At 33.3% G+C, this 72,089-nt stretch overlaps 1 protein-coding gene and 1 pseudogene across 1 annotated transcript; one reads left to right on the top strand and one right to left on the bottom strand.

Moving 5' to 3' along the window:
* The first annotated feature begins 3,482 nt into the window (after positions 1-3,482).
* Positions 3,483-50,864, top strand: LOC149561337 (isoflavone reductase homolog P3-like; annotated as a pseudogene).
* Positions 50,865-51,165: 301 nt separating this feature from the next.
* Positions 51,166-51,732, bottom strand: LOC149561338 (toll/interleukin-1 receptor-like protein). Its single transcript, XM_089827802.1, has one exon. The coding sequence runs from the start codon at positions 51,730-51,732 to the stop codon at positions 51,166-51,168; it is 567 nt and encodes a 188-aa protein (XP_089683928.1).
* Between the last annotated feature and the right edge of the window lie 20,357 nt (positions 51,733-72,089).

Genomic DNA, 72,089 nt, shown 5'->3' on the forward strand with positions numbered 1-72,089 from the left:
TTTAACACCTATTCCAACTCAGTTCATCTACTATAACTGTTCTTATAGATGCTACAGGAACATTCACAAAGTATGATGCTACAGGAAGGAATTTACAACTTCTACTTGCAATACTGGAAATTCTTGAAAATAAATCTATACTACTCTAATCTAAACTAATTCACCTCCCAAGTGGGCCCCCTTGGTTGGCTTTAGAAGCCAAAAACTACTTCATTACGTTTCATAAATTCATTACATGGAATCAATACATAGAGCTGTAAAAACAACTCACTACAAAATTTAACAATTCTTTTTTTTCTTCTTACTAACTAAACTTGCACACACTTGGTCTGATCCCTATATATAGGAAATTGACACTTATTCCAAAAATGAAAAAGAAAACTAACTAACTACAAATCTACAGGTGAGAAAGAAGGAAAAGTAATAGCTCAAGGCAGGAAGAATAAAGTCTAAACAACAATTGCTTGACATAAATGCAAAGAATATAGTAAGTCTTCAGAGTTCCTCCATTCTCATAGCCGTGTCCTTCGATACCGATATAATTCTTCTCCACCATGACTAAACTTCAATGTTCTTTTCTCCTTGAATGCTATTGGCTGTGTTCAATGTTAATCTTTGAATTCACCCAATCATCTTCAACTTCATTTCTATAGGTTAGTTATTATGCAGAGCCATGTTTGCAAATAAAGATTATCAAATTAAATTAAAATATAAGAACACACATTCTACTAATTATATGAAATACTGCATTTTTTTATGTAATTTTAACAAAAGATGGTATACTATCTACCCATAGGTTAATTATAGGTTTAGGTATCATAAGTCCACAAATGTCTTGACGAAAATGAAACAAAGTATTAACAAAGTGTTTAAAACTATCATGAAATAGAGGTAATATTTGGCCTCATCATTTGCCCCCTGCTAAACTAATGCTTGTCCTCAAGCATTGTATTTTCTTGTCAGTGACCTGAACTCCCCAATCCTAGTCCTTCCTTTCCTACTGCTCTTGAAGGTATAGTAAAATCCTCTTATTCTTTCCCACACTTTCCTTTTGTGATCTTCTTGTAGCTTGTCAAGTCTATAGGCATTGATGTCATATAAAGGCCACAAGAGCATTGGAGGCTGCATGGTTAGTGGACACCATAATAATGGTTTGGCCTACTTCCCTAACTCTACATACTTTAGTACTCAATGCAGTGCTACCTCCAAATTGATGGGACTATGTCGTTCTGACCTTTTAAATGACTTAGGCAATCTGGCCCATCTGTACTCCTAACACCAGTCATAGCTCTCTGAAAGGCAAAACAAGGCAAGTTCTCATAATTAGCATAGACTTTGGTTCTGGTAGCAAAGATTCTATCCCTTACTTCTGGATTCTTATTTCCATAAGTTAATCCAAACCAATCCATAAGAACTTCTTCTAGCTTGCTGCTCTCGGCTCTTAATAGCAAGGGCTCTGTCCTTTCCTCGTCCTTGTAATTATTTAGTTGCCTGTCGTAGTTTACTTCATTAGACATCCAGAACATTAAGGCTCTTAAATGTATATCCCCTATATAAAGTAAGGGATTCCATTGGGTCTCTGAAGGAATAACAAAATTATGCACATATAATTCACAAAGAAAATTCTATTGCCAAGGTGGTAGAGTCTGATATAATCCATAGAATTCTTAAGCTGATTTGAACTCTGCATTAAAAACCTTAAGGGTTAGCATCAGTTGAAACAAAAGAAATTGTTCTTTTAAATAGAGAGCATAAACCCTTGGTAGTGGTCTACAAGTAAGTGCATGATTAGCCAACTTGAGGGCATGATCCATCCATTGCTTTTGACTTGCTAATTGTTCCTTTAAATTTGCAATTTCTTCACCTTGTGATGCTATAATTTTCTTCATCTTTTTTCTCTCCATTCCCATAAGGCCTCAACAAACATATGTTGTCCAAACAATTGAAAAAGGAGTTTTTACAGTGTAATGGAACCATTGTCTTCTCCATGGTTTCTTTTCCTCTTCCTCTATTCCTTCCGTAAATGTTCTATAAAACCAGTAAACCATGTTGATTTATGGGGAACTAGGGTAGTGTTTGGATGAACTTATTCAGGAACTGTTTCATCTTTACTACTTGAAATACCTGATTGACCTGTTGGGGTATCATTTGGATTCTATTGTTAGTATCTTATTGAGCTTCACTTTGTTTCGAGAATAGTTTAATATTCTCTACTAAACAGGGCCAACCACGTGAAGGTGGAAGCTCATTTGGCCCCACCCCCCTCCCCCTAACATCACTCTACATTCCCCGTTAACATCTAACATTCGTTCATTCTTTCAACCATTAATAAAATGTAACATTCAATCAATATCACATGATAACATTCATTAACACATTAGATTCGTTAACATGCAACATTCATCAATATTTTGCATTAACACATAATTCATGAACATTCATTAGCACATAATTAAATTCATTGAGACATAAAATTCATTCATTATCAATTAAGGTATGTAGATGACAATCATTTCTTTTTTTTCTTTATATTTCTTTTTTCTATGTAAGCTCTAAGAGGAGCATCAATGTCATCATCAATTCCCCCCTCATCAGTTGTTCTGTTCTCTGTTCTTGATGATCTCAAATTCCTATGCTGTTGCAAAGGGGGGTCCTCTGCAATAACAAATAAAAGAATTAAATTAAAAATAATTTATTATAATCGTTACAAGTATTTAATTATTTTAAATAACATAACTGTAGCGCTCTTTACCTGATCTGACCACATCATTTTGTCTGGACTCAACGTCAACACGGTCATGAACATCAACCCCTCGATCCTCTACAGCTGCTATACAAAATGTTACTTTAATCCAAACACCAATTGCAATTACATATAAAAAATTTAATAGCAAATGTATACCTCCACTACTGGGATGCACATCATGCGAACCTTCGGCATCCACAGATTGTGTAGAAGGATTGTTAGGCTGCATTCCAACATCCTATGCATTGTTATCATTGCTTGCTTAAAACAAATATACTCACTTTATATTGGAACTTAACATCAAATAGACTAATTGGTAAAGTATTCAATTTGAAATAAATTTCATTTAGCTTATTTACCTGTGGCTCAGATGCATCATTATTAGAACCTTCCACACTGATTTCAGCTTGTAGCTGTTCACCCACGGCTCTATAGACTTGTTGGAAGCCAATTCTCTTATCCTCTTCTGTGAGGCATCTCTTGAACTCTGAGCCCTGCATTTTTGCGTGGTATGGTGAATTTTACTTGCATTGTTTCATCAACCAATGGAAGGTAGTTAAAATATCAATAGCAAATCATCTATATCCATCACAATATAATAGGAGAAAAATTGAGCAGTTTTGATGGAGTAATCTACTATATAAATGTTGCATGTTTGTATGCTTTTCTTGTACCGACATATTTTCTCCAAATTCTTAAGTTGGGTAAGAGTTAGTTCAGCTCTTTGGAAATAAAAATGGCTACAAGTGCTGCTGCATTCCCTCATTCTTTCAATCACTGCCTTTATTCTCAACTATTGGAGGAAAATTCAGTCTCAACCATGGCCTCCATTTGTGAGATTTCTTCATATGAGGATTTTGTGAATGAAGAGAAAAGTAAAATATTAGTGATTGGAGCTACTGGTTATATTGGTCGCTTTGTTGCTTTTGCAGTTGTAAATGCAGGCCATTCTACCTATGCTCTCATTAGACCCATCACTGCCCATGATTCTGCCAAAGAAAAGTGCCTCCATGAATTGAAATATTTTGGTGTTAACATTGTCTATGTATGTCACTAGCTCTGTTCATAACTAAGATTTTGTGGTAGATATGTATGGCACAGTTGTAAAGTGTGTGTACTTGTTTAAAATATTGATTTTACAGACTGTAGATTGTTTTGATTGGTCATATAGGTTTAGAATATATGATTAAGCTTTTCTTGTTTGTTCATGGTAACTACTATTGCAGTTGTTTGCTAAATTGTTAGATAGCGGTCATCTCACAAATAATCATGTTTGATTGTCTTGTTGTGAAGTTGGGTATTTAGAAATTATGTTAAGAAGGGGTGTTCGGTCAGTGATCTCCTTATCAATGAGTCTAATTTGGTTGGGATCATGAGCTATATTATAGTTGTAAAAATTTGTGTTGTAATGGGTTTTATTAATGTCTACATGTTCTGTAATGGGTCTTATTAATGTGCATGTATATTATAATGGGTGTTCTGCAGGGGGATTTAAGTGATCATAATTCAATGGTAAAGGCCATGCAAGGCATTGATATTGTTATTTCAATTGTGGGCGGTGGTCAACTTACAGATCAGCTTAAGATTGTAGATGCCATTAAAGAAATTGGCACTATTAAGGTCAGAACATAAGACCCTAACATTATTACCATGAATGCTTGTTAACTGTAATAGACTTAAGAATTGTTGAACTTTGATGCAAAGGTTTCTTCCTTTGGAATTTGGGCATGATATAGACAGAGCCAATCGAATAGAACCAGGGCTAAGCTTTTACAAAGAAAAGAGAGTTGTTAGGAGGGAAATTGAGGCATCCAACATTCCATACACTTACATTTGTTGCAATTCTATTACTGGGTGGCCTTACTTTTATCATACCCATCCCTCTGAGCTTGCTCCTCCCCAAGATCAGTTTGAAACCTATGGAGATGGAAACATCAAGGGTGAGATTTTAAATAGTGTCATATTAGTAAATGAAGGAATCTTCACTAATCTAGATTGCAGAGTTTGACTTCAATTGCTGAATTGTTTATATTGAATATGAAAATCCACTACTATTATTATATTCTATTAACCTATTTATAATTGATGAGCTAAATAAGGGAGTCCTAGCATTTCCCATCACATTATATAAAAAATTTGATACAATTTTTCATTTACTAATACTTACAACTCTTGCTTGAAGTTTCAAAAAACCACCAGAGCTGAGCTTGTGTGTCCCGTGCTTTTCTAGTCTTGCCTTTGTTGCCTTTGATGTGTCAGGCAATCTATGAAAAGTTTGAAATATGTTGGATAGTATAAATATAGAGGTTAATTAGTACATAATTAGATTCTCAATAGTATCACATACCTTGTTGTACTCTCCACTGGTGTAATATTATTTTTCTTGTTAGCTTTATACTTTCCATCCAAAATCAGAGCCTGCCACTCAACCTTAGGAACATAGGGTGAACACTCGTACTTGGGGTTATCCCGTAAATTTTTTCTATACTGGTCCCTAATATACTTCAAACATAAACCAGCTTTTTCAAGGAGCTTGTTTCTCTCGAATGCACAAGGTCCAAAGAGTTGGGCCATGCTCTCTATAAGACCATCCTTCAATGGTTTGCATTGGTTATTCCACCTTTTAAGTTAAAAAAAACATGTTAGACTCATAAATGAAGTGAAGCTACCTTTAATATATATAGTTCAAGAAATGGATGAAAAGGAAAACTATTATAGCAATGATATGAAATCAAAATAGTGGTTTGGGGTTTTAGTTAGGATATGATGTTCCACCAGGTACGCATGGTGGGCCCGAATATTCACAAACACTCATCACCAAGTTTTCTCCAAAAAAGATCATTCCCTACAAAAAAATCATGGGATCATTAGTCGATGAAGAGTGATCAAGAAATAAATTACTATTATATCACTATAGAATAATAATAACTTTAAAGTACCTGGAACTTTGGCTAGTTTTAATGGAATGCCTTCATCATCGCTGATGATCAATCAAAATGGGTTGAAATTAATGCATCTTACTTCAGCATTTTATGTAACACAGCCAAATCCAAAAGAAATCTCATAGAAAAACTACCTGAGATTTATAACCTTTATCTTCCAATATCCAATGGCTCCTTATAGGCATTAATACAAAGAAGCCAACTGTCAAAAACTGTGGCAGTGATAAACATTTTGAAAAATAAAATTGTATTAGGTATAAATAAAAAATAGTGAAGAATGGTGTAGACTTGTAGCCAGAAGATAACACAGTGAAAATTGATGAGCTCTTTGTTATCACCCACCTCTTTGTTCATACCTCGCTGTATTGGTAATTTATGTGTTTCATTATTCTTACTGGTTATATATTGCCTTTATTATGAAAAGTCAATTTAACCAATTAGAATATGAGTGTAGGTGAGTCCATGTACAGAAAGAGCAGTTCTAGATCAGTTATCTAGTTACTTCAGAGAACGACTTGCAGGCTATCCATCAACTGCTAGTGAAGATGAAAGAGTGGTAAGAATTTGTTCCCTTCATGTTGGGGATAACTATATCCTTATACTTTTTCAACCAACATATGTTTCAAAGTGATTTTTTACAACATATTTGCACTGCATCAGCTTGCAGACCCAAGTACGGACCCCAAAAGGCAGGTGGCAACATAGTTGGTACGAATAGAGAAAAAAATGCTTAACACGTGCCTAGAAGCAGTTAATGAAATTATTGATCGATTACCCGATCTTGCTGTAGCTCCATGTCCCAGTCCATACTGTCCCACATTGAAATGAAAATTTCATTTGGGGTCTGAGTTGGAAGATTGTCTCTTGGTTGAGGCCATTTTGTAAGTATTTGATGTTTAAATCTGCTGTATGCCTGATGTCATGTAGCTTTTTACATAATGTAGGTCTTCTTGGAATGAAAATTTCTCAATTATTATTTTTAGAATTCGTTATTGGTATAATCTCGTAGGTCTGATATATCTCATTAGATATCAATTCTGCAGAATATATACTTTAACTGACATGTAGATTCATGTTTTAAGCGAAGCTGTGCGGTGGATATTATTGTATGATTGCATCTTAAATGTCAGCAATTAGAGGGCTTCCTGTACAAGTCTAATTTTTAACTTGCACACCAAAGTTCATGGCAATATATTGAGATGTGATGGAACTTTTCTACAGCCTGAAATTAGTAGCACGTGAAAGCAATAATGAATGGTGATGACACACTGAAATATTGAAGTGCGAAGTGTCAGAATCAACAATATTCATGACTGAGGGAAGAGAGCAATAGTTTGTCATATTAAAAATAGTGACAAAATTTTTCTATTCAAGTCAGTGCTGGGCTGAGGTGTTTGTAACATTGTATAGTTTGAATAATATCTTAATAATGCCATGTTATCTTGTTTATGGATTTTCCATATTTCTTTAAAGGCTATGAGACACGTTTTGGTTTTTGAGTATAAAAATAAAAATTAACAATTTTATTCAAACTGCAAGTTTCTTACATATATTTTTTGGAAAAGACATTTTCTTTCTCCCTTTGACTGAGACAATGATGTTGAGAATCTGTAAATCTGTAAAGTAACTACTAATTACTCAAAATAATTAGATCCCATTTCTCCAAGGGCCAACACCATGACATCCCTTTCTACTGCCCACAACATTATTTGTCCTTTTGCAAATATACAAACTTGGATCCACCTCCCTTAGGCTTTTACAAGCTCAATATTAATGGAGTGTCCAAAAGTAATTCAGGATGGGCAAAAATAATGAACACCATAGGAGGTCGCTTTGAATGAGTTGTGGTAACCTTTTGCCAAGTGATCCACACTAAAATGATTATGGAAGCCTCTTAATATAGGTTCACAAAAATGTGAGGCTAAAGAATGAAAGGCCTTCCTATTGAAGGAGATTTGCTCTCCATTCTTTGAGGCTAGCAATTTCCATAATAAAGAGGACGAGGAAACGGAAGTTTTTGATTGTATGGGTAAAATATGTTTTCAAGGGGCCCTAAAACCTTTTGGAAAGCCAGACATTGAACACAAAAATAATAGAAAAAGAGTAGGAATAAGAAATATGATATTAAGCGACTAAGACATGGAAACAATGAAAAACATGGAGAACGTCTCTACCGATGCGCGTCTCTGAAAAATAATGGGTTTATTTGTCTTACACCTTGCCGATGCGCGTCTTTACCCGACCCTCTGAATGCCTCGAGTTCGCCTTACACCTTGCTGAAGTAATCTCCCCCGCACGCGCCTTTCCTTTTAGAAGAAGCCTGTGTCACGCAATTTCATTCAAATGAGGGTTTTTGGCTTTTTTTTTCTCTTATATCTCGCTAGCATCGCAATTGCGATGCTTGCCATCACAATTGCGACGGCATCGGGCTAAAATTAAAAAAAAAAGCCAAAACCACATTACCTTTTCTTGCCATCGCAAATTGACCCCTAATGTATTAGCAACATCTTTAATGGCTTGGAATAGGGGTATTTGGACATGCATGTTCTTCAACTGATCAACAATATCAAAAGGTTGTTCCTCTTTTTGTAGAGGTTTCTTTTGTATAAGCTTCTCTAGAAAAGGAGGTTCCACTTATAGTTGAGCTTGGGTTGAAATAGTATCAATGGTTAGATCAACTGCTTTAGCAAGTGGGCGTTCTGATGATGTAAGAGTATCTAGTATCTCAGTTATAAGAGGTAGTTTGGGCACTGGTAAAGTTGTACCAAATCTCAAATATATATCTACAACATTTAGAGTATAGGTAGGATATTGTTGAGCAGCAACACTATACATAGGTTGTTGTGGTTGTTGGCTATTTGGATTTGGCTAAGGTTGTTTAGGTAACTGTGTCTATTTTTGAAGATTTGCAAGTGGTGGCATTAAAGCAGATTGTTGAACTAGAGGTGGCAATTGTGGTGTATTGGTATTTTGGTTAGGTCATTGTTGAGATCCCCTCCATTGGTTTATAGACTGCCAATTCCCTTGAGGTGGTTGCCATTGGTTTTGCTAGTTTTTCCATTGTTTTTGTTGGTTTTTCTACTACTTATTCTGTTGGTTCTACCATTGGTTATTCTACTAATTAGGCCAGGATTGTTGGGAATTCTGAGGCCATTGAGATTGTGGCAGATTGTTTTGCCTAGCATTATTCCAATTAAGTTGATATTGTGGAGGACTTTGGGGTTTACGATTTTTCCATTGATTACCATATGAATTTGAATTTTAAAAAGGGTCTTGAAGCATACCTTGACTTTGGGCCCATGTTCGGCATTGAGCAAAAAAAAATACTAGCTCATCATCTCCATCTATCTTGAAGTACTCAATTGGAAGATGTTGATTCTCCACACTTGCAACCATTTTGCAGTGGCAATCCTTCTTTTGCTTGTGGCAATGAGGACAATATTCAACTAGTTTTAATTCAGCTTATGCATGCTTCTTCTTTGCAGTCATCATGTCAAGATGTGTAGCAACTTCATAATGTCTTGTTTGAAATCTGACAACAAGTTAGATATCTCGAGCTTCATAATGCCTTGGCTAATCTCTTTAGTGGCTATAGAATGAGGTCCTCATCCTTTCTTCATAGTTGATTGTGAATAGTTTTGACAAATATTTTTGAGGTCATCCAAGGAAGCTTGATATACATCACCACCAACCATCAGGTCCAATGCTTCTAGACAGTTATCATATACACCTCTCAAAAAAACTAGCTTCTGTGAATCTTCAGACAACACATGTTGAGGATTCTTTTGTAGTGTATACAAAAAATGTGAAACATAGTCTTCCAATGTTTCTTCCTCCTTCTGTGATATTTTGAAGACACCATCTCCTCTTGAACCAAATGCTTTGCAATACTCTTTATATTTATCCAAAAACAAAGTTTGCATTTCATCCCAAGTTCTTGTTGCATTAGCTCCTAAGCCCATGAACCATCATAGAGCTAACTATTTCAATGTTGCTAGAAATAATTTGAGCTTATGGCCATCAATGTTGTATTCAAAACTATGAAAAACTATATCAAACTCAAACAAGAAAGTATCATGGTCTTCAGTTGCAAGGCCATAGAACTTTGGAAGAGTAGTGGGAGGTATGTTTTTAAGATTAGCATTGGTTACAAGAGTTGGAAGAGGGAATGGAAAAGTAGGTTGTGTCATTACTAGAGCTATTAGATTTTGAGGCTGTTTCTGAAAGGGGACATTGGGTACTGGGTTATTAACAACTGGTGGATTCAAAGTAGTATCATCAAAAAAATTGGCCAAAATTTTAGTAAAAGGTTGAATACCACTTGTATCTAAAGGTTGTGCTCTTGAGGATGATTCTGTAGGGAAAATAGGCCTTGCATCTTCAAAAGGTAACGCAACTTCTTCTTCAATTTCTTCGTTCATATAAATAGATTCTCATGGAAGAAATTTGCCATACTTATCTCATTGTCTTCCTCTTCGATGCATGCAATTGAATTTTTTGACATTGGTGAAGAAAGTTTGAATTGAATTCTTCACATTGGTGAAGAAAGTTTGAAAACTTAAAAATAAACTTTGTCTAAAAACTATGACTCAAGAATGCTCCTAGCTTGACACCATTCCTCGGCAATGGTGTCAAAAATGGTTCGCCTCGCAATAGGTATATGATAATCATGCTCTAGGCCATACTTAGGAATAATGTATTCAATCTAAGAATTATTTTTCTCACCATGAGGTGCATTTAATCGTGTCAAACCAGGGATGTATACTTGAAATGGTCGGCACAATATGTGCACTAGGTCTCTTCATGAGTCATTATGCTTATGTTGTAGGAAAGTAAAATGCAAGGAAAAGAACCTACACTATCGCTGCAAGAAATGAACACACTTAATTGGAATAAATACTAGAAATGTAATGAAATGTTAACACCTATTCCAACTCAGTTCATCTACTATAACTATTCTTACAGATGCTACAAGAACATTCACAAAGTATGATGCTTTAGGAAGAAATTTACAACTTCTACTTGCAATGCTAGAAATTCTTGAAAATAAATCCATACTACTCTAATCTAAACTAATCTACCTCCCATGTGGGCCCCCTTGGTTGGCTTCTTCTAATCTACTAACACAGGATAGAAACCAAAATCTATTTCAATACATTTCAGAAATTCATTACATGGAATCAATACATAGAACTGTAAAAACAACTCACTGCAAAAGTTAACAATTCTTTTTTTCTTCTTACTAACTAAACTTGCACACACTTGGTCTGATCCCTATATATAGGAAATCGACACTTATTCCAAAAATGAAAAAGAAAACTAACTAACTACAAATCTACAGGTGAGAAAGAAGGAAAAGTAATAGCTCAAGGTGGGAAGAATAAAGTCTAAACAACAATTGCTTGACATAAATGCAAAGAAAATAGTAAGTCTTTAGAGTTCCTCCATTCTCATAGCCGTGTCCATCGATACCGATATTTATAACAACTGTTACGGGTTATGCAACCTCCCTGATAACATTGACAACTTGTCCCAACTGTAGTACTTAAACTTGGAATTTTTAACCAACTTAAGGACCCTAGGGCCCTGATACCATTGGCAACTTGTCATCTCTACAAAACTTGAACTTGCAACGCTGCTTTGACTTAAGCAGCCTCCCTGATAGCATTGGGAACTTGACACAATCGCAGGATTTTGACTTGACATTGTGTTCAAGCTTAAGCATCCTCCCTAATACCTTTGGGAACCTATCTCAGCTCAAGAAATTGAAAATGACATGTCATAACTTAAGCAGTTTCACTAACAACATTAAATCACAGCTATAGTTATTGAACATGGGATCATTTAATAGGTTAAGCAACCTCTCTGAAAATATTGGCAACTTGTCAAAGTTGTCAAAGCTTCGAGACTTGAGGATGTCATATTGTGAAAACTTGAGCATCCTCCCTAATAACATAGAAAACTATGCACATCTGCAACACTTGGACTTGTTCCAATGTACAAACTTAAGCTACCTCCCTAACAGCATTGCCAATCTGTCACAGCTATAGGATTTGAACTTGAACTTAAGCAGCCTCCCTGATAGCATCAGCAATCTGTCACAGCTGGAGATATTGAGCTTGGAAGGGTGTGAGAGCTTAGGTAACCTTCCTAATAGCATTGGCGACCTATCACAACTATAGTGCTTGGACTTGGCTAACTGCATGGGCTTAAGCAGACTTCCTGATAGCATGGCAAGTTATCACAATTGGAGGAATTGAACTTATGCAATTATGGGAACTTAAGCAACCTCCCTGATAGAATTGGCAAACTGTTGACTGTAACATCAAACTAATTGCACTATTTTAAAATATTTAAGAGGTTGTTTGTTTCCAGGAATTGAACAAGAATTAGAGTTTTCCAATATTAAAATTATCAAATTCTTGTTTGTTTCGAAATTATATATAAATGGAGAGCTCACATAAGGGTGTATACATAAAAATTATATATTGAGTTTTATATATTTTATATTCTATTTTATAATTGATTGTTCATTTACAAGGTCCCTGAAATTTAGATAATGCATTTAATTGAGATGATTTGTAACGTTTGGCCCAATTTAGAAATTGATTTACCATCGGTTACTTGTCAAATTTTATCAAAATAGCTAAATGTTTACATTGAAGATTGCTACAACTGTAGAAAGCCTCTCGGCTTAAAGATTTCATTTTTTGCATTTAAAAACTAATTATAATTTTTATTAAGTTTTAATTTGATATGTATTTATAATTTTGTACATGAATAAAATTTACAAACATTGTGATAAATGTTCTAAAATGAAAAAATAAATTAAAAAATTTCTCTAATTTGATATAAACTTATATATTGTTTGTCATTTGTGAAACAATTTAATATAGAAATAATTATTATATTTTAATAGTAATATTATTTAAAATTATATCTTTCAATCAAATTTATAATATGTATTAACATGATATTAAAAATATTTCATTTGATTTAATATTTAAATTTGATAGTATTAGATTACACTTATAATTATTATAATCATAAATATTATTTTCTCAATTTTGAAAAACTAATTTTAACTTAAACTATTCTATTTAAATGTGTTAAAAAGATATTATAATGTTAAAAATTACATCATAAAACATAGCTAAATGAATTTTTAGTTTTAAAATAATTCTATATTTTAAAAGCATATATAAATTTTAAATTAAAATTATTGTACTATTAAATAAATGTATATAATATATTTTTAAAATTATTAACTTACATGTTTTTACTTATTATTATAAAATTAAAATTCTAAAAAAAAAAATGTGCAGATATTGTTAAAAAAAAATCAATTATTAAAAAGATATAAGTGTGAAAGGATGAGCTTCAACGCTTAGAGAAAACTATTCAAAATTTAGACACTTAGAATAATTTAAATCAGGAATGGATGAGCTTCAACACTTCCGAAAAAGGTTTTGTGAATTGTGAATTGATCTCTGCTAGAATGCAAACGAATAGACAGTCTTGTGATTGCACGCAAAATGAAAAACTCTGCAGAATACAGAAGGAATATGTACCATATGTATGTATGGGCTTGGGCGGCATGGCATACCCAGCCAGTCGAAATAAATGGCTGGGTAACCATTGCTTGTATTGTAGTGTGAACAAGAAAACAATAGTTCAATTGCAATTATGTACAAATATTCATATCCCTTCAAAACACATCCATTGCGATAAGATCTCTTGTAGTCATTGATTAATAATTTCTTTTATGATTGTCACTGCTCTTCCTGACTACTTATCACTAGCAGCCCTAAGTAAACAATATTGGAATCGTTTGATCTATTCATGTAGTCATATCTTGAACCCTAATATCTTCCCACATACATAATACTTAGAGAAAAATTAATAATCTATATTCAAAGGTCAAAAGTGCAATTTAAAGTAGTCCAATGTCCTAAATGTGTACGGTTTCAGAGCATAAATATCAAGACATAAATAATAATATTTTGAGATCAAACTGGAGCTAGTGAGAGACGAAAAAACTTCCACGTTATCCAAACCAAACTAAACGAGCAACAAGATGGCAAGAATCATTACATTTGTTAAGCGTATGCTATTTAGTTGCTTCGATTGTTTTATTTTTAATATTTCAGCTTGTATTTTTTACAACATTATTAGATGTTTTGCCTTTTGTTGTTCCTTGTGAGTGTACTGTTATCATGCTGACCAAGCTAAATTAAAGCATAAAGCACTAGTCATGTTGTACACATTCATTATTTAGCCCTATGAAAAATAACTTGTAAGGATATAATGAAATAGAAATTGAAGTTTTCACTTGGTTATATTTAGGGTTTGCTTTAAGTGAACACTTGAAACATTTTCAGTTGGTTATATTTGTAGTTTGAGTGATTATTATTTTGAATTCCTCTCAACGGTTGCCCTTTAAAAATATACACTAGCCTATTATCTTTGAAAATGTCTCGTGCATTTATCCTATTACTACCTTGCATAGTGCTACTCAATAATGCACTAGGAGATGGATCATGAATGCAAATCTTCCCTATTAATGTTTTAGAATTAGGTTTTCTATCTACACTTGTATTTGTCCCTCATAAACAAAAGAATAATCCACATTTATTATTTTTTAATAGAATAATTTTTAATGTTTCCAATAGACAGGTTTGCAGTAATTGTACTCATCCTAAGAAAGTCATCAATGGTGGCACTTTGATTTTTTAATAGATTAATTCTTAATGTTTCCAATACAATAATTTTTAATATTTCAAATTTTAATAGAAAAAAATAATTAAAAATTTATAAGAATCTATTATCTTTGAAAAAGTTTAGACAATTATGAGTATTCGAAACTAGGGCCATATTCTATTTTCACATAATACACCTAGAATCACATGATGGAAGTGTGATGATAATTGTGGTTTCTCAATATCCTCTATTTGCATGGCCAGTTGGGGGTGTTACTTATAATAGTGTGTTTGGAGACTAGTTAAGGATTTTAAACTTGCAAAATAGAATGATTGTCTCTCCCAATATTCGTCTGAAAGTGTGATGACGATTGTGGTTTGCTGATATCCTCTATTTGCATGGCTAGCTGGTAGTGTTGCTTATACTAGTATGTTTAGAGATTAGACAAGGATTTAAAAAATATATATTTTCTCAATACCTGCAGAATAGAATGATTGTCTTTCCACATATTTTTCCATACATTTTCGTGGCCACATTACCTCTATAGTGGGCCATGCAGGAGAACACGAATGCTTATTGTTAATCCCACCACCCCAACATCTAAGTTAAAAATGACCAAGCACATATGAACCTCTCCACTTATGCATACAAAATCTTCTTCAGGAATTCACTAGAATCTCTACCTCTACCTCCTTCTCAATACTACCCCACTAGGTAAGTTGTGATTTCTCCATGGCTACTTGCTTTTGATTTTCTAGCATTAGTTAGGTTTGATTTAGTCTTTTGTGATTTTATCCCTTCCTAAAAAAGTTTCTGCAAGGTCATCTGCTACTAATTTGACTATTGAAAAGATAGGTTCTCCTTTAGTCCCTCCTTTTGCAAGTTTTTTTAGGTCATTTCTCAACCATGAATACATTGTGTTAAGGAAAACATGGTGGATTGTGACAGACAGAAAATGTGTCTTCAAAACCTTGCGTAGAGTCTTCAAAACCTTATGGCATATTTTTAAAATAGCTATGAAATTGTGCTTTTTATGATGACTCTATAATTATTATGTTTGTACAATGAGTTTCTAATTTAACTACATTCTGGTTTGGTATTTCTAGCAAATTTATTTTTCAATGAAGCTATAATTTGAGAGTGCTGATAATGAGATGGTTTATTATTATCATTAATTGTGTTTATGAGTTTTTAATTGAACTACATTAATTTTAGCTTAATTACTGGTGTTTTTGCTTACTTTATTTTCAATTAATCTATTTTGAAAAGTGGTGCTATTGAGATGGTTTATTATTATCATTGATTATTTTTACAAGATGATTTAAATTTAAAAAATCTATTAGATATTGGATATTATTTTCATAATTGCATTGTGTATACACATTTCTAAAAATAAAGTTAATTAGTATATCAAATTTTATTTGAAAAATCAACCTGGAGCCAATCTTCCTCCTTTGCAACTCACCAGAATCTCTTCCATGCCACTCCTCAACTCTGTCAAGACCTACTCTATGTCTGCAATCAAGCAGAGTTTCAAAGACCAACCCAAAACAATGAGGCAACATTTGATTTGTGCAAATAGCAATTGTCCGCATCAAGATAATCATCTCTAGGCTTGCATGTTGTTTCTAAGACCCTTATAGGTCAGACTGGTTAGTTAGGTTTGTTTTAGTCTTCTATGATTTTATCCCTTCCCACAAAAGTTTATGCAAAGTTGTCTGCTACTGATTTGACTGCTGAAAGGATAGGCTCTCCTTTACTACTCCCTTTTCCAATTTTTTTTTAGGTCATTTTTTTTGGAGGATTGTACATCCAAGATGCCACTTCTATATGATAGTTTAATATCTTAATAAAATTTGTTAGGGTTATGTCATAATTTCTTTTACGATCTGTTAGAATTTATTTTTTTTGCAAAAAAAATTATATCAAATTTTATCCCTGCTACTCTGATCTCTGGCTTTGTTATTTTGATTTTAGTTGCAAATCTTCAAATGTAAGTTGTACTTTGTAATCAGCTATACTGATATTTTTTAATTTGAAGAATTGGATCATATCATTATAGTAAAAGAGAGCCTATTTTAAAGCCCCATGACAAAAAACATGTGATTTGAGAGTATAAAGTAATGAGTATTAATTATGTTTGTTCAATATAAGCCACATTCACTACAAGAATAGGAGTCATCCTATATAAGGTGCTCTTACTACTTATTATAGACCCTGTTGTCCATCTAAAAATGGATATGTTAGAAGAGGCTATGAACTTGGTCTATTTTTTCACTTTGATGCTCATCATGCCATTGCATGTATAAGACACAGATTTTGAACATACAACTACTAGGTATAATAGTGATGTTTATATATAAGTTGTTTCTTGATTGAATGTGTGTGTGAATGATGGGTTGTAGGATAGATTAAAATGGTATGAATAAAGAACAAATAAACTAATTAGGATAGCTTGACCCATTGCAGGACTAGGTTTGGACCCGCACTTGGCTCCAATGCTTCTAGGTATAAGGTAAGGGGTTTTGATATGTAATTATTAAGTTGTTACACTATGATAAGTTGTCTTCATTTTATAGTTAACAAAAGTACATTATATGTAAATAAGTATATGTAAATGAGTCTATCTTACATTTTGTAATGTCTAAAAAAATTGATATAATATTATTTTCTAATGTATTTATTTTTGCAATATCAGAATGACTTTTTTCTGCACCAATTATTCTTTCTTCATAATTAAATCTACATTCTCTTTCCTGTGTACACCATATTCTCTATCTCATTCCATTTCTTTGCTTTGCCCCAATAATTCTTCCTTTAAATGCTTTCCTCACATGTTTCTCATTTTCTATGTTTTGATTTATATTTCAGCTGAATGGATTTTAATGTGAATTTTTATGACTTTATTTACAATATGTAATGCCCCACCAAGGGATCCAAAGAATCAACCTAGAATTTCACTAAGTTTGGTAGCATTTTTTTTTTTTACATGAAAGTAAATACCACATATATCTTATGCACAATAACGAAAGCAATAGTAATGTCCATCTGAAAGTAAACATAACATATATAATTAGATTACATTCTTAAAGATCCCTTTACATTGGATTACATCTAGAAACATCTATCATACATGAATCCATCTAATACAACATCCACATGAAATAATAATGATAAGTACAATGTTTATAAATTACATTTCAAATACTCAATCATCCACTATACATGTCACAGGGTATGACAAGCTCAAAAGAAAATACATACATAGAATAAGGTACATCATCCTATTCTAATCCATGATACATCAAAGTAAAGATAATCACGTAATATACATGATACATCATCATAGAAGACATATACATCCATCATAAAGATCAAACATAATAAACTAAGTGCACGGTTCCTCCCAACCGTTAATAGCATCATTAGACCATCGTGGATCCTAGCCATCCCTCCGTGCGTAACATTCCAAATCACTGAAGAGATCATCGGTATTACATAGTAGGAATGTCACTCCTAATGAAATGACCCTTACTTTATAGGCCACTAGAAATGCCTTCATGGGTTGCATGAGTCCCTAAAAATGGTACTCCTCTCTGCCTGGGCACACTTTTGTGGTGGTTCAAGTCTGCTCCTGTCTGCCCTTTCCTGAATATGGAGAACAATATCGATATTGCCAATTTACTCCAAACTGTCATTTTTCTTCCTATGAATCAGAGTTGTGTTCCTAAGTTTGCCCTTGACCCTGTTACTCGCTACTGTTGGACTTTGTGTGTGAACTTAAGTATAATTCGCAGTCTTCAAATAGAGCCCGATCTGATATAATTAAATCCACCCATCGTTTTGAAGAATCGTGCTTTGGGGTTGCATGTATTTGGGAGCAATGATTACAATTCAGAATATTCCCTCCATCTCCTAATGATGGTTTAGAATTTGAAGATCGTTGAGCCGACCCACGCAATTTCTCTGAGAGTAATTGAGACCCCTGCCAAATTGCTGATCCTCCAAATGCATCCAGCCGGTCCTCAAGAATGACGCATCCCCATACTTAGAGCAATTCGACGTATTACATCCACCTATGGTGAATAATCAGTCGGACCTGAGCTCGTCTATACCCTGCAGAATATAATGGTTGCACCAGTCATTGTCCCCTTGAAATGTGACCACGGCCTTGCGATTTACAGTAGTATGCACGGGATGGAGTACCTAAGCCAATAGCGAACAACACACAAATTTCTTTGGTTGTTTTTATGAGTTTCGAATTGAGGAAGAAAAGCGCTCCTGTTAATGGCGAGTTTAAAGACACAGGTTGCTTATTTCTAGATGAAGAAATCCTCTCCACCACTGCAGTAATTGGTCTCCTCCTAATTAAATCCACGATGCTGGCCCTAGGCCACGAATTCGCCCAACTTGAAATAGCTGAATGCTACCTCCAAGTGCAATAATTCGGGTGATATCTCACACCCTCAGAATTGCTTATCCATGAGAGTCATCGTTCCCACAGATAGACTGAAAATTTGCAGACCAATGGCTACAAATTGCTCCAATTGGAATAGAAAAACAAATCCACAAATCACTTGTCCAAATGGGAGCCTTATGCCCTCTATTTATTCACTTCGCTGAGAAGTTTCTGGAAGTTTTTCGGAATCATCTTTTATGATGTACTTCAATAATTAACTTTATAGAATTAAATAAATAACTTTATAAAGTTAAAGTACAACCTTAATTTAATATTAGAATGAGTAGGCCCCCACATACTTAATTATTATCCTTCGAGAGCAAAATTGTAATTATCGAAAGACAAAAATGACCCTCTTCCCATAATCATTTGCCTACGAGAGTCGATGATAGGCAAATCTCCTGTTAAAGTTATGTCGCTAAAAAGGGGACATGACACCTAACATATACAACATTATATGTAGAAAGTAATCTAATATAAGATAACATCATCTAACATATGCTTAATCATCAATAAAAAGGATACATATCCACCATCATGAAGGACGCAACAGCCACGATGTCTCAATAAATCTCAAAATGATAAGAGTGGAAAATACACTACCACCCGACTGCATGGTACCGAAGTGGTCCACACCATGCTGAGGAGATAATCTCAAGTCCCAAACAGGCTATCCATAACACATACACAAATCTCCATAAGTCCAAGAATCCTAAAAGTATACTAACTCAAAGGTTCCAACCAAAAAATCTGACATCTATTCCCAGAGGCACACAATGACATGTAGGAACCTACTATGCAAGCGGGAAAGTGTCATCGCAATTATCACGTACAAGTTACCCTGGCAGTTAGCTAAACTCCATGGGTCCATATTGATTTCATGCAGCCACTAGTATCCTCTCATACTAATGAGGCATACTACGGAATGCAAGGTCACAATCATGCATCTCACTACTCCCATCCTAGCCTGTACAAGCACTCAAGGCATGGGCGAGAACAAAACACTTATCTTTTTAGGTTCATTCAGTTAGTATTAGGTGTGAATGTTATCACTTATTAATCCAACTTACAATGAGTTACCCTGGCAGCCTCTTAGGGCCCCGACCCCCATTGCAAGCCACTTCTCGTCACTACATGTAGATATCCTACCCTAATGCTCATGGAATCATAAATCTCAAAATCACAAAAGATAATCCATAATAAAATCATCAAATATGCATAAAAGCATCAAATCCTCATGAGCAAGCATCCATAGAAAATCATGATCACAACAGCTCTCTATTGGCAACTTAAGCATCACTGATAATCAAAAGTATCCAATGGTTCTCAATAACCAAAATATATCTCAATCAAACTGATCGAAGACTCCAAAAATGGTTGAGTCAAACATGTCACAATATAACATCATCAAGAATAAATCCACATTTCAGTCTCATCATGGCGACTAGAAAATAATCAAGGATAACTGATTGATGACCAAAATAATGGTTAAGTCAAGTGTCTCACAAATTAAAACCTCAACTATAACAATCAGTAATCATATCCAATACATAGAACATTCCATCACATAACCATGGTTGGGTTTATAAAGATCAAGATTAAAACATCATCATGACATCACAATCACATAATCCCCAAGCCTCTGGTAGACGTCCTATACTGGTCAACACTAGTCAACCCAAAATCCAAAACAATAGCATAAAGAATACACAATGCAAACACATGTTTTAGTTTTGCCAAGTTTACAACTTAAATGCAAAAGTCTCAATTTACGTTGCCCAATTTGATTGTTAAGTGGAGAAATTTTCATGTTTATCCTAACCCATAGATAAAAGTTTCTTTCAAACAATTAGACTCAATTTTCTATTTGATCTAATAATATTGTGTTTATAAAAATATTGTTTGAAAATTGACCTCTATCAAATTTCAATAATCAATTAGCAATTCTAATGAATTCAATAATATCAATCCTAAAACTTCGATAATTAATCTTAATTAAACTGAGTTTAATTAAATTAATTATTAATATCTCTTCATAATTGTCAAGCTTAATATTAATATTTTAGATTATTAAAAGAGAGATCCATTATTTCAAATCTTCATAATAATCTTTTATAATTAATTATATATACATACATACTTACATACATACATACATATATATATATATATATATATATATATATATATATACATACATACATAAATTTAAAAAAATTATATATATATATATATATATATATAAATATAATAACATTTAATAATGCAATATTGAAAGGTCAAAATTCATACTCAAATAACATATGAAATTACATTTAACAATGTCTACAAAAAAAGTGTTTTAAGTAAAATGCAAACCGAGCGGTGAGTTTATAGTACCGTCGGTGTATAAAGGACCTGCAGATCGTAGGTACGCTACAGGTCACAGGTACCCTACAAACTGCAGGTACACTGCGATCACGCAGTACCCTGCGATATCGCAGTGTCATAATGGTGTCGACAGGGGTGGGGAAAACGGTCCATCCGCCCCTTTAAATATTAGCGTGATTATTCAATAATGTTTTTTATAAAAACATTTCCATGCGATATGAAATATTATTAACATGAAACTCTATCGTGATTTGTTATTCGGTTCTTCAATTAAATATATATATACATGTATATGTATATATACAAATTTTGTATCATAGTATATGTATAAATAATGCATATATATATATATATATATATATATATATATATGCAAATTTAAAAAAATATGTTATGGGTTTGACTAAGAATCTAAACCCTAGCCCCGTGTTCTTTTCAAATCTATGCATATGAAATTCTCAAATAAAATTAGCTACCATATTGAGAATTGCATAGGAAATTCCTCAGAAGACATATGGAAGACACGAAGAAGACAGGGAATGCAAGATGCGGAAATAAAATAAGTAAAATCACAAGAAACTACCCAAATTCTGATGCTAAATCGCTCTTCCTCAGAAAATTTGCAGAGCAAGCTCCTCCATTCTTTAGAATTCTCGAGTCCTCCAATGCTCCAATTGCACTTCCAATGCTCTCTCTAAGCTTCTAAGAATGCCTGAATATATAAAGCTTTCAGGAAACATCTAGAATGCTTCTAGAAATAGCTAGAAGGTGTCACCAACTAAGCATGGGTCCTTTCCATTCTTTTTGATGAGCCATAGGGTTGTAGACACCATGTGCTTAATTGATGCACTAACCTCCGTGTTGTTGACACTTGAGAAATAGAAAAGTGCGTTAATTCCCATGCAAGCTTATAACTCCAATTTACTTTTTATATAATTTCTATTTAAATATTTATAACTTTTATTTTAATTTTTATATCTTTTATTATTATTATTTATTTATTACTTTATTATTATTTTATAATTATTATTAATTTTAATTTCCTAATTTTCTTTTATTTATTTTCTTTTTTCTCTATTATTTCTCATTTAATTAATTATAATCAAAATATCAAATAACATGATATCTTATATTAATTTTCTCAAATAATTAATTTATTAAGACTTAATTAATAGAAAATTCACCATAGACCTCCAAAATAAAATATGAAAACCCATCATAGAGAAAATCACTCAAAATCAGTCTAAAGGGTTAAAAATCATGAATTATGTCATCCGACACATTCGGTGGGTAAAATATCCAGATACTTGTCCTACCTCACTTGGACAATTGGTTTAAAGGTTTGGGATTTGGACTTGAGAATTTATCTCCCTTCTCTTATCATTGAGATAGTATAATAGGGTACGTTCATCCTGGCAATTCGGGGAAGTCAATACCCGGTACCTACAACTTGCAGAAAAACCATGCATGTACATACAATATATAATGCTAAGCTAAACAGACAATGGCAGGAAGTGGTGCATCATGTAGATCCCGACTATGCAGGTGACTACGACTCCCTTCCTTAACCATATCAGAAACGCCATACAATAAGAAAACACACACACCATACACATGCAAGTATGGGGTAAGTATCCATAATAAAACACATAAGATAATAAACCATCTATCTAATCATCAATAATAACTGAAAACAATATAATGATCATCATGTATGCATGAAATGTAAATTCTAAATGATCTCATCATATAACCACTGAATCCATAACATAATGTCTGTTTGTGTCAAAACAATACCACTAATTCATCACATAAAACTAGTCCATCATAGTCTGATAATAATAGCAATAATATGTCCAGAAAAGATGTGAACGAGGGTAGGCACTACACAATAATCAAAAATTAAGAATTCTTTTTATTTTAAATTATTAAATCTTTTTTCATAAAGTTGAGGAAAGGGTAATACTATATATTTTCTTCATGTAAGTAGATCTGTACTAGTCATTTACTTGCATTATGTTAAAAGCATCATTCATGGGAAAGTTAAAACGAGTCTAGAAAGGTAAAAAATTGATAAGTGCCTCATAGAAGATTAAATATTCTCTTTTTTTAGTGTACTAACATCTCATGAGGGAAATGATACAGGTTCACTAAGAATGTTTTATTGATTTGGCGTAAATAGTAAAAGCTTTCTTGTTTAGAGAGAAAAAACCAAAAATACTACTCTCCATTTTTAAAATGAAGTATCTATATTTTAAGATTTATACTTATGTTTCGCTCCAACTTATGTTTCACTCGATGATAGTATAATTAGATTTAGGGTTTCCCCTATGATGGGTGCAAGGTTTGTAAATGATATTAGTGGTTAGGTTTAAAATTATTATCCAATTAGGGATAGAATTGTGCTTATGATTCAACAAATGATATTAGGGTTGGTGTTTAATAATATGTTTTATTAGACTATACTTTTATTAGAAATAGTGAACATCGGGCAATTCATGAGGCTATTATTAGAATTAATATTCACTATGGATTTCTATGTGAGGAAAAAATATGGCACTCAATCAGGGTAGTAATGATGTGGTCACCATTCCGGGATCCACATCTAACAATCTATCTACGTTCTCTAACCCTGTTACATGACCACAAAGCTCAACTGGCTCTGCACCGGTTGAATCTCCTATATTTATCAAAACAACTATCAAGGATCTTAGCGCAGAAATCATAGAAACTTGTACAAATGTTGTAGAGAAATTAAAAAAGGAGAGTGAGCATTTTGAACAAATGGAAGAGCATGACTTGTTACTATTTTGGGATGCAAAGGACAAATGTCACATGACTACCACTGTAATGAATCAGTTTTATGCTCATGTTAAAGAGGCATACTATGCAAAACTCTATAGAGTAAACGAGGTAGACTATCTAAGGAGATCATTCATCATCTCCTTTAATAAAGCATGGAAACCATAATCATTGTATTCCTGTACCTGCAAGTGTTACTTGAAGTGTTAACTTTACTGTACTATGAATGTGTCCATAGTTTTACTCCACATTGTATAGACATCATGTTAATCACATGATCTTATATAGTTTTACTCTACATTGTACAAGCAACATGTTAATCGCATGATCTTATATAATTTTACTCCTCCACATTGTATAGACATCATGTTAATCATAGGATCTTATATATAGTTTTACTCTACATTGTATGGACAACTTGTTAATCGCATGATCTTATATAATTTTACTCCACATTGTACATACATCATGTTAATCGCATGATCTTATATACAAATCTCTACTTGTGGTATGATATAAACTTTCTCAACTATACATAGTGTTCCTATGTTGAATTTTTATTACAAAAACCAATGTTAATTATATTAAGAAAGCACATGAATAATCCATTTATTTTTAAAAATGAAATAAATGCATTTTAAAGGAACCACTTACCTTAAAATCAAATTTTAAATAATACTTACTTCTTACCTTACTTTCTGTAAGACCAATAAACTTACTGGTGATGATAGGGTTAGGGTTCCTTTTAAACTAGAAATGTAAGCTTATACTTTGACAAATAATATTTCTATATGCAACAAAGAGTAAATATCTCATACAATTCCTTCTTGTTTTTTAATCTTAAATAACTAAATGGTGAAATTAATATCTTTTAATATTGATATTCAAGCCTTCTAATTTTTATATAATTTCTTCAATAAATGGAGATCTTTTCTGAAATATGAGAAACCAATGTATTATATCTTATTTTCTAACGTCGTCTCACTAATAGTGAGATCATTATATCTAAACTAAAAATGTGGATAATCAATTTAGTATTGTTAGATGTCAAATAGGAATTCACCATATGAGAAATGTGTCTTCAATTGTGGGATAAACAAGTGTTAACAATGTTGATTATTTAGAGTGAAGCTCCAACGATAAATGGTGTAAAGTGTTCCTAGAGTTATATGTACTCAAACATAGGTTATAACTTTGGAATTCACATAAATATTGAGAGCATTCCAAATGGTGAAGCCATTAACATTAGCTTCTCTAGAGGAGTTTTTAGCAATGTTGATTGTTTAATTATATGTTATATTCTACTTGTGATTGCTTGAAAGTGCTCCCAAAGTTATATCTAACTAAGCACAAACTATAACTCAAACTTTTGTAGATATACCAAGAGTGTTGCAAATAATGGTTCCATTAATAGTAGGTGTTGTGAAATTATTGTAGAATGGTAATGCAACTTTGACACCAACAATACAAGTATTCTCAATTGAACAAATTGGAGATGAGCTTGAAGATACTTGCAAATAAATATAACAAATATATATTGTTTGAGGACATCAAAGTTGGAATAGTTGTGCATTCAGCAAAATATAGCTGTTCGAAATCAACCAAAATGCGGTGAGTGCATAATTGTACCCTATTTTTAACAAAGCTATTTTATTGTGTTTACAACTCTCTGACTTACAATCTCTTACATCCAAAATATGTAGGTAGATCATAATAATGGATCTAGAGATTATTCACATAGAACATGTGACTATTGGAAGTCCAATTGCTTTAGATGCAGACGGTGATGATAAGAAATTTGTACACATGTGAGTTGCTACATCATCAAAACCAACAATAGGAGTCCCTCCTATAACAACAACTGGGTAAAAGCACAAACCTGTGTCACCTTTTATAAAGAAACGTGATATTGAAATGTGACAGTTCAACATTAATGACAAAAAAAATGGTATTTGTGTTTAAAATATGGAGATGATGTAAACTGATGAAATGCGTAGAATTGTATGAATTTTATGCCTATAATTTTTATAATTTTTTTGACTAAGAATTATTCATTTTATTTTATTTTGAAGTCCCTTTTTTAACTATAAAAAATATAGGATGTAGTTCCCGTCAAATAAGTATGTGCAAATCATCTTTTTATGTTTTGATTTGAAAACATTTTATAGATGACATTTATAGCTAGTGAACAAAAATAAATAAAAATATTTTTGATTTATATTTTCTTTGTTATAAGTACTCAAGTTCGACCTTGTCAGAATCCAATAGTTTTTTCCTCCTGTCAAAAATTTCCTATCAAATCTATACCTTCTTGAAAAAAAATTACATATTCATGAAGAGGGTTCTCTCCTCTAGTGATAAATATAATTTTTATTTTTTTTTGATATGATTTACTATTTTTTTCATTTTCTGACAGAGCATCTTCTGAAATGTTGAAATATCGACTTATAATATTTTGAGATTATAACATATTATAACTAATCAAAACACTCAAAACTTTATATAATGATGATATTGAATCTGAGATCTATAAAAGGGTATTTTTAGTTTTTCAAAAAAATTGAGTTTTGATAGAGAAATGAGATTTGACCTAAACAGGTTTTTGTATCACAAATGGTGACACAGATTTGTGCTTTTACCCAACCATACACAAGCCAATTAGACTCCTGGGTATAGCGAGCCCTAAAGTAAACAATGAAATGCCCAGCATATTGATGCCTATTAAAGATTTAAATCCATATCAAACAAGGTGGCATATTAAGGCTTGTGTAACTACGAAGAAAGATATGCACCATTACATCAAGGCTAATAAACTTGGCCAAGTGTTTAGTTTTGATGTAGTAGATAATGAAGACACTGAAACTCAAATCACCTACTTCAATGACATAGCAAGCATCCATTATGATACTATACATGTTGGAGCAATAGCTCATGGTACCATGAAAAGTGCTAATAGATTTTATAACAAGCTCAATAGTGGAATATAGATAACCTTGATGTTAGATTCAAAGGTTTCCTCCTATGAAGATGATCCATCTATCCCTATGTGCCAAATCACTTTTACACCAATTGATGAGATTATCTAGATGCCAACCAATATGGATGTTGATCTTCTTGGAATTGTTTTCCATATACAAGAAACCTCAACAATTAAAAGAAAAGATGGAAAAGAGGTTCCTAGATGTACCATCACTATGTTGGACATGTCTCGTACTACAATAGATATCACAATGTGGGGTGCAACTATTGAGCGAGAAGGTGCAAATCTTCAACAAAAATATTACCTCCAAGAAACAGTAGTTCTTGTTATAAAAAATGGAAGGACATCTCAATTTAATGGAAGGGTTATAACTACCCTAAGTAACACATCTTTTCTGATCAACCCTATAAGACTAGAAACTGAACAATTGAAGCACTAGTATGAGGAAAATGTCACCAACCTCCACACAACCTCAGGACAACTCAATCTCGCATTGTTACCAACTGCACAATTGACAATTAGTGATATTAAACATGGACTATCAACATATCAACAATTCTACTGCATTTTGAAGGCAACACTAATATTTCTCAACAAAGACAAATTTTGTTACCCAGCTTGTCCTAGAATAGTTAACAATAACAAGTGCAAGAAGGGACTAGATAAATCAAATGATATGGGGTGGTATTACCCAAAATGTGAACACGTTGTCACTAAATGCAATTATAGGTACATAGCTCAGCTAAAATGATAGGATCACATAGGTGAAATATGGGCTTTTTCCTTCGATGAGGTCGGGACACAATTGATGGGTGTGTTAGCAGAAGTCTTGTACAATCCACAATTTGATGACACTAATAATAGTATGGAACAATGTATAAGAGATTTTCAACATAAAAAATATGTATTCATAGTCACATGTGCATGTGAGATTTATAATGATGAAGAAAGCATAAAGGCAACTATTACAAAGGTGTCTCCAATAGATTTCACGTCAGAGAGCAATACATTGATCGAAAGGATTACAAATATGTGTACTATTCAACCACTCAACCAAGAAACCTAGTAGATCACATCATCCACAAAGAAAAGAACAAAAGGAAAAATGAAAATGTGTACTCTAATGTTGTCATGTATATATTAAGCATATGTGTGCAAAAATTGGATTAGAAATGTACATGGTACAAGTGGTTAAAAATGACATCGACATAATGTTTAGTGAGGAAGAATGTCATGTATTCTTCACAATAAAAAGGAACTCTACATGATGTGGGGCCAAAGAAAATATGAACATAATATTCTTGTAGATGTATTCTATACAAAAAATGGTATATGTACATACTACTGATCTATACGAAATATCAAGATAGTGGTCTTATACATGAATATGGTGTACTCTATAAAGGCTTAAATGACATCATTGTTTGAGTGAAAAGATTGGTCATAACTTTTATCACAAATATCTTTGTGTTGAAGATCTAATACTAATAAAGACTAATGGAAAGCAAGCAATTTGTATATATTTTTTTAGTTTCTCATATTGTGTCTTAACTATATCAATATTTTGTCTACTCTTGGTATTAGAAGTAGTAGATTGTCTTAATAAAATGAAAGTTGGTGAGATTGTCTTATTATTAGCAATGTACTCTGTGCCTAATACAAGAACCTGTAGGTAAATACAATTTTCAATAGCAGTAAGAAAGTGATTAAAATGTGTATGAGAATGGTTCAATAAAGTTATTCTCGGGCCTCTTATTCATAGGCATTTTAGGGGTATTGAAACATATTAGAATCTAGTACAAAAGCAACAGATAGACATGCACTTTTACTCTATAAACCTAGGCTCATGTAAAAGTGTCCTTACGGATTTCAGCTCATTTATACTATAGCTTTCATTGTTTTTTGTTTGTAACTTTGATCTATTTTGTCTACAATTAAATTTTTATTCCTCCGTCACTTTTTATACAATCGCTAACTAAAATTAAAAACAATTAATTAAATATTCTAAATTTTAATAGCAATTTATTGATTTTCAAATGAAAAATAATAATCTTAAACATACTAAGGAGGATTTAATGTAAAAGTTCAAATACTGATAATTTATCATATATTAAACTTTTTTTGAAAAAATAAAATTGAGTAAAGATAATCTTTTGATATATCTATTGAAAACACAGTAGTATTTGTTGGTGTAAATACGTACTTTACTATTTACACTTACTTAAGTTTACTTAGGTTAATGCCTTATTTAATTATATTGCATTATTTTATTATTTTTATTTGTGAGACACTTAGGAGTTTGCACACCTTGTTAGTTGTCATGTTGACAACATAGGAGTACGCAACTCTATTTGAGCACATGGTGTCTACAACACTATTTTGCGTGTCCCACGCTTGTAGAATTATCCTCACATCACCACACTTACTTCTGTGCTTAATGGAGGATAATCCATATCTGGTGGACATGTGCTTGGTTGTATGACACTTCATGGTGCTAACTTCTATGCATTCTAGAAGCTCTCTTGAGGCCTTTATATTCAGGCACTCCTAGTGTACTCTGGTATCCAATTATTGAATGAATATCGTCATTTTGATCATACTCTATCTATTTTGGTCTACTGTGTACTTGTGTTGAGTTCTTTAGTTCTTGGGTGAATTCTGGCCTAAGCCAAATTCTTACATGGTATTAGAGCCAAGGAAGATTCTCATCACATAGTCGTTCGAGACCTTTCATGCTTCAACACCTTGACTTGATTCCGGAGGATTCGCAAAAATTGGGAGAGTCTAGAGCCATATCTAACCTCTTCATTACGTTCAGAGCGTCATTGCAAGACAAAAAGAATCGATGAGTTAGAAAATCTACTTAAGAAGAATAAGATTTAAGTGCCAGGTACTTCCAAGGATTCTACTCCAACCTCTTCAAAGGGTAAAGGTCAAGCACTTATGGCCAACACAAGTTCTTCTTCAGAATGGATACTTGACTCAGGTGCCTCTTACCACATGGGTTCTTCAAAGCAAGATTTTTCTTCATTGAAGCAGTCACAGGTACCACACATCTTCATGGGAGATGATGCTAAAATGGAAGTTGAAGGGAAAGGACATGTAGAAATGGAAGATGGGGAATTCAAAGATGTTCTCTATGTTCCCAATCTAAGCTCTAATCTCCTATTAGTTTACCAAATCACTCACTTTGGAGATGGTCATAAGGTTGAGTTCCTTCCCGATTCAATGATGGTGCGAAGTCTCAAAGATGATTCATTGGTAGCAGTTGGGAAAGTCAATGATGACAGGAGGCTTTATTCCTTCTCCCATTTTGTGCCTAAGAGTTCTTCTCAAGCCTTGTTAACTCACTCTAATTCAAACAACAATTTATGGCATGAGTAGTTTGGTCACCTTGACTTCTGCTCTCTTTAGCAACTTTGCTCAAAACACATGGTCAAAGGTCTACCCAATATCAACTTTTCTGAGGGGGAGTGTTCATCTTGTTCAGTGGATATGAATCTCAAGGAGAAGTATGATAAATGGAAGTCTTCTTGAGCTCTAGTTGTTCTTCAGCTAGTTCACATAGTATTAGCAAGACCCTTTACAGTGACTTCAGTCAGCCAAGGCCGCTACATACTCACATTTGTTGATGACTTTTCTAGATTCACTTGGGTCTTCTTCCTTCATCATAAGAATGAACTGGTTCGTAAGCTTCAAGACTTCAAGACTCATGTTGAACGCAAGTCAAGGAAAGCCATCAAGGTATTAAGAGTGGACAATGAGAACCGTTATGTTGACAGAAGACTTCAAAACTTTTGCAGAATTGAGGGGATTGATCTTCAGAACTCACCCACATTTAGTCCACACAAGACAGATGTTTCAACTATGAGGATTAGGACTCTCAAGACCATGGCAAGTTACATGATAAAGGCCAAGTCTCTTGATCCAACACTTGAACTTGAAGCCATTAGCAGTGCTACTCACATACTTAATAGGTCTCCTCATCCAGCCTTAGATGGCAAGACTCCTTTTGAGGCATGGTGGGGCAGAAAACTAGTTGTGAGTCCAGTCCATTTGCTTATATTGCCATAGTGAAAGGTCCATCTCATCATGGTACATCTGGTCTTCCAGCTCCAGCTTCACTTGACTTGGGAGACAAACTTTAGGACTTACATCTTCTCATTGATGATGATTCTTCTACAGTTGTTGCGAGGGCTTGCTCTGACCCTCATGTCCATTCTCTACATGATCAATCTTTCAAAGTTGGTTTGATTGTGGATCCTTATGAACAACAATTAGTGGATGTCTCTTTGTCAGTAGAGGAGATAGATGGTTCAGTGGAATAGGTTCAACAGACATCCTTGCCCAATTTGTATTCATTCTTTTCAGCACAGTTGGATGGGGTGAACTTCAGCATCAGTACAGGGATACTTGAGTAGGTTTCAAGGCCAACACACATCTTTAGGATTATACCTTTGGCATTATTTCTTCCTAAGGGGAGGAACACTATTCTGCATTCTTGGACTAGCTTCTTCATCGAAGCAGCTTTCACTTGTTGGCATTCTTCTTTTAGGAGGGGAGCCTATTCTGTCTCTCTTCCTTCTCTTATTCTCTTATGTATATACTGGATGTATGTCATCATGGGGGGGTCTTGATTACTCCATCCATTGATGCATCTTTCTCTATCTCTCTTTTTGGGGGAGGGTTTTTCCCATGAGGTTTTCCCTCTTTCCTTGCTTTATGAGAGATTGCATTTCATTATGTACATGGGTACCTTACATGGCCTAGTAATCGGGACCCATTATGAATCTTCATCCTAGTTCGTAAGCTTAAGAGAATTCCCTTAAGTTTCACTTAAGGGGGGGTGTTGGTGTAAATATGTACTTTACTATTTACACTTACTTAAGTTTACTTAGGTTAATGCATTATTTAATTATATTGCATTATTTTATTATTTTTATTTGTGAGACACTTAAGAGTTTGCAAACCTTGTTAGTTGTCATGTTGACAACACAGGAGTATGCAACTCTATTTGAGCACATGGTGTCTACAACACTATTTTTCTTTTCCCACCCTTGTAGACTTATCCTCACATCACTGCACTTACTTCTGTGCTTAATGGAGGATAATCCATATTTGGTGGACATGTGCTTGGTTGTATGACACTTCATGGTGCTAACTTCTATGCATTCTAGAAGCTCTCTTGAGGCCTTTATATTTAGGCACTTCTAGTGTACTTTGGTATCCAATTATTGAATGAATATCATCATTCTAATCATACTCTGTCTATTTTGGTCTACTGTGTGCTTGTGTTGAGTTCTTTAGTTCTTGGGTGAATACTGGTCTAAGCCAAATTCTTGCAGTATTATTAAAAAGTTTAATTCTATCCCTAATTGAACAATAATTCTAAACCCTAATTTTAATGTCATTTAAATTTATAGACTAACCATACCCAAAACCCTAACTCTAATTATGACATACATTGTAGAACCCTAATCACAGAGCAAAACATAAACCTAAATGTATAACAATAAAGTTTTTTGTGTAAACCACATCTGATAAACATGATCAAAATATATATCATATCTCTATAGAAATTTTTTTAGACATTATCAAAACATATATCATATTTCTATGGATAGGGTAAAATATTTCTGAGAATGCCCTATTTTTGGTGAAATCCTTGATGACAAATGCAAAGAAACAACATCCAACCCTGTCATCAATCTCCTCTGCATGATAAACGTGCATAGCTTCTATAATCATCAAACATGAGTCTTGACTTCCATTGATCTACCATGCCAAGCAATGGAATATAATTTTCATGTTAGACAGAAAACTGTAGTTATCACAACAAAGAAAACAAAACGTTGGCTGAATACAAGCTCCATTGGCATTGGCATGGTCACGACAGATGGATTCAATGACCTGCTGATATGGCAACAACTAGCAAGTAAAAATATCATGTTCTGTCTTCTAAGCCACTAATTAGCAAGAGGAAATGCTTTTATAAATAATAGGCATTAATACTAAATCTTAAATTATTCGACACTCCTTAATAAAAATGCAGGAATTCTTCATAAGACACGGAATAAGTTCATTTGCTGATATTTGGAACTACTAAGACATACCTAGTAGATATTGGCGTGATGATATTGTCATCTACATTACATGTTTCTAAGTTTAGACATCATTAGTATAACAAATATCAATTAATGAAAATTTCAAACATACTGTTATATTTTGTCACTGACTAATTAACATGAGGAACTATTTTTATTGTAGATGGAAAACATTCATATTGAGTGAAGTGAAGTAACATCAAATCAGCCGCCACAAAAGGTACAAAAAGCTCATGAAAGGAACCAAGCTTATTATGTTGGACACAAAGAAGAGATTTTAGAACATAGAAAGAAAAAAAGGATACAACAACAACAATCTGATCTTATACATGTGTAGTGCCTGCCCCTAGTTCGCATTTCTGTTATCATTGTCAAATTCCTTAGGCTGATTTTATGCATTGATTAGTTTTAGAGATACTGGATTTACAATATTATGATATTATTTCATGTCTTGAATTACAAATATATTGGTTATAATTGTTGCTTAGTTTATTTCATTCATGTGTTGTTAATGATATTTTGATGATCCTAGTTAGTAAATGTGATTTCTTTTATAAAAATGTTAACATGATGTCTTTAATGATGATTATGTTGTATTGATAGAGATGCATTATTATATGTACGCATTTGATGATACTTACCCCATACTTGCATGTGTATGGTGCGCGTGTTTATTTTATCTTTCTGTCTGACGTGTTTGATGTGGTTAAGGGAGGGAGTCGTAGTCACCTGCTAGTCGGGATCTACACGATGAACCACTCCCCGCCATTGTCTGTTTAGTTTAGATATATTATATACATGTACATGCTCATCTTTTATGCAGGATGTAGGGCATCGACTTCCCTGAATTGCCAGGATGAGCGCGCCCTATTACAAATACTCAAATGGTGAGAATGAGAAGATAATGATCAGGTCCAATCCTAGCCATAAGCCTATAATACTTGTCCTGCAAGGAGGACTCGTAATAGACTGTCTACCCTTTTTAAAACCCGTGAGTATTTTTGTGTGTATGTTGTTTTGTGAGTGTTTGATGTATTTTCTATTAATTAAGTCTAATTAATAGATTAAATTAATAATTTAATTTAATGGAAAATTATTATGATATTATGAATATTTAATTATATTTAATTAATTGAGAAATTAATTAAATATAAAGAATTAAATTGAAGATAAAAGTTTTAAGATTAAATTTAGAACGTAATAATATTTATTAATTCAATAATAATATATTTAGAGTTCATTTTTAAATAAATGCTAAATATTATTGTTATTTAAGTTAATAAATATTTATCAAATTAAAACGTTCAAAAATATATTAAAAAGGAAAAAAAGATATTAATTTATGGAAAAGATTTAAGTTCGCATGAATGAGTTTTAAATATAAGAGATTAATTTAAAAGATAAAAACATGTGAACTTGAATAAAGGTATTTTAATAAAGTACGCATGAGATTAAAATTATAAATTAACTTTAAAAGCAAAGTCAAAGTGGAAAGTTAAATAAAGTAATTTAACAATTCACTTAAAGTGCATGAAGGATTAATAAAAGAATATCTTAATTAAAAAAAGAAAATTAATTGTGCATGAATGAATTAATTAAATAAGAGAGAATTAAATATTGGAGATAAAAGTTAAAGTTTAAATTTAGAACGTGATTATATTTATTTAATTTAATAATAATATATTTAGAGTGCATTTTAAAATAAATGCTAAATATTATTGTTATTTAAGTTAATAAATATTTTATCAATTAAGTTTCTAAAAATGAAATTAAAAGTGAAAAGATATTTAATTATCATAAAGGTTATAGTTCGCATGAATTATGCATGAGTTAAAAATAAAATTAATTAAAAGATAAAAATGTGAACTTGAATAAAGATATTTTAATAATGTGCACATGAGATTTAAAAAGTTATAAATTTATTAAAGTAAAGTGGAAAGTTAAATAAAGTAATTTAACAATTCACTTAATGTGCATGAAAGGAATAATAAAATAATAATTTTAATTAAAAGGGAAATTAATTGTGCATGAATTAATTAATTAAATAAAGTAATTATTATTTTAGAGTTGTGGGGACAAAAGCCCTAAAAGGTAATTAGATTCTATATTAGAGGGTTTTGGGTCATTATTGCACACACAGGTTTTCAGGGAACACACTTTTGGAAAAGGAAGCAAAGAAATCTTTGGAAGCTTGGAAGGGTTCGGATTAGCAAGAGATTGTTAGCATCAGATCAAGGTAGGGTTTGTGAACCATTCTAGAAACACTTTCGGATCTTTGTCTTCTTCGTGCTTGTTGGAAATTGCTTTCTCAAATTTTATTGAATGAATCTTGCTACTTTTCTTCTGAATCTTTTGCGATTTGATTTCTTCTGGGAATCGGGATTAAAAAAAAAACTATTTAGAAAACCTTGTTTTACTTCTGAAAGAAATTTAGTATTAAATTGAAATTTGGGTTTTGAATTAAAATGGAATTAAGAAATTTAAATTTGGAAGGGGTTTGTTTTTGGAAATGAAAATCTTAGGGTTGAAAATTCGAAGGGTTCAATTTATTTTTCCTATCAGTTTAATATCGTAAATGTTATTAAAATATGTATATATTAAAATAATATTGTTATGAAGTTCGTTGAGAAAAATATTATAAAATAAAGAATATAGAATTATAATACAATTCTTAAAATTTTCATATATAATAATTTATCTAAATTTATTAGAAGGGTTGTTCTTCTAATAAACAAAATTATTGAAATTTGGCTTAGTTAAAAAAAATAAAATAAAAATTTTTAAAATTTTTTTTTTTTTAAAATAAAATTTAAAATTTAAAAAAATAATAATAATAATAATAAAAAAATAAATAAATTTTTTTTTTTAAAAAAAAGGAAATTTTTTATAACCCTTGCCGGCGTCGTACGCTGCTGACGCAGGCTACGACAGCAGTGGTATGGTTAATAATATTTACTATTTAACCATTTGAATTATTAATGGAATTGGGAAATATTTCTATTTTGTAATCGAATAATTTAATAAATGATTAATATTACTTCTAAGTCTTGATATGTTATTATATGAACAAGAATGAGTTTAATTGCAAGGGTTAATTATGAAGGTTAACTGAAAAAACTTACTTACTTGAAAACATGTATTAAACTGGAAACTTAAAACCTTAATTCAAACAAATACACGGGTGTATTGTATGAGTAATACTGAGAATCGTATACACTTGAACATACATTAAAACGCAAATTGAAACTTATATTGAAAACGAAAATTGAAACCTTACATTAATTCAACAATATATTATCAATCAAATCCAACTGTGAGACTATGATGTTTTCTATGTACTGTCTATATTTCTTTTTGGATTTTGGTGTTGTTTAGATGTCGACCAGTCTAGGATGTATACTAGAGGTTTTGTGAGATTTCTTGGATACTATTATGTGGCTAGATGTTATGATGATTCTTGTGATTCAAATTGGAGTTTATACTTATGAGATTTGTTTTGTGAGCATTTATGTGTATTTGGATTTAGTTTGATCCATCTTGTTATCAGGTTGCCTGTTAAGGAACCAAGTTTGATCTTTATGGGTGTTGTGGTATGGGACACAACTATGTTTTTATGTGCTTAGGAGAGGTTGTCTAGGTACGTGACTTGGGAGTGGCTTGCATAGGGGTCCGGGACCCAAAGTGGTCAGTACCAGGGTAACCTAATGCAAGTTATGTAATAAGTGATAATCTAGTAACTAAAATTTATGGGGGGGAACAATACACTAAAAAGATAAGTTAGAGATATTTGATCTACCCATGCCTTTAGTGCTTGTATAGACTAAGGATGGGAATGAGATGAGTGCCTCGTCTTCTTGAGAGGGCTTTCTAGTTTCCATATGTGTGATGTTGAGGGTCCGGGGTTCAGAGTAACCAGTCCAGGGTAACTCAATGCTTGAGGGTCCGGGGTCTATTAAGAGATCAGTCCAGGGTAACTCAAGCAGCCATGTGATGACACTCCCTAGTATGTAGCCTAAGTCTCCTCTGTAATTTTTGTGTATCTCTGGTGGTGTACTTATTGTTAGATGTGGTGTACTTATTGTTGGTGGTGTATCTATTGTTGGATGTGTTTATTGTGGTTACTTACTTTCATTGATGATGATTGGTGTTTCATTATGTTGTACCTTTGACATGTGGTTTTTGACTTGAGGAGGATTATCTTTTGTTCACTTTATCTTGTGATCTTGGTATTTGGTTTATACTTGGTTTGTGTATGATGTTTGGTTATGTGATGTCAGTATTGGATTGAGTGTTCTTTCTTTCTGGTTTATTTTATCTTCTTGAGTAGTATGTGTTACCTTTGAGATAGTTTTGGCTAGTAGGTATTCCATGCCTAGGAGTGTTTTATGTTTGATAGCCGTTTGTGGATCGTTCATTATCTTCCCTGCACGGTGGGAGTGGAAGCCTGACTAGGTAACCACGCGGTCGGGAGGTAGTGCCTTCTTACCATTTGGGTTCCCCTTCACATTTCCAGCTGTTGGATGTTCGTTGTAGAAGATGTACCTTTATCATTCTTACTTCTTATCTCAGAGACTTCTTTTCAGATGAAGTATATATGTTATCATGTATTCTATTGTACAATATCTATTTTCACATACCCTGCAACATGTGTAGTGGATGTTATTGATTGGATGTACTTTCATTGTATTGTTTATACTTATGCATTTGCTTATGCGACTATGTATCTGTTATTCCTTTATGATCTTGAGACATTGTACTTGAAACTTAAACTAATTAATTTAAAATTATTAAATGTGACTCAACGTAAAGGAACCTTTGAGGAATTGAAACTATATCTGTAATTGCAAATGTGTATTTGTTGTGTATGTTCTTATTGCTTCCGCATTAATGTTATCTTGATGTTGTTTAAACTTCAAAAAAAAAATAGTTCAGTAAACATTGTAACATGTTAGGTTTATTTCTCTTGGGTTCCCGAGCGAGGCATTACAACATGGGGCTCAAGTACCTCCTCCAATAAGTGAGACACAAATTGAGGAAATGTAAGAAGGTGTTGAACAAGATAATGCTCAAAGGTTAAAACATTGTAAACATAGTCATAACTACTACATCCACCACAAAGAAGAATTAGCGAGGAAAATCACACACAGTATGAACAGAATCAACCAACAAAAGCCAGAGGTCTGATGGAAGAATCCATACCTCCAAGTGTATCAATCAACGGTAATCGTAAGTTCATATTTGCAATGGAAATTTTTTGATGCTAGTTAGATGCACTTTCTCAATAAAACACATACATGACATGTAAGGAATGATATCCAAGAATGAATGTACACCTCTCACATAGGAGTGTTATATGTAAGAGGTGTTCTAATGAGAAGGGTATTCATAGGTTCTTAGCACTCAACAACATGGACCCAGGTAACCAACCAACTATACTGAAAAGATTAACCCAACTAGAAGAAATGTTGATCGCTAGGGTGGCTCCAATATTGCAAGTAAAACATGCCATGGGCGGCTAGTATAAATATAGCAGACATACAATCAGCTTTCCACAAGATATTCAAACCATTACCAAGATATTACCATGAAGGATCGACGAGCTATATATTCTAATAGTACATAGAGAACACACAGAAGGGCACACATATGATTTTTATGTGAGAAGAAGCCATATTAGAGATGTGCTACAATAAAAATTAAACAACAATCCATATTATCATGATATCATTGTGAGCGAAGATAATTTATCTCGGCTTCCTGATGAAAATACAGATATATTAGAATCGCTACACACAGTTGACATAGAAAATGATATGACTACAATAGATGATCAATTAGGCTTGGATGATATTGAAGATGAATTACTTCTAGTCCAAACCTCCTCACTTATGCCGAGGTTTCCAATTAAGAAACAAGAACTAGACACTCTAAAGAGGGAGCTCGATCTACAAGATGTTGCAGAAGACATCACGTATTGGCCTTTAACATCAATTCATCTCCTATAAATGAGTATAATATTGAGGGACTACTAGATTTAGCATTTCCAACCCTATTCCCTAATGGAATTGCACTTCCATTGCAACCATGAATACAAAGAGTATACATGCACGAATATGTAGTCCATTTAATAAAGTACCAAGACCAAAGGTTTGGAAGATACCCAAGATTCTGATATTTAGTTCACAATATAATGATGCACCATCGTACTCAGAGTGTAGCTGCTATTTTTTTGAAAAAGAATGCTAAAGTAAATATCCCAATGACGACTATAGAGGGTCTATCTGCACATTTAAAAAAACTCCCAGATTCATAGTTAGCAGATGAACTTATGCATTTTGGATCCACAATGCAAGGTACAATGCCATTTTGGAAGAAATGTTGTGTAGACCTTACAGATATGATCAACCAACTTGGACCACCTACCCTATTCTTTACATTGAGTGCTACAAATATGAAATGGCCAGATTTATAGATATTATTGAAGGAAAACATAAATATAGGTATGCAAACAAATAAACAACTATAAAACAATGTCATTAATAATCCACACATTGTTGCACTATACTTACATCAAAGGTTTACAATATTTTGAGAGAAGGTGATTGAAAAGCTCCTTGGTACAATAGATTGGTGGTATCAAAATGAATCACAACATCGAGGAATTGGAGACATACACGGATTTATCTAGATGCCAAATGCACCAAATATGGATACACTAGATTGAAAAAACAACATTGAAGTTGAATGTGCTAGAAAGTTTTTTGATATGTGTGTTACTGCCTGGAATCTCCGCGATGCATGCCTTCTCAATAATATGGTCTATTGTTCTCCCTCAGATGATCCTTGTCTTTTGAACACAACTGAGATATTTGCTACAAATATTTCTCATGATTACGAAGAACTGGTAAACCAAGTTAAAAAACACACAAAATGCACTGAGCGTACATGTCTATGCAAGAAAGGAAACAAAGTCACCTATAGATATAAAGCCCCTTGGAAAGAAAAAGATGTATCTACATTATCACGTGATGAAACTAGAAAAGTACAATATGAACCTACAAGAAATGATGATAGGATAAATATACAAAATGCAATGATGCTATCAATTTGGAGAGCAAACATAGATTGCCAACCTATCCTTTCATGGGCACTCGTCTTGAAATATATTGCCAAATATGCAACAAAGGCAGAAAAACAATATGAGACATGTACTGAAATGCTCAAAAGAATATTTATAACACAAAAGCTAGATGACTCAGCCATGTCTGCATATCGTAAATTCGTATCTGAAGTTATTGTTGAATGTGATATTGGAGCACAAGAAACATGTCATATGTTACAAAAACTACCACTTGTTTTTTGCAGTTGAGACTTCGTAGCATTAAATGTTGGACAAAAAGTACTTTATCGAATAATAAGAGAGCCAGTAAATGCTCAAATTCAACATAGTTACCTACATTCCTACATGAATCGCCCTCTTGAACTTGAAACATTGAGTTTGATTGAATCTGCAAGATCTTACTCATATGTTGCAAATTGGAAAGGATGCAAATGGAAAGCACAAGAAAAGATAGATATTGTCAATGCTTATCCAAAATTTTATAAAATGCCACATATTGAATCCAACTATGTCGAGACATTCTATTGGAGCGAGTTACTCTTTTATAAGAATTTTCGAGATAGGACTCACAAAAGAACAAATAGTCAACAATTGGTATCAAATGAATACTATAGGTTACATTGTGTGGCATGTAAGTTGTGCCAATGATGCTAAGAATGACTCTGAGCAAGAAGATGATAATGAAGAAGAAAATGAAGGTAATCAAGATACTAATGATGTGTTAGGTGCATACGAATGAGAACTTCTAATGCAAATGGGACCATTATGTACTATAGTACTCAATGAATTAGATAGGCTTGGAAGACATGAATTTGACATAAATAATAATTGGGACCATATTACTATCACACCATTTCTACATGCAAATGTAGCACAATTCATATATGACAACAAGACTAGTGGTTATTTTAATACCATACCTATGGTGCCCACCAATCCCCACGATACATTATCTCCTGAGAAAAGACTAGTACTCCAAAAAATTATGGAACATGACCAAAATCAATCACATGAACCATTACACATGATTGTGCAAGGCACAATAGGCATAGGAAAATCCTATCTAATTGCATCCATAAAAGAAATGTTCAATAAGAAGGCACACCAATTACTCCTCTTAGCTCCCATAGGCGTTGCTGCATTCAATATACATGCTACAACTATACATTTGAAGCTTAGGATTCCTATTAAGGATATGCAACCACACAAGGTCAAGCATTAATAGCATTCCAAGAAGAATTAAAATATATCAAGTACATTATTATTGATGAAATGAGCTTTTTGGATCCAAAACTCCTACTGAAAATTGATACTTGATTACGAGAGGCCTTTCCTCATTGACAATATGCCCATTTTGGTGGAGTATTACTTATTCTATTTGGTGATCTCGTACAGCTACCCCCTATTATGGATAAACCAATCTATACATCGCATTCAATTGCTAAGTTGATTTGGGAGTAGTTCACTATAGTTATTACCTTGCAAACTATCTTACGACAATAAGGTGAAACTACCACACAAGCATAATTTTGTCAACTTTTACATAATATACAAGAAACAAACCCTACACAACATGATTGGGAGCTCCTAATGAGTCGTATAGACATCCACTTATGCACAGATGAAAATGAAGAATTCAATAGGTCGATACATCTACATGCTACAAATGATGCAGTGAAACTACATAATAAGAAAATGCTAAAATCATTAAATCATCCAATTGCCACAAGCACATCAATAAATTCTGGATGCAAAGATAAGAGCGAGGTGTATGACAAATAATTGGAAAAACACATACTCCTCTATATAGGACAGTGTGCCATGCTTACAAAAAAATTTTGGATAGAAGCAGAACTTGTCAATGGAGCAATAGGTGAAATCACATATATTGTCTATAGAACGAGCACCAAGCCACCAGACATGCCCATGTATGTTGTTATACGCTTTGAAAACTACAATGGACCACCATGGAATCAAGATGAACCAAAATGTGTTCCAATAGTGCCAATCACATTAGGCAGCCAAAGACAACTACCACTCACCATGTCATGGGCTATCACAATACACAAATCCCAAGGACTCACACTACAGAAAAGAATAGTTGATATTGGTGGAATTGAAAGATAAGGATTCATTTTTATAGCTATATCTAGAGTTAAAACAATAGATGGTCTACGTATCTGACCTGCTTTCACTTTTGAAAGATACTCACAAATGAAAAGCGATCCATATACCATTATACACAAGGAGGAGGATCGCCTATATCAGATGGCTCTTCAAACAAAACATTTGTATTATGATTGTGACAAGAACTCAAAATGGCACAATTGAATCATACATCTCTACATGCTATGTTTCTGGTTTCTCTCTCTATCTCAAATTCTAATCATTTTTTCAACTCTTGATAGTGTTTCACTTTAAAACTACAATTTGGCTTATTCATGTTTGAATACTATCTAATATTTGTCCCTTTTCATTATATATAAAAACATACTCAAGCAAATACTCAAAAGTACATAAGACTATCAGCGTAACCCCTTTCACCAGGGTGAACCCACACTAATGGGTTCCACTTTAGTGGAACGAAGAAACTTCAAAAAGTTTGCCAAATCGTGATTTTGGCTTGTTGCATTTGGTATGGCATGTTTGCGCAAACCCTATATAATATGTTCACATGAACATATTATCTACATATGTTTGCATAAACATATTGATGCCCAAATTGCTATGTTTGCGCGAACATATCTAGATAATATGTTCGCGCGAACATATGAAAGGAACTTTTTCGACACTCAAAATCGTGTTTTTAACTTTTTCCATTTCATTTTCACGGCGACTACTATTGACTCACGAGTTCGGGCGAACATAAGATTATTACTACCCCCACCAGCATTGCCTGTCGCTTTCATTCGGGTTCTTCATCTTTGGGTATGTGGAAATATTATTAATTCAATGTTTTGAACATTTTTAAAGCATTTTTAAAATATTTTTAAAGCATATTTGAATGTTATTTACATTTTCAACAATTTTGAAAGCATATCTAAATGTTAATTTAAAATTTTTATTGTTTATTTATATTAATTTAGAAAATAGTAAAATATTATACAGAAAATATTAGAAAACATTAGGGAAAATAGTAGAAAATTTATAATATAAAATTTAGGAAAAACATTAGAAAAATTAGAAAACAAACTTTCAAAGAATATTACAAAAACATTAGAAAACAAATTTTGAAAAATCATTACAAAAAATTAGAAAATTTAGAAAACAAATTTACAAAAAATATTACAAAAATATTAGAGAATTTATAATTGAATATAAAATTTAGAAAAAAATAATAATAAACACAAATTTAGAAAAAAAATATTACAAAAACATTAGAAATTTTTTTTTAAAAAACACTACAAAAACATTAGAAATTTTATAATTTAATAAAAAATTTAGAAAACAAATTTAGAATTTTTTTTTTTTAAATTAGAAAATTTAGAAAAAAAATATTTTAAAAAATTAGAAAATAAATTTAGAAAAACATTAGAAAAAATATTAGACAAATATTAAAAAAATTATAATTTAATAAAAAATTTAGAAAAGAATTTAAAAAAAAAAAAATACAAAAACATTAGAAAATTTAGAATTTAATATAAAATTTAGAAAACAAATTTAGAAAAAACATTAGAAAATTTATAATTTAATATAAATTTTAGAAAACAAATTTAGAAAAAACATTACAAAAACGTTTAAAAATTTATAATAATATAAATTTTAGAAAAAAAAAAATTTAAAAAAATTAGAAAAAAATATAAAATTTATAATAATATAAAATTTAGAAAAATATTAGAAAAATATTAGAAATATATATGTTAATGTTTAATATAGACATGTATGTTTTCAATATATATATATATATATATATATATATATATATATATATATATGTCAAATTCACCTTAATATCTTAATCTTAGAAGTTTAATTAAATGACATATCTTAAGGGTCTAGATCCTAAATTGTACATGTAACAATATAGATTAGAATGTATAATTTTTTATTTTGAACATAAATGTACATGTATATTTGTTCATGGTTAAAAGTAGATGTATGGACATGTTTATAATAAATTCATATTTTTATATGTATAATTTGTGTATATATATATATGTTAACTATTAATCTTGATTTATCTTATAACTAAGTGTACAATTAACTATATTTAATGACACATGTCTTAACCTGGGATATCCTAAATTATATATGTATAAGAATGTAGATTAAAATTTATATTTTATTTCATAAATGTACATGTAAATATGTTCATGTTAACATAGACGTGCATACATGTATGTGTTCAATATTCATGTTTAAATGTATAATTATTTTTAATGTCTTAATAATCAGAGTATATAATTAGTTATATAATTTTCAATGTCCATGTCTTAAGGGGAGATCCTAAATTATACATATATAAGAATGTCAATTAATTTGCATATAGGTATGAATATAACATACATAAGAACATATAATTTAGAACATGTATGACGTAAAGAATACATGTTAGAATATTTAATTAATAAAAGTTTTAATTATAATCTAACATAACCTGATTAGAATATATACAAACATAAAGAATGTTCATCATGTATATTTGAACATGTAAAGATCTTATATATTACTTAAATTTTAATTCTTAAACCTTAATGTTAAACAATAGGACCCTAAATACTTAACATGGTCATAATCCCAACTGCAAAACCATAAATTTCATAAATTATAACCCCTAATCTTAGATGATTAAACATAACTCCTAAATTTCAAATCTTAGATGATCCCTAATACAAATCCTAACCCTAAAACCATAAATCTCATAAATTAGAACCCCTAATCTTAGATGATCCCTAATACAAATCCTAACCGTCTAGCCATGCTAAACTAACAATGATGTAAACCCATACCCTAACCCTCTTTAAACCATACTGCTAACAATGATACAATCCCATGTTTAACCTCTACATCTAACCTTTTAATAATAATCATTTAAACCATAAATGTTAAACCATGACCCGAAATAATAAACCCTAATCTTTGTACACTAATCTATCTTAAAATGTTAAATTTAAATGCTAAATTGTAATTCTAAAAGAATACTTAGACTTTAATGTCTTAATCTAAGTATATAATTAACTATATAATATAATTCAATGACATGTCTTAAGGGGAGATCCTAAATTATACATATACAAGAATGTACATTAATTTGCATATCTACCTGGTACATGAATATATAACATACATGTACATCCAAACTGTAACCCTAACCATTATCAAAACCTTAGTGTGCAATAGGTACGTCGAATAAATTTTGAAGGTCAATTATGGAAAAGATCATAACCTAGATTATAAACACAACCCTAACCTTGATTATTACATAAACCTAAACCATTATCCTAACCATAACCCTATGCTTAACCATAAAATTAAATGTGTTCCAAAGTCTAACTCTAATTCTAACCTTACCCCTAATCCTAATCCATGATAATATGTATGTTGTAATCCTTTATACTAACCATAATTGTAACATTTTCCTAATCTTAACTCTAATCCTAACCCAAACATTAAAACCTAACACAAAACAATATTATAGCCCAAACTCTAAACCTAATCTTAACCATAATTGTGACATAAACCTAAATCATTATCCTACCACTGACCCTAATTATGAATCTAAATGAAATCCCTAACCTTCATCATAATTACAACCACAATATAAACTTTCAAGAGAACCATAATCATAGTTTTAAACCCAAATCCAAATCCCAATAAGAATATGAACTATGATGTAAATCTTAGCCCTAATCATAATAGTAACTATAATTCTAATCCTACTGTCTAAAAAATAATTGTAATCTTAACTTGACAATAATCTTGATAAAGACTTTTGTTCTAACTATAATACCCAGGATCACATAATATTAATAAATAAACAAAATATTACATTATTTAAGTTAAATATAATAATAGAAATTTTGAATGAACTAAATTTAAAATTAAACAATATAACTAAATAGTCTATGTGCTATCTTATTAGTTTCCAATTTCATTAAAAAGTAGACCATATATCTTTTAGACATATCTATAATACAAAATAAATAATGCTAACAAAATTAATTTCATTATTCTTATTTTATATCAAATTAATTTTTTTAATTTAATATTTAAATTTTCATTATATATTATATTCTCTTTTGCTATATTAAATTTAATAATTAATAATATATAATTTGCACAAATAATAAATATATAATATTACCTTCAAAATATTTAAATCTAACATTTTATATAAATTTTCTTTTTTTTAAAAAAAAATTACATGACACATTATAATTTATAAATTGTTTAGTTTTTCATAAAATAAAAATTAGTTTAAATCTAAAATATTAAGAAACCATTAAGTTCATTTTATAAGGTTATACTCTTAAAATATAATTTAATCAAATTTGCCAAAATAAAATAAAATAAAAATGTTAAGGAATAGAGGAGGTTAATTTAATTTGGTCGACATTTCAATTAATTGATTTGACTGATTAATACGATCATAACCATATTATTATTATTACAACATTGCTACCTTAAAAATATTTATGATTCTGAGAAACTTTTTCCCAAGTAGGATACATCTTTAAATCATGGGAATGGTACGATTTCAAACGCACACTTGACTCAATAACTCCAATCAAAATCGTTTCTACCCAACTCATATCTTGACTCAATAACCCCAATCAAAATCATTCAAATTCCATTTGAAAAATTTAACAAATATCTTCCAAAATGTAAAACTTCAGAAAGGCTAATGTGATCAAACTCCTATTATTGGAATGAACTCCTAGATATCAACTGACCTCCCCAAATCATAACTTGAATTGATGACTTCAATAAAAAAGCATTTACACCCAATTTAAAAAACACAAAAGAAACTTCAAAACCCTAAATCCTCCTGAAGGCTAATGCGATCAAAGTTAAATCACAATGCAATGGACAATAGCTCTTACCTTCCTTGTTCGTGACTCCTCATTCTCTGAAGACATGATCACCACGGGAATATCCTTGAGTGTTGATAACTCTTGTTACATGAAATTTTTTCTAGGGAGTGAAAATAGAGAACCCATTTCATTTTGCATATTCCCAAATGAACTTGAAATTTCTCAAGTAGGCAAGATTGATCATGAACAAAAAGAGATATTAAATACCTTGACTCTCCTAAGATATATAAGATCTTTACATGTTCAAATATACATGATGTACATTCTTTATGTTTGTATATATTATAATAAGTTATGTTAAAGATTATAATTAACTTTCATTAATTAAACGTTGTAACATGTATTCTAAGTTAGGTCATACATGTGTTCTGAGTTATATGTTCTTATATATGTACATGTGTATGTTATATTCTTACCTATATGCAAATTAATCTAAGTCCATGTGTTATAGATTATCTAGGTCCATGATGTGTGATGTATGTTCAATTACATACATGTGTATAATTTTTAATTTTAAAAATAAAAAATTGTGCGTATAGTAGGTAGTTTAGTGAGCTTCATACATTTCTACAGATCTATGGCTTCACATGACCAGTTTGATGCAGCTCCTGGTGTGACACTTGATGTAGTTCTTGCTACGGCTCCTGCTGCAGCACAGGTTGGTGCAGCACCTGATGTAGTTCCTGCTGAGGCACCTATTGCGGCTCCTCATGCAGCTTGTTATGTTGCTTGTGGTGGGGCTCGCGTTGCCCTGAAACTACCAACTAGACCCTGAAACTACCAACTGCGCCCATGAAGTGTGCAGTTGGTAAAATAGGGTTGTAGTTGGTAAAAGAGGTCAAAACTTGATAATTAAGATGTGGGTATGCAAGAGATGAGTGTTTTTGAAATTTTTAAGTGTTTAGGGATGTTATGCAATGTGAGAAAATGCTAAATGACCTAGGGTTTTGATATGCAAAGTGCAAATGTCCTAGGGATGTTATGCAAGTGCAAATGCAAGGTGTCATTTTGAAGGTATGCAAAATGAAGGTTAGGGTTATGTTTTGGACTTGGTAAGGATGCTAAAGGTAGGTGTACACAAAGTGGACTATGTAAGGGATGGTTTCCTAGGGTTGATAATGATGTTTAGGCTATGCAAAATGAGGATAGGTGATCAAGAAGACAAGTTGGTTGATGGACAATTTGATAGGGTTTGATAGTGAAAATGATGCTAGGGTTTGAACAATGCAATATGAGGGGGATATGCCACTAGGGTAAGTCAAAAATGACATTTAGGAATATGATTATGCTAATGATAGAAGTATACGTAAGTTTTTTTGAACTTAGGTGAAATCTTGACAAGGTTTTGCAAGTTTCCAAGGTGTAAATTTGAATGTTGGCTTTTATCTTGATTATGTTTTATAGACACGTAAGACACATTAAGACACGAATAGCTATTGTTAAAAGTGAATAATCACACCACAACTTAGGCTTTAGGACTATATCCACTGAATTTCTACTTGAACCAAAGTTCAACCGCACTTATCCAGAGCAGACAACTTAGGACCTTGGCACCACAGGCTCCCCCTTACAGTGCACTCACTTCTCGGGGCTACCAAGATTTGCATCTCAAGGGGCATGACTTCCCAAGGGACTGTTGTCTCTACTAAGGACCGCGAGAATGTAGGATGTCTTCACAGGCATGGGTGACCCCTTAAGCTAGTGGATAGAAAGGATTTTGGCCACTAAAACATGATTTTTAGTAAGGGCATTCTGTTTAGCGAGTGATAAACTTCCTTAGAAGGTCTCCCAGCCCCGAGAACCGAGGTCTGATGCACCATAAGGGTACTGGAGGAGAGCTATCACTCAGCAATACTGTCGACACGGCTTTCACAGTAATCGAGTTTTATATAGCGGCTGGAACGTTGACCTGACTTTTGACCCATTACCGCTCTGAGGTTGTCTCCTGGCATACCCAAGATCGAGTATCTTGGTCCAAGGTAGGCCTCCTATAGAAGTTACATGAATTTCTCTTACACCCAAGATCCACGAATGGTGAGGGGAGAGGATACGTCCAATGCAACTCCTAGGGATTTAAACATTGTAGACACGCTAGACAGAAAAACAAATTTCATTTTAAGCACCAAACAAAGTATTATTTAATCTAATAAATCCACACACATGGTTTTGACAAACACACAATGGTCTTCGAAAACGTCCTGCAAAGCCAGCATTAGTAGTTTGTTATGATCATGTCTTCATCCCACGATTGCCACATGCTGCAAAGAGACCATTAGTAACACAATAAGAATATACATTTCTTAACACCATTAATGTGTTACTAATTTTTAATTTAACTTCAATGCATCCGTTAAACAACTTCACTAATGAAATAAATAAATAAATAATTTAGATGTATAATTTTTTTACCAAATTGATGCCTTTGATTTTGCGAACGAAATTCATGGCAAAGACAGACAATGCACTACTGGTTAGGTTGATGGAAAATAGCTTTACAAATGGCAACTTTTTTGAGTTTTTTAGACTGTTCACAAGAACACGTTGACTACAAACATGTTCGCCCAAACATACACCTAAATTTTTTCGACGGCCGCAAAGTTTTGGAGGGTATGAAATTCGCGCGAACATGCAAAATTAGAAAAAAAAACCTTTTTTTCATTTTTTTTTTTTTTGCTCTTTTGACTTCCATAATTGTAGGAGAATGATCTCCTGCTGTAAAATAAAAAATGTCAGAATGTGCTGCTCGGAGAAAGCTTTCCAACAACCATAATTGTAATACATATTTTAATCATTAAGACTTTCAAATATGAGTTTAACTCATTATAGGTTCATTACCGATTAAACATCAACCGACTTTGACACTTTGAAAAAATTAGTAAATTAGGTCAATTTTTTTTTGAAAAATATGTAAGAACTAGTTTATTGAGATACCTTTCTATTCAAAAAAAAAAAAAAATTATGATAAATTGACTTCAAATTATCTGTGTCAAACGGAACGTACGTCTGAATTACAGTTCATGTCACTTCAAAACTTCATAAACTATACGATATTTAACCAAAATAAATCAAACCAAATGCATCTTCTGGATATTGATGTTACAAATCTAACGCCGATAGAATTACTTCATTATCATTTTTAGAAAAAAAGTTATGTGTGTCAAACGGACTATCACTCTTTAAAATATTGAATTTTATTATGTACCACTTTTCAGAGGAGATAAAAAAATTTGACATAAATAATTTTTTTTTTACATTAAATAATATGGTTACAAAGTACTCAAAATCACTAGTTTATGTCATCTTGAAATTATTTATAGTTTTGGAAATATAGTCACTTAAACGTGATGTTTGTTGCAAAAATATTGATTTCAGTGTTAAAATTGGTCAAAAAGTGGAACCCATTATTGTGGAATCACCCACCATCAAAGGTGCAAGTGCTAGTTAGTAGAACATATTTGGAAAATAAATTTACATGCCACTTTTTCATATTTTATACTAACAAGGGTGTGAAAGAATTGTAGAGATTGTCTGTGAGTAATGTGGAGGTACAGGACGTATGTTTTTAGTAAGTGCAGAATTTGAGAAAGTCACGAAATTAAAGAAGTGAATTTGTATACTATTTATACTATCCACTATAATTATGCCCCTATAATTATCTAACAAGTTGATTGTAATCAAACCAATACCCATTTTGAACAGAGTTTGTGAAAGATTGAAAATTATTAAAATAATTCCATTACAGCCTATTATCTAAGAATAAAATTAAAAGGTATAAATTCTATTTATTACTTCAAAATCAAATACACAACATAAATCATCTATTACATTAGCCCCTTTTCAGTTCATTAACATCCCAACAAAAAAACACTCTTTTAAGGCAAGGGAAAAAAAAAAGTGAGGTTGAGTACTTACCCGTCTGCCATATCCATGGACCAAACTGAGCGTTTGCAGATCTCCACAAGGGCATTCTTCCACTGCTCAATCTCTCCTATTTCGTATCGGTCTGACTGGCTGCGATGTTTCTGAAGTGCTTCCTTATAGGGATTGGAGCCTTTTTCAGGATATCTAACATGAGTTGGATCCACATGATAAAACAGACTAATAATCAAACCATTAAAACCCACCATTGCAGCGGCCTCTCTGAGACACCAAGTTGATTCTGCATACCCTTTTGAAAATATAGGAATTCGGATGGCACTGCTCTCTATTGCTCCTTCCAACGTCTCCTCAATAATTTCGCCCTTCTTCGATTTCTCGGTGTCTGAGAAAACATTGAGTCCTGCCACGGACAGAGCTCGAAAGAGATGGTCAACAAAACTCTTCCTCACATCTGGTCCCCTGAAACTCAGAAACACATGGTACCTCTTATCACTTTGGAAGGGAAGCTTAGTGACGAGAGGTTCGTAAATGCGAAGGGATTCATCAGAAGTAGAAGGATCCGAGATGTAAGTGTTAGTTCCGGAAGTGGATGCCATGGAAATGGATCAAACTGAACACACAAATAACAAACGATGAGGGCAGTTAGAGAGGGTTTTGCTTGAGAAGGGGAGGACAACAATGTAGGTATAATTCAATAACAAGAGGCTTTTTATTTGGAGAAGCGAAGGAGCTGAACTGCAGTGTATGTATATAGGTGAAAAAGAGGAGAAGAGTTAGAGAGGTACGGGAATAAACGATGTGACAGCCCGGGTTTTAAACTTCAATGTAATTTCCACACGGTGAGGGGCCATTTGTCTCTCCTCCTTTGTGCATATTTTCTACATGACATGACCCATCATCGCCCTTTAATTTCTCTGGAGTGTGGATGGAAGGAAGGTTCGAGTATCTCAATCGTGAGGGCACGTGTAAAGGTACTGAATTCGATCAAGATGAATCCATACTGATCGGAAACTCACTCTAGACATAAAGTGTCCGTGCAATATTCCTCTTCTTTCCGTTGTATTACTAGCACTATTACTAGAACTTGCACCAATTAGTGCAAGGGTCTAGTCGATTTTAATTAGAAGCTGCTGTGAGCATGACAGCGTAACAACAGAAGAGAAATGAGTAATTTCTGAACTGTTCTATTTACTCAATTGCTAGAACTGTTATATTTACTCAATTGTTATTTATGTTTAGTCACCGTAGATGAAAAATGGTGAAGTTTTAGCTAGCTTATGTATAACCATTGAATTAGTTATCTATCAGTTGGTGTCTTAGATTTCATAAATAAAATGCAACTTATATCGTTTATGATATGGAATAATTAAGAATTTCATTTCTGCTGTAGCAGAGCTTTGCCTGTGTAAAAATCTTATTTTCTTTGTGCTTTTGCTTTGCTCTGTTTTTTCAATATTTATAGATTCTAAGAGGTAGGTCATAAGGAAAGTGGATAAAATTTTGGACAAACGTGAAAAAAAAAACATTACAGCATAGATTCAAATATTCGGAAACAGAACAGAATTACAGATTGGTATCTGTAGATATCAAAATTTAGTGATGACCAAGTATTCTGAAAATAGACATTCTCGGATAACCTCAGCTGTACTTAGACACTAAGTACACCTGCCATGAAAGACTCTATGCTATGGGCTATAATGACAACCAGTCTTTCTCATCTTCAGATTGTTAGTTTAGTTAGTTTTGGACAGCTGTTCGTCTATTTGTTCTTATTTAGCAAGTAATTGTTTTGCTAACTAATTGGTTAGGTTAGAGACAAATATTTGTTAAATAATTGATCACTTTTGGAAACAACTAGAAACCAACTTGGTTAGGGTTGTTAAGTTGTTTTAATCTCGACTGTCGATTGAGAATCAATCTCGGCTGTTGATTTACCAACAGGGGTAGTATAAAAGGAGGTTAGGGGGACATTTGGAGAACACAAAGTATGGAGAAACATTTGTAGTGCTAGCAAATGAGTTTCTAAATTTGCAGTGTTAGCAAACAGTCTTGCAGTGTTAGGAAGGGCGCAATGTTAGTGTGAGAATAGTAGTGGGGAATATCAACATAAGAAATTAGGAGGTTGTCAGAGTTCTGCTAGTGAGAGGCAAAGAATTTTGTATCTCTTGATTTGCTGAAGTTTAATATAATTCCTCATCTGCAGAATTGGTTTTCTCTTAGGGGTTTTTTTAGGGACAGTTTGTCTAAAAATATTATGTTCATTGTGTTGCGCATTTTTTTCTGTATTTTATAAGTGAAGTTGCAGTTGTGTTATTTTTCAATATTAGCTAAGAATTTGTTTTCAACAGTTTAATAATCTTTTACGATAGGAGATTAATAATTAGTGACTGCAATAGTTAATTTTCACATGGTATCAGAGCATTGTTAAGGGTAGAAGAGTCTTGTCTTAGGAAAGAAATTTTGATCTCTTTAGATTTATTATTGCTTTAAACTCTTGAGATGGCTTTAGCTAGTTTGAGATATCAGGACAGATTGGATGGTGCCTCGAATTTCGGTGTCTGGAAGGCCATAATTTTTTTATTGTTGGAAGAGAATGGTATCAAGGATCATGCTACCAGTGTTGTACTTGTACCAATGGATGCAACATAGCTTGCAGCACATAAGGACGATGCCAAGGCGAGAAGGATTATCCTTGATGGTGTCAAGGATCATATTGTTCCACATATCACAGAGCTAGATACATCGAAGAAGATGTGGGATGCCATTCTGAATCTATATCAGAATGCTACCACCAATAGGAAGTTGATTCTTAGAGAGAAGCTAAAGAATACCCAAATGAACCATGGAAAAGACGTCCAAGTTACCTCACCAGGCTCAGACTTGTCAAGGACAAGTTAGCAGCTGTTGGAGATAGTCCTAGTGATGACGAGCTAGTGAGAATAGCCCTAAATGGGTTTACTAAACAATGGAGTGTCTTTGTTCAAGTTGTCAGTGGATGAGATACTTTACTGAGTTGGGATCAACTATGAACTGATTTTACTCAGGAGGAGTTCAGACTAAGTCTTGTCAATGGGGCCAACAAGAGTTAGAAAAATGAGGTGGAACAAGAGAACGTTGCCCTAATGGGTAAAGGGAAAGCAAAGAAGGGATCTAGCAAAGGATTGAATTCACAAAGTGAGAAGAAGAAGAAGGACCTTTCTAAGGTCAAGTGCTTTGGATGTCATGAGTTTGGCCACTATGTCAGTGATTGCCCAAAAAGGAAGAAGGGTAAGAAACAGGTGGTAGCTTCAGCAAGTGCGGAAGAACTCTCCAGTAGGATGGAAGATGAGTTTGCACTCATAGCTTGTATGGCTAGCTCAACCTCACAGTGTGTTTGGTATATAGATAGTGGGGCGTCATTTCATATGATAGGAGTTAGAGAGTACTTCTTTAGTTACAAGGAGGAGGACACCAACATCCAGATTTCTATAAGAAACTTGTCCAAACTCAACCCAGTTAGGAAAGGGACTGTTCAGTTTTAGAGGGAGAATGGAAAAATAATTCCTCTTCATGATGTGTTGTATGTGCTAGGCTTAGGTATGAATTTGATTTATGTATTTGTTCTTTAGGACAGGGGGTATAATGTACTCTTTAGAGGGACAAACGTGTTGATTAAGCACAAGGATTGGAAATCATCCATAATTATTGGAGTTAGGAGTGGTCACCTTTATAGATTGCAGTTTGATACTCCTAAGGCACTCAAGAGCAGTAGTAATCCTAGAGATCTTGGAGAGCTATGCCATAGGAGGATGGGCCATATTCATCATGGAGCACTTAGATTGATTCATGAGATGGTGACAGGTGTTCCAGAGGTGAGCATAGAGCATGATGATGTATGTAAGGGATGTGTGTTGGGGAAGTTCACAAAAGCATCTTTTCCAAGGAGTGAAACTAGATCTAAGGGTGTTCTTGATCTAGTACATTCAGATGTTTGTGGACCAATGTCGACGAAATATCTTAGAGGATATGAGTATTATGTTACTTTTATTGATGATTTCTCTAGAAAAACTTAGATATACTTCTTGAAGACTAAGGATGAGGTTTTTAGTCGATTCCAAGCATTCAAGGCTCTTGTGGAGAATTTGATAAGAAAGAACATAAAGGTTCTTCAGTCAAAAAATGGAGGCGAGTATAAAGGAAATGTCTTCCAGGAGTTCTGTACCATAGAAAGATTCAAGAGAGAATGGACTATTCCTTACAATCCACAATAGAATGGAGTTGATGAAAGGAAGAAGCATTCTATATCGGAGGCAACAAGAGCTATGCTACATGACCAAGACATGCCCCATTACTTATGGGCAGAGGCGTGCAATACAAAAATCTACATTCATAATAGAGTTCCAAACAAGGTACTAGGGAAGATAACACCAGAGGAGGCTTTCACAAGGAAGAAGCCAGATGTTGGTCACTTCAAGATATTCGAGAGTTTGGCATATTGTCAAATTCCTAGAGATACATGTACAAAATTAGATTAGACTGTAGAGATGGGGTACTTTGTTGGGTACATTCAAACCTCAAAAGCATATAGGATTTTCATTTTAGGGACTAAAAGAATTATTGTCAGACGTGATGTCAAGTTCATGGAGGACGAGGCATTCAGGAGATCCAGAGATTTACCAACAGATGATCAGAGTGAGTAGCCAACAGAAGCTCCAAGACCGAGTCAAGGGCAGCAAAGCTTAAGTACAGTTACCAATACGAGTGTAGACTCAGGTAGTGAAGATTCACAGAGTATGGAGCAATAGGAATTGCATCTAGAGGACTTAGAGGTTGACATTTCATTCTTTATAGTTGGCAATAAGAACCATGAGGTTCTAGATACACAAAGGGATACTTAGGAGTTTGTGAGAGCTCCTAGGAAGAGTACTAGACAACGAAGACAACCAACCAAGTTCAATGACAATGTGGCATTAGTTAGTCAGTTGGTAGATAGTGAGCCTTCTAGCTATCAAGAGTCTGTAGAGCATCAGGTATGGCGAGATGCTATGGTTGAAGAATATTCCTCAATAATGTAGAATGATGTGTGGGAGGTAGTTCCTAGACCAACAAATAGAGCAGTTGTTGGATCATGTTGGATCTATAAGATAAAGCACGGTGCAGATGGTAGCATTGAGAAATACAAGGTGAGGTTCATGGAAAAGGGGTTCTCTCAGAAGGAGGGAATAGACTATGAGGAGACATTTGCTCCAATTGCCATGTATACTTCTATACGAGTTGTAATCTCACTTGCAACATAGATGGATAGCAGATCCATCAAATGGATGTCAAGACAACATTCTTTAATGGTGAGTTGAAGGAGGAGGTATACATAGAACAAATAGAAGGCTTTTTTGCACACAACAAAGAGACCCACGTGTACAGATTGAAGAAAGCATTGTATGGACTCAAGAAGGCTCCTAGAGCGTGGTATGAGCGCATTGATACATACCTGCAAAAAATGGATTTTGTGAAAAGTGAAGCAGATGCTAACCTCTACTACTTGATGGTTGAGGGTGAGATTCTCATTCTTGTTCTTTATGAGGGTGACTTGTTTCTTATAGGTTCACTAGAGCTCATAGTGGATTGCAAGAGGAACCTTGTAGAAGAGTTCGAGATGAAGGATTTGGGACTTATGCAGTACTTTCTAAGCATGGAAGTGTGATAGATAGATGGGGAGATTTTTCTTGGTCAAGGGACATATTGCATTGAAATCTTAAAGAAATTTGGGATGGAGGATTGCAAAGCCATGTCTACGCCCATGATCACAAATTGGAGGAAGGTAGATACATCTAGGGAGAAGGATGTAGATCCCACTTTATATAGACAGTTGATTGGTTCGCTTATGTATTTGGTCAACACTAGGCCAGATAAAGCATGTACAGTTAACTCTCTTAGTTAGTTCATGGTTTAACTAAAGAGAATGCATTGGATATCGACCAAGCATGTATTGTGTTACTTGTGTGGTACAGTTGAGTATGGGATCATATATGGTCGAGGTGAAGGTATCAGGTTGATAGGCTATACTAATGCAGATTGGGCAGGAAGTACAATAGACAAAATGAGCACTTTAGGGTGTTGTTTTAGCTTGGGATCAGGAATTGTTTTTTGGTTTAGTAGGAAGCAGAAGTCTATGGCTCTGAGTTAAGAAGAAACATAATACATAGTAGCTAGCATGGCGACATGTGAAGCTATATGGCTTTGAAAGTTGTTAGTAGATTTATTTGGTCAGAAGGTTGAGACTACTGTGATACATTGTGAAATTAGAGTTGCATTAAGTTGTCTAAGAATCCAGTGTTTCATGATAGGTCTAAACATATAGATATTAGATATCACTTCATCAGAGATTGTGTACAATGGGGAGTTGTTCAGCTACATTACATACCTACAGAGGAGCAAATAGTAGACATTCTGACTAAAGCATTGGGGAAGGCAAAATTTATCTTCTTTAGAGATAAGTTAGGTGTCATGTAGAACAACTTCTTTGCTAAGAGGGAGTGTTAGTTTAGTTAGCTTTGGACAATTGTTCGTCCATTTGTTCTTATTTAGCAAGTAATTATTTTGCTAACTAATTAGTTAGGTTAGAGATAAATATTTGTTAAATAATTGACCACTTTTGGAAACAACTAGAAACCAACTTGGTTAGGGTTGTTAAGTTGTTTTAATCTCGACTGTCAATTGAGAATCAATCTTGGCCATTGGTTTACCAACAAGAGTAGTATAAAAGGAGGTCAAGGGGGCATTTGGAGAATACAAAGTTTGGAGAAACATTTGCAGTGCTAGCAAATGAGTTTGTAAGTTTACAGTGTTAGCAAACAGTCTTGCAGTGTTAGCAAGCGCGCAGTGTTAGCGTGCGAATAGTAGTGGGGAATATCAGCAGGAGAAATTAGGAGGTTGTCGAAGTTCTGCTAGTGAGAGGCAAGGAATTTTGTATCTCTTGATTTGCTGAAGTTTAATATAATTCCTCATCTGTAGAACTGGTTTTCCCTAAGGGATTTTTTCAAGGACAATTTGTCCGAAAATATTGTGTTCATTGTGTTGTGCATTTCTTTCCGTATTTTATAAGTGAAGTTGCAGTTGTGTTATTTTTCGATATTAACTGGGAATATTTTTTCAGCAGTTTAATAATCTTTTACGATAGAAAATTAATAATCAATGACTGCAATAGTTAATTTTCACACAGATATTTATGATTACAAAATTCATATACAAGACACCTCCAAGTTATTTTGGACCAAAGCCAGTGGATTCAGCAAATCTTTTAAGTCTCCATCATAACTAATGGAATTATATTTTTCATGTATATTCAAATCACTTGATGTTTTTATCAAATTTTCATCTGTGTTTAAAATCTTGAGCTCGAATTACTGAACTTGAGTTTGCGGGTACTGAAAAATAGAGCTGTCCTTGTCAGTGTTCTCCATTATTCTGTGAGCTCACTCAAGAAAAGCGTAGATTGATCTGATTTCAGTCTCTGGACTGCCAATAAAGACCACACGAAACACCCTATGTTTTACTTTTTTCAATTGGGACAAAGGATTGTCTGCAATCTCCTGATATTAGAAGACTATTTTTCCTAGAAAGAGATTATTAAAAGGGTTTATTAGCCAATCGTCTATTAATCATTGCTGATATTAAAGATTGTTTTTAACTATTTATTGTTTTTAATTGAAATTTTAGATCACACTTTATGTTCTATTGTCTAAAAGGATCACAGATTAAGATTCAAGATGTGCAGTTCTTGATGTTGAAGAAGTAGTACTTCAGTTTTAACACAAGTTGCCTTCTTGCAATGGCTCAAACAGGCGCAACACGAGGTTTGAATAATTGCATTAGGGAGATCAAAGTAATAAATAATACTCTCTCAAATGATCCCAGCCCAAACCAAGATTGAAGACGGGTCTTATAAATTACACCTCATTAAATTTGACGGCCCTTTTGTTAGAGGAAGTTAGTAAGAAGAGATGATAAAGTTGGGTTATCAACCAAACTTATAGACATTTCAACATATGATAGCTGCAACAAATGATACAATTAACAATATTATGATGAAAATCAAGCAGAGAAATTCAATCAAATATATATTCATATAAAATTATCACTCCTAGAATTTTGTAAAACAATTGGTTTGAAATCTATTTATCCCATGTAATGGTATGCCAAAGGTTGATTAGACAAACTATAATTAGAAACGTATAGTGCTGACCGTGAATTTGCAACTCCTTTCACATGAACAACATCCAAAAGTACCTGGGAATAATATGACTTCCCACCCCTCCCAAGTATTTCCTATCACTGGCTCGCAAAGAGAAGAAATTTAAGTACTTAGAAACCAAAAGCCTGAAGTGTTTTGCTCTCATAGAACATGACTTAATCTTAGTAAAGAAAGCGCCACTACCTAAGAATTGGCAAGACAAAAAAGCCAGTACAAAACACACAAAAGCTTTCCACCGAAGAATATATTATGCATACTATACCACAACGAAATCATCAATTTATGGGCACCATGTCCTATCGAGTGGTTTTCCTTGATTCAGTATGATCCATAATTAAAAACCACGAAAACCAATAGCATTGATCTTCCCTCAAACCTATCGATGAATCACTGCAAATGCGACCATTGTAAGAAAATGCCTCACGGATCCCTTTATGTATGCGGGCAAGCTAGTAATACATAGGCCATCTCCGTGTCGGAGACATGTCAGAAGCAGGGTGCTCATTGGCATTCATCTCTAGCATTTTGTAGGGATGAAAACAAGCCCAGCGTAGCAGCTACGTGGCAGACCATATATTAGAAGGGTCACTCCAGGGCCATTTCTGCAAACTACACACTGAAAAGGCCACCATAGTAGCTCTGCACGAGTCACACATGCAAGTAGCTTGAGGGCAGAACCTCCTCCATTGGACCGATCATCGGGACGATGATGGTCAAATTGGACTTCGCCTGGGAAATAACCTTATCGACTAAATTACGTTGAAGGCATACCTACACTGAAGTCGGAGTTGCATCGACAATTTGTATTTTCTAAGAAGAAATGCAAGATGATTGAAATGCTATTGATCGTCGGATCTTTAACTCTTTTTTGTTAAGGTTATTAATTATTTAGAAACACCACACCTTGGCATTGTCTTCGTCATAAGTGACATGAAGCAAAGTAGCGAAGATGATAGTGAGTTGCTTCCATAGGTGTGTAAGGGTAGTTGTAGACACATAGATGCTTTCAAAAGGCACCGCTTTCTCCATGTGGCAAATTTATGATACAAGACTCTACATACTGTGGTCAGGACTGTACATACTGTGGTCATGATTTTTGTTTATCATCAACCGTCTAGGCAATACAAGAAAATTCCATGTACTCTAGTTGTTGTCCTGCAAACTCTGTGTGCTCTATGACAAATACAATTTGGTAGTGGGTCTTATATGTGGTGACAAGCTCAAGGTTGGAGTAGTGCAATCTGCTTTATTCCTTTGTTGTCTTGTAGGAGGGTATTTTCATTTGTTGAATCTCTGGGTCTCTACATAAATATAGTGCTTGAATTGAAAACTTCAATCAGTAATAAAAAGAGGCTTGAGAGAAAAATCTTTTAGATTGAATTTAAACAGCAAGTGCTTCTTTGTTTAGGCTGAATATGGAAAAAAAAGGGATTGTCTTTAAGAAAACCTAATTATTTTATTGTTAACTAATGTTTCTCTTTGATGCCAAAGTTGAAAAGATGACATGACAAATAATATAAAGATGTAGCAATTGTGAAAATGGTAATGTGAAATGTTTTTTCTATTACATTGTTCAAGACAACTATTTTAGTATATCTAAATATTCTCCTCACTTATCGTCGCAAGTAGTCAGGTTTATTAAAACCTAGTAATAGTCACTTGGTAAGTAAAGTGCCACATGTCAAAACTGTATGGTGGAATTGAAAGGTTTGTGAAATATGTTTTAGGACTTTATTGTAAAGTAGCTTTCAAAAGGATGTTTCTCTATTTATTTGTTTCAAAACAAACAAAAACCCTATCTTGGAGACCGCTGCGATTTCTTTCAAATTGGTTGCTTGAACTGAATAAGAAATTCATGACAATCATGTTGAAAGTTTTCTTTGCCACCATGTTTGTGTGTTGCACAATAGTCTTTATGAAGTCTATCTGTCAAGGTAATGTATTGTTTTTATAGTTTGATCCGGTGTTGTCTTTCAGTTTGATAAGCAATCAGTGACAATGGATTTTATGTTCCTTCTAGTTATATATGCACTCATTCAATATGTTTTTTGTGCGAGCTTCATATCTTGAGAACATCTGAAGAACAGGGAAAACAAGAGTTTTTCAGTTTCATCAAATCTTCATAAAGAGAAAGAGGTAAAAAATCTTTGATGTTGTAGGTATGAGATTCAACATATGTTTGTGAATTTATTTGAAGAAATGCTCCAGATTTCATTATCTATTCCAACTGGTAAAAAGGAATCATATATTTTCTAGCATTTGAAAGATGAAATGATAATGGGGTTTCTCTGTTATCATTGTTTTGTGGCTGAGAAAAAAAAGAAGATAGTTTTGTTTTCTATATATCCTTTTGACTCCATCAAAAGAGAGTTGTTTGGATTTCTTGTCCAAAGTTTATCTTTTATTCAAGTCAGGAAATGAAGTCATTGACAGTTCTTGATAGTTACTTTTATTTTTAAATGTCTAATTTGTAAAAATCTTTGTTGGTTCAGCAAAGTGGTTTTTGTATAGTTTCTTCAAACTGTTACGATTGACTAACAAATTGTTGAGATAATGGGTGTTGCACACATTGCATATGTTGGAAATAATCAAGACTAACTATGTTACTAAGAGGGGAGGGGTGAATCAATAACATCAAAACTTTTGAATAAATTCAGCACATAATAACATAATCCATTTATCATCAATAGATCTAATCTACTACATGCATAAGAAACTAAAGGTACATAACACTTTGAACACAATATTTGGTGACCCAGAAACCTTCCAATAAGAAAGTAAAACTGGGGTGGGGATGATACCCACAAAACTTTAGTACTGTAGTATAATGTTGGCTGATTAAGGCTTACAATGATCACTTATGATGATCTACCCTGTTAGAAGCAATTAGGACTACTAGGTCCACCTTGTTAGAGGTTTTACAAACATACAATGAAGTATACACTTAGTAAAGAGATTTAAAGAAAAGACGGTTAAGTCTACCTTGTTAAAGGATTTGAATCTGATTCACCTGTTGGGATGAAATAGTAGATCTGACTTACAACTTTATTGTTGATTTAGATCCTTGAAGTACTGATCACCTCTTTGTGATAGATGTAACTTGACTATTCTTGATTTGACCTTGGTATATACTCTACTCGGCTGCTAATTCACATTCGCATTCTCATCAAAATGTTACATCTGCTTTTCATCATACATCTTACATTATTTTTTCTTCTTACATATTTGGGTATAATACAATTATATATATCAACTCAATTCTCATAACAACAAGGTCGGTCAAAACACAAGTTAACACCAATATATTACTTAGTCGGCCCAAATGTAGAAACTCGGGTTCTGAAAGTTGACTTGGTGACTTTTTGATACTCGACATCCACTGTATTACTCAGCATCGTCATGCACTCGATAGAAGTAGAGGCTCGGTCCATACTAATCACTCAACATAGTTTTGAACTTGATATACACTAGAGACTCGGTAGATACAGTGTCACTCATTAGAAACTGATCATATCATCACTTGTTTACCACTAGCTTCACATCACAAGAATTGATGACTCGGTGAACACTGTGAAGCTTAGTGCCCACTTACTACTCAGTCTAAACTGCTGGACTTTGCACTGCCTGAATTCACTTGGTAACCACTGGAATGCTTGGTATGAATTGTGAAACTTGGTAACCATACAAAACTGAATAAGTCTTGTCACTACTAACAAACATGACTTAATGCCAACAATCTCCCCCTTTGACATTAGTGACAAAAACACTTATTACCCAAAACTTATGTACAATGTCATGCTGATTTTGATTTTTGATTTTTCAAAATTTTTCTTTGTAACTCTGCTCTATATATATGTATCTCCTCCATAAATGTACATATCATATCAGGCATAATAACATACTTAGTGTATATACAAATATCTTAATCTCTCCATATTATGCACATATCTCTCCCCTTTTGATTATATACATGTCTCTCCCCCTTTTTGACAATAATGCCAAATATTTATACACAAACCATTTATATAGAGATATCAAAATGTGAGAGAAACTTAGAATGTACCTTAAGAATGAGAGTTAAGTTCTTGTCCTAGTTTTCTTGCAAAATTTTGCAAGATTGAAGTGCAACTTGGACTTCTGTAGAGAGTTTAATCATATGATCTGCAATAGAGAAATTAGTGTCATGGATCAATGTTTTTGAATAAGCAATGTGCTTCTGCATTGTATCCATGATGGGAAGGATCATGCTCTAGATGTCTATAAGTGTAGACAGGATCCTTGCTTCCTCTCTAAGTAACTCTGACTATATATCAAATAGAAATCTAATCTTCATATGGTGTGTAGAGCTTGAACTAGGGTCAAGTTGCAAATTTTGTGCACTAGCTTTCAGATCCTCATCAATCTTACTCAAGTTACCCTTAACTTATTTTGTAAACTCGGTAACATCACATAACTTGGAAAAAAGAGATGTTACATTTGTATAAGAGGATTCAAGGTTTGAGAAAATTGAGAACTCTACCTAATGTATATCTATTTTCTGAGCAATGTGCTCAAGCACTTTATTATCAAATTTCTTCTCAGCTTTCTCCATTAGCTTATCCTGGCCTATTGAATCCTCATTAAATTTATTAACTATCTCTTCTAATTGTAACAAAATGTGTTGTGTAGAATCGACATCAACACCTATAGCCTCTATGAAAATGTTCTTCGCACTCTCTATAATCCTGAATTCTCTATCTCTTTCCTCTCTAAGTTGCTTCTGCTTAGCTTTCTGCTTAAGAAGATGACTAACTAGTCTCATTTCTTCTACAGTAGCCTTATCAAAGTCTATCTTAGGAATTTCAATCTCCTTGTCCAAGTCTATATCCTCCTCTATTACTTTTCCACCAATCAGAAGTTTTAGTTGTGTCTTTGGTTCAACTTCTAATATTGATCCTTCAGATTTGGAAACAGAAACAATGGTGGAAACAGTAGGGCTTGCAGAAAAGACTTGTATAGTGCCTACTGATGGAGTGCTTATAGGAGCATTAGAAGAATCCAAAACTAATGTGCATGAAAAACTTCCCAAAATTGAAATATTTATAGGTGGAATACTGATTGAAGTATGTACTATTGAAGAACTTATAGGAATATGCACACCTGAAGTAGACAAAATTGAAGAATCCAAAATTGTAGAGCTAGAAACTACACTAACTATTGATGACCCTGACTCAGGCACTGAAGAAGTAGAGAATTGCAGCTCAGTAGATGAAGTGGTAGACACTTCCATTAGAGATAACTAGAGCTATGAGGAAGCGAAGAGTGATAGGACAGTGATGCATCTATTGTAGTCACAATCAAGCTCGCTAAAGTTGTCTCCATGCTTGATGATGTAGTAGTTTTTATTGGAGAGTAAGGAAGGGAAGCTATGACTTCTGTAGCTATCCTGACTGGATCACTTTCCTCTCCTTCTTCTTTCTTGACTTCCTCTTTAGCTTCATCCTCTTTCTCTTCTTCATCATCCTTCATCAAATCTTGATAATTTTCAGCTTCAACTGTGACACAAGGAGTATTGTCTTCATTATCTTCATCCTTGTCACCACCACCATCATCATCTTTGATCTCAATCGGATCTTCATTGGGCTTGTGTAGAAGATAAATATTTTTCCACATGTTTGTAGCATCTCTAACTACATGCTTTATGTCCTTTATCAAAATTAAGCAAGTATGGAAATCGATAGTCATTTTGTCTTCATTTTTTTCATTGCTTCCTTTACCTCAGTAGTGGTAAGACTCGGTAATAACCGTCTCAGAGATTGTTCATATATATCCTCTGTTTTTTTCTTAGTAGATTCCCATCTCAGCTTTATCCTTGTTAATAACTCATTAGAAATTTGAGGTGCAATTTGATTTGGGGAATATTTCCATTTTCCCATCTTTTCCAGTACTAACTCAATTTGCATCTTCTCAGTATCTATCCTTATTTCAAACTTTAATGCCTTGAAGTTTGCAATACTAGAACCTACTTCCAATTGTTTCAACCTTTCCTGGAAGGTGGGAGGGGGCTTGCTAAACATGATTTCAGTGCCTCCTTTCTTCTTTGATCTTCTAGTGAATATAGTTGTGGAGGACTTGGGAGGCTTGGTGATAATCACCTTGCCTTTCTTTCTTACAAGCTCTTCCTCCTTCTTGGATTCTTCTTCCTTAGATTCATCTTCATCTTCACCTTTTCCTTTGGTAATCATAAGAGGGGCATCAACTGATTTCAGTTTTGATACCCTCTTTAGATTACATTTGTTGATTGCCTTGGGAATCTTAATTTGAAGTTCAATCCTAGTTTTAGCTTCGTCATAGGTTCCAAATATAGGGGTCTTTGGATCTACAAGTTCATTAACTAGTGCTTCAATTATCTCCTTTGTCTCATCAATATTGACCTCATAAGAAAGAGGTTTTAACAATACTATCCTAGGCCTTATTGCTTGGATGTATACTTAATCACTTTGGTGGAATATGCAACTAAGCTCTATTTGGGTCGAGGGATTTAGCGATTGCGGGTACCAATTTGATTTTCAGAGCCTTCCACTCAACACCTTGCACCGACATTTCAGAACCTTTCTTCACCTTGCTGTTGCTGCTGGATGCCATGATCACTTGGTAAAATAAAAATTCTTTGAAAACTTCGGCTATAAATACTGCTCAAGATTATTGGAATGCTCTTCAAATCACTCTCCTCTCAATTTTCTAAATTCATGATGGAAATAAAATTGAATTCCTACCTTTTGATAAATAATTCCCATTAATTCTTGGTAGGAAGAGAGTCATAATGACATAGTGCGTGATAGACTATCATCCACTATCTACACAGATTGCTCGGTAGAAGCTTGTAACTCGGCAACCAAACAAAACTTTGTTACTCCTAACTTTACTCGGTATAACCTTACTTTACTCAGTGATTACTGATGCTGAACTTTTGTGATCCCTCTGTATTTGGAATACTGATTTGGATCTTATCTTTCTTTCAATTAGAACTGTTTAAGATTTGTCCTTGGAAATGCAATTCCAGTTCTTCTCTTAAGAACTTAATTGGAAATGATGGAGTCACCCACTTCTTGAGTGACATCACTACCATGACTTGAACTAGTTTCCTTGGTAGATTTAGGAGTCCACTACTGTCTCATCTGTTTCCTAATGTTATATTCTTTTCCTTTCTTTTCATCTTCAACTTTACCTATGCTCATGCAATTCTTAGCTATATGACCAAGTTTAGTACATGTGTAACATCTTATGGTAGTATCCTTTTTCCTCAAGTGATGCCTTGCACAATTTATGCCAATGTGTCCATATTCTCCATAGTAGTGACATCTACACCAAGTATTGTAGTCTCAAACAAATATTGCTTTTACCAATTGTTCAGCTGGATTGAATGGTTTAGATCTACATTCAGATGCCTTGTGACCTTGTTTCTTGCATTTGTGACATTTGCCTTCAAATTTTGATTTCTCCTTGCATTCACTAGCTTTATGACCATGTTGACTGTAGTTGTAGCATTTTCCATTGAATTTTTCCTCTCCATTGCTCCACCATTTGTTTGATGTGTGACCTATCTTGCCACAATGATTGCAAGTGGGTTTTTGATTCTTTTGAGCACCTTGTTTGGAGGATTCACCTTCATCTTTTTATCCAAGTCCTACTTTACCTTTTTGCCTATAAAGATTTTGCTCATTTTGTTGATTCAATTGATTCATGTCTTCTTGGGATTTAATCATTCTCTCACTGACTGATTTTTTAGTGTTTAGGTCATTTTTCAATCTTTCACTAATATGCTATTTAGATCTCAGCTCATTTCTTGTTTTTTCATTGATTTTTCTTTCAAAATTCAGATCATTTCTTATTCATTCATTTTCTGATCTCAGAATCATGATTTCTTCATTTGCTTTAGAGATTTGATGAACAAGGTCTTCATGTTGAAGGGATTGATTTTGATTTTCATTGTTCATTGCCTCCAAGTCTTCTTTTGCCTTATTTCTCCATTACAAAATTTCACATAATCTTATTGACTGAATTTCCTATTCTCTTCTCAATTTTCTTACTTCTTCTTGCAGAAATCCATTCTTTTCTAGGAGTTATTTGATTGCATTGTCTATGTCATCTAAGCTGCTTGAAGGGAAAAAGTCTTCAATATTTTCTTCAACATACCAGTGGTTATTCATCTGATTTGCAAGTTCCTTCCTTCTTTTTAGGGATTGGGAAAGATGCTCTTTTGCTTCCATGAGTTGAGCTATGGCCATCTCTAGATCTAGCTTTTCATTTTCAATTGCTTTGTCAAGTTTGAATATCTCAACTTGCTCAAGCTGTCAAACTTTATTCTGAGAACCACAAAGCATTGATACCAATTATTGGAAATATTCAAGACTAGCTATGTTATTGAGAGGGGAGGGGTGAATCAATAACATCAATACTTTTGAATAGATTTAGCACATAATAACATAATCCATTTATCATCAATAGATCTAATCTATTGCATGCATAAGAAACTAAATGTACATAACTCTTTGAACACAATATTTGGTGACCCAAAGACCTTCCAATAAGAAAGTAAAACTGGAGTGGGGATGATACCCACAAAACTTTAATACTACAGTACAAAGTTGCCCTGTTAAGGCCTACAATGATCACTTATGATGATTTCCCCTGTTAGGAGCAATTAGGACTACTAGGTCCACATTGTTAGAGGTTTCACAAATATGCAATGAAGTATGCACTCGGTAAAGAGATTTAAATAAAAGACTATTAAGTCTACCTTGTTAAAGGATTTGAATCTGATTTACCTGTTAGGATGAAACAATAGATCTGACTTACAACTTTATTGCTGATTTAGATCCTTAAAGTACTGATCAACTCTTTGTGATAGATGTAACTTGACTGTTGCTAATTTGACCATGGTATATACTCTACTTTGCTATTGATTCACATTCGCATTCTCATCAAAAAATTACATCTACTTTTCATCATACATCTTACATTATTTTTTTCTTCTTACATATTTGGGTATAATACAATTATATATATAAACCCAATTCTCATAACAACAAGGTCGGCTAAAACATAATTTAGCACCAATATTACTGAGTCAGCCCAAATGTAGAAACTCAAGTTCTGAAAGCTGACTTGGTGACTTTTTGATACTTGACGTCCACTGCATTACTCAGCATCATCATGCACTTAGTAGAAGTAGAGGTTTGGTCTGTACTAATCACTCAATGTAGTTTTGAACTTGGTATACACTAGAGACTTGGTAGATGCAGTGTCACTCAATAGAAACTGATCATCTCATCACTTGGTTAGCACTAGCTTCACATCACAAGAACTGATGACTCAATGAATACTGCAAAGCTTGGTAACCACTTACTGCTCGGTCTGAACTGCTGGGCTTTGCACTACTTGAATTCACTTAGTAACCACTAGAATGCTTGGTATGAATTGTGAAACTTCGTAACCATACAAAATTGAATAAGTCTTGTCACTAATAACAAACATGACTTAATGCCAACAACATATTATTGTTATATTATATTATTTTATTTTATTATGTAATGTTGCACCTAGATGGACGCGTAACATGTAAAAGTTCTCATGGGATATACTTGATGAGTTGTATTGTAGCATTGTGATAATATTTCATGTAACTATTTAATATTTGGGAAAAAAATTAAAATTTCAATATTAAATGAGGGGTCAAGGGGTTAGGTAGCACATGGTTTTAGCACACGATTTATGAAATACCACTTGGTGTTTTTGTAGGACTTGCTACTATATAAGCAACCACAAGGATAGTTTTTGGTGTGAGAAGTGAGAAGACAAAAGGAAAAAAGGCAAGATTCAAGTAAGACAAAGCTTAACATTTTAGCCAAGGGAACATTTGTGAAGGTTGGAAGCATGACATGGGATGTGTGGATTCATGCTTGTTCACATGGATTGCTTGGTTGTGGCTATGGCTTTGAAGGCTTCCATGGTTGTATTGAAATAATATTTTTGTTGAATAATACATGGTGATGGATGCTTTTGGAGGTTGGGTTTCTCCCTTCAATGAGGGTTTCCTAGAGTATATATTGTGTCACATTTTTGTGGGTATGTTTTTTATTCTCTTGCATGTGGATTTTAATTTCATATTTATTTAAGATCTGTTATGGGTTATGTGGAAATGATTATATTCTTTTTTGTAAGTTTCCTTGCAAAAATTATGCAACAATTATTAGTATAACTAAAAATGCTTCTCTATTTAAGAGAATGTTGATGGGTTTTCAAAACAAGTTGAATATTTCTGTAGTAGAGACACATCTACTTATGATACAAAACATCGAAGATAAATTTGAAAGAACCATCTATAAGATCATCTACATGTATAGGTGTATGAAATTGAAAACATGTAGTTATATATGTATGTAATTGTTGACACAAAAGTTTGCACCCTTGCTTGAGGTATGATCCTTAAGTGACCTTGTGTAACATGGAAATAACCTCCAAGTATGAGACTTGCACTCTGAGGCTCAATCTTTGGAGGTCAGTTTCCTTACAATCAGTATCCACCTACACTACCACTTTGAGGGAAAAGGGAGAAGGAATGTGAAAAATTAAAATGTTGAAGGGACAGGGGGGTGATGCACCGAGATTGAAATTTGGTTATAGCTCTACCTACACTTGCACAAAACATGAATGGAAAGCCCAAATACACAAATCTCAACTCAAATCTACCCCTTCAGAAATTACATGAAGGTAAAACCAATGAAATGTTGCGAGGAAACAAGTTCACAAGACAACATTCAGTAATGAGTTTCACATGGCATGCAAACATGAAAGAATAAAAGAGAAATAACCCATCAAGGCAATAATTTGCACAATGTATAAGACTAGTAAAATAAGGTAAAGTTGTTATTTTCATTCATATAAGGCAAAAGAGTTACAATAATAAAGCACAAGGTTGTTGTCATAAACCAGAGAAGAAGAAAGAAGAACCGGGAACAAGTATTTACAACTTCCTTTTAAAGAGTTCAAGCATAACTCTAGATGATTTAACTATGAAGTTCAAACCCCATCCCAAGGTGGAGTCAAGTTGCAAAGAGCAATAACTAAAAAGTTAGAACTAAATCTGATCATGAAATACAATTTGTTGTAATGAAGTGATAGAAAGGGAAAAAAATGCACCAAACCATAAGAAATAAAATCCCATGAGATTTGATCATTACAATCATTAATGAGGCATAGAGGTGCATAGATGTCATGCAGACAAGGCCAACAAATGTTGTTAATTATTAAAGAACAGTCCTTGTAATGTGGCATGGCTGCAACAAATAAATTTGCCCTGTTATCAAAAATGCGAGATTAGATAACACGCAATGTTAACCTTCTACAAAAATTATAGAGTTGACTGGCATGGAATAAATCTAATTTTCCCCCAATAAGATGAATCATCGATGTGGATCTTCATTCTGAAATAGATGGCTCAGGTGCTAAAAGGAATCTCCTCAACAACTTGTGATTAAAACTCAACAATAGATTCAATATCTTCTTCAAAACAAATAGATGACTATGATGCACTTAAAATACCCACAAGATGTTTCCAGATCCAATGGCCATCATATCTTTGTAAGAGAAAAGGGGCAACAACATAAAAATAGGAGAATTGTCTGATTAAAAGTAGCCCAACACAATAAGGATCCACCATGTGGCATGAATCTATTGGTTGACACATTCTCAAATGCATAGTGGAGGAGGAAACATCAATTTTGTGATTTCATGGAAGTAAGAAAATTCACTCCTTGACATAGCAAAAATGGTTAACATGAAATGTTAACCCTAGCAAAAAACACGTGTTGACTCACAACTTGGCAAATGAACGAAATTGAGTTCACTCAGTCAAAGAACAAATCGAACTAGCTTAGTCAATGAAGGAACCGAGCCAACTCAGTTCATGAAGAGACTAAGTTAACACAAAATGTTAGCTCCAACCAAATCCCATGTTAACCCATAGAAAAGGATCTAGCCCATTGAATATTTCTTAGATTGGTTATCAATGATGGGCTGAATGGGGCAAAAATGACCAATAGTAATATTGAAACCAAATTTTCAAAAAGAAAAGAAGTGTTGTAGCCCTAAAGTAGTTGTAGCTGCTATTGTAAAAGGAGTTGTAACTCAATAAAATAGCAAATTCAAATGGAGTGGTTTTTCTCCCTATGACGAAACTAAAAGGATTTTTGAGGGTTTTTCACTTGGCACAAATCTCATGTCTTTATCTTTTGTGAGTTGTATCTTTTCTATTATGATATCTTTCAAAGTTTCTTTTAAAATATGATATGAATGAAGTGTCACTTATGCATTTTTATTTATGTAAAAAGAGCTTAAAGTAATTTAAGACATAGTTATGATTTACCCCACCCCCTCTCTCAGAACTGCAACTAATTTCAACAAGTGGTATCAAAGCTTGGGATTCCTTCCTAGGTCTACTATCTACCTATAGGAATTATTCCAAGGATTTTTTTGAAGTATAAATGACTCAAGTTGAAGGAGCTTCTCTTAATCAGGCTCCATTATTTGATGAAAATGATTATGTATTTTGGAAAGCTATGATGGAAGCTTTTATACATTCCGTAGATGTTAGAATGTGGGATGTTTTTATCAACCAATATATTTTCCAGAAATAATACCTACTAATCCAAATGATAAGCTTACATATGAATTGGACAAAAA

The sequence above is a fragment of the Cupressus sempervirens genome, chromosome 4, assembly GCF_028749045.1.
Source record: "Cupressus sempervirens isolate cs-2001-9-10 chromosome 4, ASM2874904v1, whole genome shotgun sequence".
Lineage (NCBI taxonomy): Eukaryota > Viridiplantae > Streptophyta > Pinopsida > Cupressales > Cupressaceae > Cupressus > Cupressus sempervirens.

Excerpts from the sequence above, each read along its gene's own strand:
- LOC149561338 (XM_089827802.1), bottom strand. The coding sequence starts at position 51,732 with ATGGCATCCACTTCCGGAACTAACACTTACATCTCGGATCCTTCTACT.